Raw genomic sequence first — 60,948 nt, 5'->3', positions numbered from 1 at the left:
TCCAATAGTTGCAGGACTTAGGCTGGCTAAGAACTTTACACTGATTCTCTCTCAAAGCCAAAAGATGTCCCCCACTACAGATGAATCCTGGTCCATGGTGCTTTCCCTCAGTGGTTGGTTTTATTGTGAGTCCAGCTCTCCTCTCTAATAGGTCCCATGTCTCTTGGAGAGCCCCGGCTCCAACACCCCACATCCCACCCACCCAACCCTGTCTTATATTTCCATACCCATTTGCACATTCTGGATCTAGATTCTCCTATTTTTAGAAGAGTCATACAAATGGCGTCATCACAGCAGAGGAATGGCGCAGTCCTTGGATAGCAGCATAGGGCCCCTGCTGAAAGTAGTGATGATACCGGGGCATGTGGAATGAGGGGAATGTTGGGCCACTCCCTTGCATGGAGCTGGCAATGGCCGATGGGGTTAGAGGCATCCCAAGTCGGCTATATGGTGGCAGAGAGCCCTGTATAGGGTGAGGAATGGGTGTCGCTATGGATGCTGTGCTGGTGCCAAGAGCAGTCAGGGACTGTGGGTGCTGAAATCCAGGAAAACTGGATGAAGATGATACCCAGGAACTGAGAGACAAATTATCAGATGTTGTAAAGGCTGATCCTGAAAGGAAAAAAAAAGTCTCATTAGACTGGAAACTCTACTCCAGTGTGCAAATCAAGAATTACATTATCTGAACAAATACCGTATGCTAACACATATATATGGAATCTTAAAAAAAAAAAAGGTTCTGGAGAACCTAGGGACAGGACAGGAATAAAGACGCAGACGTAGAGAATGGACTTGAGGACACGGGGAGGGGGAAGGGTAAGCTGGGACGAAGTGAGAGAGTGGCATGGACATATATACACTACCAAGTGTAAAATAGACAGCTAGTAGGAAGTAGCCGCATAGCACAGGGAGATCAGCTCATGCTTTGTGACCACCTAGAGAGGTGGGATAGGGAGGGTGGGAGGGAGACACAAGAGGGAGGAGATATGGGGATATATGTATATGTAAAGCTGATTCACTTTGTTATACAGCAGAAACTAACACAACATTGTAAAGCAATTATACTCCAATAAAGATGTTTAAAAAAAAAGAATTACATTATCTGTAAGGGTCAATTTTATTTTTAAAATTATGTAATAGATCTATAATTTAAAAGAGAGACAGGTCAATCATGAGGCATATCTAGCTTTCCACACAAGAATATATCATTTATACCATATATGGAAAAGAGAATTTACTGACTTAATAGATGGCCTGCATACTCCCTGAGAGTGACCAAAACACTAGCAACCTGCCTGAAGGTAATGACCTGATTCCCTTTAAAGGACTTCCAAATAGCTGATATCCATCCTAACCTCTGTAGTATCCCTATAAGTAAGGCTGGACAGACAAGCCTCAACAAAGCTACCTGGTTTCCAAAGCCACTATGAAAACCCACAAGACTTTTTCTTTTTTTTTCTTTAGCTTCTGTAACTCTTTTCTTTTGGAAATAATGAGAACATTTACTATGTTGATTACATTTAAGACAGATACACAAAATCCAAACACATTTTAATATGCCAGCTCTACTCAGCATAGCTGAGTTATGTGGAAACAAAAGCACTGTCAAAAATAAAGCATAAATACTTAGAAATTACTCTGAAAAGAAATGCATGATACTTATTTGAAATTTTTCGCACGACTCTATTGAAATAGAGATGTAAGGAAAGATTTTAATAATTGGAGACACATGCCATATTTTTGGATGAAAAATAAAAATTTTTTAAAAGTCATTTATTCCCAAATTAATTTATTGGTTGAGTGTAAAGCCAATGAAATGCCAATGTTTTTTCCCTCTTCAACTCGATTCTCAAAATTATCGGGACAAATAATGACAGAATTTAAAAATATTTTAAATTATAACAAGGATAGATTTTCCCTACCAGATATAAAAATACGTTATCATGTTACAAAAACAAAATAATGCATTTATGAAAATAGCATAGTACTGAGCAAGATGAGAAGCCACATCAATAGAAAAGAACAAATTGTCACAATATAAAATAAAATATATATGTATACTGTATCATATATTTAGTATATAATAATATACTAAGTAATAATGGTAATACACATCATTACAAACTATCAGAAATGACAGCTTAGCGTCCATAATATTTTATTAGATATTTGACAAGTTGCAAGAGTAAGTTTTTCTTACATCACAGTATCCAGAAGTTTAAACAAAATTTGACACTGAATTTTCCAGTTGTATAATTACTAGTAGCTCATCTGGACTTAGCTATGAGGCATCATATGTTCTGACTGCTTATGCTATTCCATATCATGGACATAAAAATATGACAGAGGACTCTCCCCATGTGAACATCCCTGTGCCTGGGCACCCCCCTCTGGTTTCTTTTCTCTGGCCTCCCAGATGCAGAGGGCTCCTCTATGAACATCTGCAGCAAAGGAACTTTATAGTATTCCCCTACTCTCACCACCTGGGCCACCGTCTCTACGCAGTGTGTTCACTAGGAGAATCTTCTTTTTAAAAGTGTTTTCCATTCTAGTCATTGATCCTAATAAGATATTCCTGATATAAGTAAAACAGATATATTCCCTGATTTTCAGACTGTCAAACTGAGGTTGAGAAAGACTAAGGGGCCACCCCCAAAGTCCAAATAGCTCTTTGGTAGTAGATCACAGACAAATAACTCCTGGGCCCTGACTCAGAGGCTCAATGTCCTTTTACTGGAAAACAAACTACAGGAAGGCTTTAGGCAGCATAATCACTTAAGATGCAAAGACAAAATAATGATCAGCCTCAGGCTGTCCCTTCCTGAAGAGGCTTCTGAAATACTCTGGGACAGTCTCTTCCCTGAGGGCTAGGAGTCTCATCACCTCCCTGTCCAGCAGTTGCATAGCCCAGAAGCAGTCTTACCTCGATTTTGTGTTGTCTGAACCTCATCCCCCAGCACATCCTCTTCTCCTCCATAGGTACGGATGGGTGAGCGGGCATAGGAATGCTTTTGAATCAGGCTCTCCACACTTTCCCTAGATTAGAGAGTGACACATCCTGAGTAAACTAAAAAGCTAAGTACTCAGAGAAGAAGAGGAGTCTTAAAGATGATTTACCAGTCAGTAAAACCATTTTATCAGCCAAAAGACCACCACTTCAGTAAAGAATCCGCCTTCCAATGCAAGGGCTGCAGTTTCTATCCCTGGTCGGGGAACTAACTAAGATCCCACATTCCGCAGGGCAACTAAGCCCACATGCCACAACTACTGAGCTCACTCACGCGTCTCAACTAGAGAGCCCGCGTGCCGCAAACTACAGAGCCCATGCGCCACAACTAGAGAAGAGAAAACCCACAGGCCACACGTTTCTAATATTCTAGAAAACTAGAGAGAAGCCCGAGCACTATAACGAAGAGCCCGCACATCGCAATTAAGACCCGACACAGCCCAATAAATAAATAAATTAATTTAAAAAATATTTTTAAAAAATACCACCACTTCAGGGAAAGATAACATTCAAAACATGTATGTTTATTTCATTGTAGATGCCTCAGAAACATGACCTCAGGCATATAAATACAAGAAACCTAACTGGACAGGATAAGGACAATTCCCTGAAATTCTACAAAATTAGGGTCAAAGGTGAACAAGGAGCTATAAAACCTGACCATAGGAATATGGAATTTAATGATGTGAAAAAATGACTGGTGAATTTACTACAAACAGCTGCAATCCTGTGACTTCATTAGCTAATGAATACAAAACAAATACTCACCTGATAAGGAACTGCACTGATTGAACATCTGATAAAATACTGGCCCAAAGTTCAGAATATCATTAGTCATAAAAAAGACTCAATGTTCACTAATAAACCTAGTAAGTGCATAGAGTATATGACAATATGGGTAGTATGGATAATGGCCACTTTGAGATTCTTGTTGCTTTAAGACTGAAAATTATGGAAAACCTATGAAGGACACATAAAGGGCCACTAGGGAATTTAAGCTCCCAAATAAATTGGTGCATTGTCTTTGTAGATGGTCTTTCTCTTGCAATATAGTCTAAAAACTAAAGAGTGTTGTTAACTTTAAAAACAAAAATTATTTTGGTATTTGCCAGTTCAGCCTGCTGCCATTAAGAGAGAAAAACACCGGATAAGAGGTTTTTTTAAAAAATTAATTAATTAATTTTTTTGGCTGCATTGGGTCTTTGTTGCTGTGCACAGGCTTTCTCTGGTTGCGGTGAACAGGGGCTACTCTTTGTTGTGGTACATGGGCTTCTCATTGCGGCGGCTTCTCTTGTTGCGGAGCACAGGCTGTAGGCACACAGGCTTCAGTAGTTGTTGCATGTGGCCTTCAGTAGTTGTGGTACGTGGGCTCAGTAGTTGTGGCTTGCCGGCTCTAGAGCGCAGGCTCAGTAGTTGTGGCGCACAGGCTTAGTTGCTCCACGGCATGGGATCTTCCCAGACCAGGGCTTGAACCCGTGTCCCCTGCATTGGCAGGTGGATTCTTAACCACTGTGCCACCTGGGAAGCCCCCAGCTAGAGTTTAGCCAAATGATTTCTTTGCCAAAAATGGAAGTTGGTAACAGATTAGCTTATACAGTATACATCTCCAAGAATAGCTGTGGCCTAAAGACCAACACCAAATTAACCACCAAAGGACGAAAAAAGGATTTTTAAAAAGTGTGTTGAATAAAGGACAAACCGAACACCAAATTTCATCTTGAGAGGATAAGGAAAGCAAATAAAATGTCATAATAACTTTTCAAAATGTAATACTTGTTAACATTTCACAGAGATATACAGACTTTACCTGTGAAAAAATACTAATAGTGAATTTGGTGTTCTAGAAAGCTTGTATACTCATACAGATTAAAGCATTGTGTCATATAGCATGCAAATGAAGACTTAAAGGTATGCCTAAAAGAAAAATTAATTCTAACAACTATTCAAGTTATATCTTTACTCCTAAAAGGTTTTAAAATAAGCATACAGTACCACCTCATGTAGCCAAAATCACTGGGATCAGGCAAAATCCAGATCCAGTGGATTAACATGTAGGTGTTTAAAAAAATGAGGCCATTCCATATTTATTGATATGGAATGATCACCAAGACATATTAAGTGAAAAAAGTTAAGTACAGAACAGTGTATAAAGTTTGCTACCATTTGTGAATTTAAAACAAGAAATATGTATGTTTGTATATGCACAGTATTTCCAGAATGTTCCAATTTCCAGAACAGGAAGCTGCGTAGAATAGGTTGTCTCTGTAGTGTGGAACTAGGGACCTACTGGAGCAATGATTCCCAAATTTGTCCCAAATACACTTGAGTTACCTAAAGCTCTTAAAAAACAACAACTATATTGAGGTAAAATTAATATACAGTAAGTGGCATATATTTAAATTGTACAGTTTGATTGATTTGGGCTTACGTGACCAGTGACACCACCACCACAAGTGAGATAATAAATGTATGTAACACCTCCAGAAGTTTCCTCGTGCCCATCACGCTCCCTGGTCTCCACCCCAACATACTTTTCCAAGGAAAACACTAGTATGATTTCTGTTCCTACACATTAGTTTGTGTCTTCTAAAATTTTATAAAAACGAAATCATACCTTATGTGTATCTTTTTATCTGGCTCAATTACTTTGAGATTCACATATTAATAGTTCATTCTTTCTTATTCTGAGTAGCATTCTATTGTATGGACATACTATAGTCTACCTGTTTATCTGCTGATGGACATGTGCGTTGTTTCTAGTTTTTAACTGTTACACATGACGCTGCTGCATATATTAATATGTATTTTTAAATATACATGATTTCTGTTCTTTTGGGAAAATGCCTAGGAGTGGAATGGCTGGATCGTATGGTCGGTATATGTGTAATTTTTTAAGAAACTGCCAACCTATTTTCCAAAGCAGTTGTATCATTTATTTTAGTATTCCCACTCAGCAGTGTATGAGAGTTCCATTCCTCCACATTCTCACCAACACTTGGTGTGATCAGTCTTTTTAATTGTAGCTATTCTAATACACAGGTACTAGTATGTCATCATAGTTTTAATTTGTTTCCATAATGACTAAGATGTTGCTCATCTTTTTATGTGCTTATTTGCTTCTATGTATCAACTGTGGTAAAACTGTTCAAATATTTTGTTCATTTTAAAAATTAGGTTGTTTCCTTATTATTGAGTTTTGAGATTTCAATATATATTCGGGATGCTTGTCCTTATAGGATGTATGACTTGCAAATATTTTCTCCCAGGCTGTGGCTTGTCTTTTCATCTTTAACAGTGTCTTTTAAACAGCAGAAGTTTTTAATTTTTATAAAGTCCAATTTATTGTTTGCAATTTTATGGATGCTTTTGCTATACTATCCGAGAATCTTTGCCTAAACCAAGACCATAAAAGTTTCTCTTGGGCTTCCCTGGTGGCGCAGTGGTTGGGAGTCTGCCTGCCGATGCAGGGGACACGGGTTCGTGCCCTGGTCTGGGAAGATCCCACATGCCACGGAGCGACTAGGCCCGTGAGCCATGGCCACTGAGCCTGCGCGTCCGGAGCCTGTGCTCCGCAACGGGAGAAGCCACAACAGTGAGAGGCCCGCGTACCACAAAAAAAAAAAAAAATGTTTCTCTTAATTTTTTTTTCTAGAAGTTCTTATAGTTTTAGGTTTCACATAATGATATATAATTTGCCTTGAGCTAATTTTGTATAAGCATGAGGTATGGATGGATGTTCATTTTTTGCTTATTGATAGCCAACTATTCCAGCACTATTCGTTGAAGAGATGACCCCGTCTCCACTGAATTACCACTGCATCTTTGTCAAAAAAAACTTCTTCCTCTTTTTGCCTTCTTTTAGGTTATATTTTATAATTCCATTTCATCTCCTTTGTTGGTTTGTTTATTATTTATAACTTTTGGTTTTTTAGTGCTTGATTTAGTGTTCACAGTAAATATCTTTAACACGTCACAATCTGCTTGGCAAGTGATAGTTACCACTTTAAGTATAAGACTCACAATAACATTACTTTTATTTCTCTCTTCTAACCTTTGTACCGTTCTTGTCAGACATTTTACTTTTACAGAAACGCCACACTACACTGTTATTTTTTTGTCTAAACAGTGAATTATGTTTTAAAAGATTTGAATAATATGAAAAAAATCGATCTACTTATTCTTGTAGTTACCATTCCCACTGTCCTTCATTCCTTTGCGTAGATCTAGGTTGACATCTGATATAATTCTCCTTCTACCTGAAGGACTTCCTTTAACGTATCTGTAGTGTAATTTTGTGTGTCTGAAAAAAGTCTTCATTTTGCTTTTTTTTTTTTTTCTTTTTTGTAATACATGGGCCACTCACTGTTGTGGCCTCTCCCGTTGCGGAGCACAGGCTCCGGATGCGCAGGCTCAGCGGCCATGGCTTACAGGCCCAGCCGCTCTGCGGCATGTGGGATCTTCCCGGACTGGGGCACGAACCTGTGTCCCCTGCATTGGCAGGCGGACTCTCAACCACTGTGCCACCAGGGAAGCCCGCTTTTTTTTTTTTTTTTTTTTTAACATTTTTGCTGGGTATAAATTTCTAGGTGAGCAGACTTTTTTCTTTCTGCACTTTTAGAAATGTTGCTCCACTGTCTCCTCATTTACTTTGTTTCTGACAAGAAATCTGCTGTCATCCTTATCTTATCTACTATGTCTTTAATTCCCTGGTTGCTTTCAATATTTTCTACACTGGTTTTGAGCAATTTGATTATGATGTGCCTTGGTGTTATTTCTTAATGCTTCTTGAACTTCAGTTTGTTGGCCCTCTTTGGATTGTGTGTTTTTAGCTGTCATTAAATTTGGAAAATTTTTGAACATTATTTCTTCAAATATAGTTCTTCCTTCATCTCCCCATCCACCTTTTAGGGGCTCCAGTTCTCCAGTTACACATATATTAGACTATATTAATTATATTATATATATTAGACTATATTATATTAAACTATATTATATTATTATTAGACTATATTAGTTTCCCCACAACTCACTGATACTCTTCATTTTTTAAAATTTAAAAAAATTTCTCTTTGCTCTCTGTTTTATTTTGGATAGTTTCTATTGCTGTGTCTTAAAGTTCTCTAATTATTTCATCTGCAACATCTAATCTGCCATTAGTCCCATCCAGTGTATCTTTCATTTTATACATTATAGTTTTCATCTTTAGAATTTTGACAAGGTCCTAATGTATAGCACAGGGAACTAGATTCAATATCCTGTGATAAACCATAATAGAATTTTGATTTGGATCACTTGGGCCTCTTCCGTGTCTCTACTTAATTTTTGGCTATTTGGAATACAGTTATAATAACTGTTTTAATGTCTTTGCTAATTGTAATATTTGTGTCAGTTCTGGGTTATTTTCAATTGGTTAATTTATGGGTTATATTTTTCTACTTTGCATTTCTGGTAATTTTTAATTGGATGTCAGACGTGAATTTTATCTTGGTGGTTGCTGGATATTTCTGTATTCTTATAAATATTCTTGAGCTTTGTTCTAGGATATAGTTAAGCTACTTGGAAATAAGTGATCGTTTGGCGTCTTGCTTTCAAGATACGTTAGGTAGGACTGGAATACTGTTTAGTCTAGGACTAATTTTGTTCTCACTATTAAAGCAAAACCCATCTGAGTATTCTATCAAATGCCCTGCAAATTGCAAGATTTTCCAGTCCATCTAGTTAGAACAGGCGTTATTTTTATCACTGTATGGACACTAGGTACTGTTGCCTCCAGTCTTATCAGGTGCTCCCTTCCCCGCAACCTCTGGTAGTTTCCTCACACATGTGCTAGTCAGCTCCCAGCTGAACACTCAAGAGGGACCCCCCTGTAGGACTTTGGCGTTCTCTTCTCCTGTGGTCTGTCCTGTGGATTCTCACTGTTTGCTCTCATTGAACTCTCAGCTCTGAGTGCTCAACTCAGGGAGTCTGCCAGGCTCAGCCTATATTCTCTCTCCCTGTGCCATGGCCTAGATACTCTCTCAGACTATAAGCTGGGTCCATCATAGGGCTCACCTCATTTGTTTCCCATCTTTCAGGGATTACTGTCTTTTTTTGCCTTGTGTCCAGTATCATTTAAAAAAGCATTGTTTCATATATTTTGTGTGTTTCTTAGTTATTTAAGGCAAGAGGTTATATTTGGTCCTTGTTGCTTTACCTTTACCTGAAGCAAAGTCTGTCCTGAGGCTCTTCTAAAAATTCCAAAACCAGGTCATACCCACAGATCAAGTAAATCGCAATCTATGGGGTGGGACACAGGCTTCAGTAATTGTAAAGCTCCCCAGGTGGTTCTAGTGGAGGAGAAGGTGTGTGATGGATACTTTTCTCCATATATGCCTCTGTACCATTTGAACTTTGGACATGTTTATTCAAAATTAATTACAAATCATAAACTATCATAAGAAATGGTAACCTACCAATGGACAAAAGAGAAGAACTGCTGGTCTAATGCTGATACTTGGGGAACTTATAATGAATCGATAAAACTTGTCATTATCATGCTGATTTTTATATCAATATAGTAAATGCATTGGAGGCAATGTGGTATATTGGAAATTTCATGGGCTTTAAAGTCACTCATCAAATGGATGAATGGATAGATGAGTATATGGACCACCTAAAACCATTTTCACATTCTAGTTTTGTTACTTCCTTAACCTCTCTTCATCTGTAAATTGGGAAGTCATTCATTCATCCCCCCCAAAATTATTTAGCACCTTTTATGAACAAGGCACTATTCTAGGAATTATGGAGACAGCAGTAAGCAAAACGTAAAAATCCCTGCCTAATGGGAGAGAGGGCTGGGGGAGAAGGAGAAGATGATAAGAAAAATATGTAGAAAAATGTGTAGCATATTAGATGATGATGATAGTGCTATGGAAAAATAAAAGTAAAGCAAATAATAGTGATAAGAACTATAACTATGAGAATTAAATGAGGTAAGGCATTTGAATTGCTCAAAAGTGGCACATAGGAGGTACGCAGTAAATATTAGTGCCCTATAAAAGTATATCTAAAGCAGGTAAAAATTCTATTCTTTTAGATTATATTTTTTTCCAGTTTATTTCACCCATATGAATAATCCTAATTCAAAATAACGTGATCCAAACAGGAGGATTTTTCTCAGTGATTGAATGTAAAAGTCAGCAGAAAACTTGAAAAGTATGTTATTTGCAGTTCTATTATAAAATTATACCTATCATAAAATATAACATTAAGCTTTAATGAGTCCATATCACCTGTTTAAAACTGTAACCTATTTTTAAAGATCCCGTGAACTTGTTGAATCCCTTGAGTTGGACTTGTTGACATGAAAATATTTTATCATTTACTAAGAGGCACCAGTAAATGAAGAAATGAACAGAAAGGGTAACTTGGCATAACATGGACCCTAACTAATCAATTTGCTAACTGCCATATATTTTAAGTTTTATATGCCCACACTCTGGTAATGTTGGACCCCTGTAGCCTTAACAGCTGAGTCACTTACTCAAGGACTTAATTCACTGTAATATTAGAGCATGACTGTCTTTTTGGGTAACTTGGGTCATTAAGAAAAACGTCAATTGAGATGAGTAACCTTTAATAAAATGACAACTATTACATACATTCAAGCTGATGTCCTTTTAGTCTAAGCCATGTGTCATACTGTTAATATTTAAAATGAACTTAGAAAAGAATTAGGTGGTTATTTTCACATGAGGAAAGAACTTGTTTCAGATACCCTAGAAAATATTTTCTCTTCGTAAAGTCATAAAGGAGTGACCATCAATGAGCTGAAATTATGGATGGTATATTTCTAAGGTGTATTCTGTTGCCCATCCTAGGCACATAGACTGCTCTATCCAAGCATTTGAGTTCAAAAGCAGAGTGTAGTATCTGCCGCTCTAAAAATGCCCTTATATAAAATCATTTAAACATTTTTCACATATACACAAGAAAAATTGTTTAAATAACACAATGAATCACTTCCTTGTGAAATATTTTGCTTTTCTATACAAAGTACATTATATTTATTTTGTCCTTGGAAGATCACTGGTATCATTACTTATTCTTGTCTCTAAGAGGGAGAAAAAAGGGATTTATTGAAGTGATTTATTTTTGTCAGGCCTGGAAGGGAACTGAAAGCAATGGCAGTTCTTATATAAAGGATGGCATAATTAAATTATTGCCTTTTAAGTGATTGAAAACAGTGGTGCAAATCAGGGCCGTCTCTTCGAAGATGTTACGAAGAATAGACAGCTCATGTTGTTTACTTTATGTCTAATCCCTGTTTCCAGCAGAATGAAAAGTGCAAAGAATTTATTTAGCCTGAAAGACTACTGTGAGGATTTCTGGAATACTGTGCTCTGAAAAATAAGGGATAACTCACCTAATGCGTTAAGTGACTTATGTATTACAAGCTAGGACAGTACCTTGTAATGCTCAGTTCTGTTACATCCCAAAGTAAGAGACAATAGTTACTTTGGATTTTAATAGATAAGTAAAATGGGTACCATTATTGAAGGTTGGCCTTTCTAATATCTAACACTAAATTATTTTTCTAGGCAAAAAGCATACATTATTAGGTATCTTTAAGAGATCTCTTCTGACTAATGTGTAACCATCAATTCCAAGACTAATATACATGTAAGAGACACAATCATAGCCAGAAGGTGGGCAAAATACAGGGTAGCTGCAATGATTATGTTGATTCTGCAAAAATGTTCAGAACTATTGGAAGTCATCTGAACTATCTGTTGAAACTCTAGATAAGCAAAACCAACATACTCTATCAGTATTGAACTGATTACCCTTCCTCTATCTCTGAAACTAGAGTACAAATTTCTTAATGATCAAAAAGCAAAACCTTCCCTTTTCCTTCACATTCTCCTTTGCACCATTGCTTTACCCAATATATTCCTCTTTAAATGCACTTACTAGATGGATGGCAATCATGTGTTTGCATGACCACCGTTACCACTACACTGTTGGCCTTTGAACGAGGGAGAGAACAATGCTTTCTTTATCTAGGTAGTGGTTCTCAAACTTTAGTGTATTATAGACTGAGTGTTTGTGTCCCCCAAATTCATGTTGAAATCTTAATCTCCAATGTAATGATTTTAGGATGTGAGGCCTTTGGTAGACCGTTAGGTTTTAAGTGTGGAGCCCTCATAAATGGGATTAGTACCCTTATAAGAGAAAGGAGAGCTTGCTTTAGCTTTCTGTTCTTCAGCCATGTGAGGACACAGTGAGAAGATAGCTATCTGTGAACCACAGGCAGGTCCTCACCAAAAACTGAATCTGCCAGCACCTTGATCTTAGACTCACCAGCTTCCAAAACTGTGAGAAATCAATGTCTGTTGTTTAAGCTACTCACAGTCTATGGCATTTTTGTTATAGCAGCCCAACAGACTAAGACAGTGTTCATCAGAATTACCTGGAGGGCTGGTCAAAACGCAGATTTTTGGACCCCACCCTAGAGTTTCTAATTTAGTAAGTCTGAAGTATGGCTCAAGAATATTATTTCTAGCGTGTTTCCAGGTAACGCTGATGCTACTGACCTGGAGGCCACACTCGGAGAACCGCTGCCCTAGTGTAGTGGTTACTGGAACCTGCTTAGCTCGAATCCTAGCCCTGCCACTTGCCAGTTGTGTGCCTTTGGTCAAATTACTTCACTACTCTTTGTCTTAGTTTTCTCATCTGCAAAATGAGGGATATTAATATGACCTAGCTTTTAGGGTTATTATTAAGATTTAATGAGTTAAATACATATAGAGAGTTTATGTTTGTACTTGGCATATAATAAGTGCTCAATAAATGTTTATAGGTAACAAAATTAAATCACTGTTATTATTGAGTATCAAAATCATGTGTTCCTAAAGCTGGTTACATAATCATAATCATTTTAGATGAAATTGAGACTTCCAGTCGCTATAACTTGCTATGCTTCATTTAAACCATCCTACAATATACATGTCAGAGAGAAAATTAAATAAAAAGTAAATATTATTTCAATTTACATTCTAACTTTCTCTCTTTCTAAATACAGACCCGGTAAAAAGCTGCATTCAGGGAGAAAATGACAGATCCATTAAAATCAAATCTAATTTACAGGAAACAAAATATTTAAAGTTGTCCGTGCTCATGAGTTTGCTCATGTTTACATCATATTTTACTAGTAGGCCTTTGTAAACAACTCCTTGTCACAATATTTTTCTAAAGATTTATGCAGATAATGTTATAAATTACTGGAAGACAATATATCAATATTTGTTGCTTCCACAAAGTACTTAATAAATGAAAACTTTAGATAATACAATTGGAGTTGTATTATAAATCATTAATTTTAATTTGAGAACAGAAATATATTATGCAATACATTTTGGAAAAACAAAATAATCTTTTTAAAAGCTTTTAGATTTTAGCTTATTTTTATTTATGTGACTTAATCCTACTAATTTTTCTTTTCAATAGTAATACACATTTCTGGTTTTATATCATTATTAGCAACTTAAATTAAGTAAACTGTACCACTGTGGAAAAAAAAAAAAACTAGTTTCTTAAGTCTAACTGTTGTGACTAGAACAAAGGTCTCATGCAAAGTACAGATTATTCAGCCTCTAAAAATAAACTTTAGTAAATTGTGAGGCAGGGAACAAATATCGTTTAGACACAGATAGAAAGAAAGACACAAGCAAGAAAAAAAGGAGGACAACTTATGACCATAAGTCAGTTGTGAATAACTCTGCTGCTCTATCAAACCCGCTGATTTGTTTGAGACTGTTTTGTAATATAAATGTTTCCTCTTAGAAGCTGTGAATAAATGAGTAACGTTTTAAATGCAGGAACATAGCTTGCTAGTTAAAAGAATTTTGTGGTAACTACTTATATAATTTGAAAAGAAAAATTTAGTTCTGTTGAAAGTCATCCCTTCCTTTCTGTGGTTGTTGTTACCAGACTATTTTAATTTATTAAATTAATAGATTGTATTTAAAAGCAGACTTTAATCTGGTTACCAAACAAAATAACTTCCATTTTATGCATACAGTCTCTTATACTAACTCTGCCTTCATTGGAGATGATAAAAAGATGTTTCTTTACTAAGAAGCTGTGCGATCAGATTCCTTATCTGTGTCTGGGCTTTGCTTTCTCCTATAAAATGAGGGTGTGGTAGGGAAATGGTGGGCTGGATTAGATGATCTCTAAGATCCATTATGGCTCTAACAATTTATGAGTCTATAGATATATAAACAGAAGTAAAAATTAAAAAGAGTCATTTTGAAAAAGTTCAGTACTAGTTGCAAAGAACCCTGAGTTCTAACCCCAAATCTTCTACTAACTAATTGTGTGATCTGGCAGATTACTCTCTGGGCCCTACTTGCCTCATTGGTATAATGACAAAACTGGTTGGCTCCCCAAATCACTCCAGCCTTAAAATAAATGAAGCAGAGACCATTGTTACTAGCTTTTGCCATTTGCTTTCTTTAGTATTTTTACTTTCGAATAGCCTGCCTCTCACTGGTGGTGGCTGCCTTTAACATCCAGGGTTTTTTGTTTGTTTTTTTTTTTAGCTGACTTCATTGAAATTATGTTTCACTTTTACTTTATTACAGACACTGCATAATCTACTTTATAAGAGTCTCCGTAATACTCAAGTATAGTTGTATTTATGAAAGATTAAGGGAATTAGCAAACTAAGTTATGAGCCATAACCATTTCACTATTCACTAGGCTGTAGTTTAATCCATTTATTTTCTCAGGCAATACAATGCTCCCCCCCATATATATATATATATATATATATATATTCTGCTTTGCATAAATCAGTTATACTGGTTTTCTTCTAAAGATAGAATATAAGGAGTGATATGTGAACTTATGTTGTCGGCTATTTGGGTAACAACTATTAGGTTGGACTAATCAGTTCATGACACGCATGACTTCTTCAGGAGCCCTGAATGTCAGAATTTTCTTTTTCCCAAAGCTAGCCAGAATGCTTAGAAGAAAGCCCAGATACCAGCAGCAGGTATCCTAAATAGGGGAAGGTGAAGATGAGGAGGAGAGATGAACTAAGTACACAAAAGTATACTGCAGAAAGTCTTATTCTGGACCACATTTTAAGGAAAAAAGTGACTAATATGTTCAGAATTCAAAGGTAGAGGAGGATTTTTTAAAGAAATGGCTCTACTATAGGACATCTGGAGAGAGCACTGAGCAGGACTTCCATTCAGCTTCCCACTGAGTCCACCAAAATGATGCAAGTGCCAGCTGTCTGGATGGGACCCATGATGTAGAGAAGGAAAATCCACATAATCCTTACATTTCATTTCACCATGATTTTCCACTTCTCTGCCTCTAAGGTCATCAGCAGAGCTTCTGACAATTTAAAATTTATTCCATTGGCAAGCTCACTAGAAGTTAGTGTAGGGAGGGTCTTGGATTGTACTCCAAGGACTCCTCATTCTAAGAAAGCATGAGGTACAAGAGGAACAAATGCATAATGTTTCAGAAGACTGATGCCACCTTTCTGTCCCTTCACATCATCTATGAGTGAAAGAAATAAGAAGGCAACATGTCCAGATAATCCTCTGGGAACTGGGCATCCCCTTCTGCCCTTTGATCAAGGACAATAAGAACAAAGGAAAAAGAATGAAATCTTTTGATCATTCCAGAAAAAAGGCTGTCACTTACATGGGAAAGAATATTAGATTGTCATCAGAGTTTGACAGCCATAGTTTATTCCAGGAGACACTGAAGTAACAACATATCTAAAATATGGCAGGAAAGAAAATGTGATGGAAGGATTGTGTATACCAAGTCCAACTGACTTTCACAAATGGAGGCCACAGACTTTCATGTTCATGCAAAAGACAAGGAATTTTGGTCCCACTATAGCCTTTCTTGAGGAACCAAGTAGAAAATGAACTTCAGACAACCAAAACACGGGAGAGATACTGACATAAGATGCATCAGGGACATTAAATATATATTTACTTATAGAACTAAGACTAAACCATGGTTATAAGAAAGGATACAGTATTCTCCGACAAGGTAGATGAGATACAGTTCTCAAAAATGGGGGGGAGAATGGGGAAAGAACATGGTAAGTAGAATAAAGTTGTTGATTATATATGTTTATTAACTGGGATTAAAAGGATGTTACTTCAAATCAGATGCTGAAAAAGAGGGAAAGTAGGGGGGAAGAAAAAAGAAGTTACTAGTTAATTTCAATATTGCTTCTAGGAGGGGACTTAAAATTAGAGGGAGAGTAGGAGTTCTTAACAGATATTAGTGTAAAGGAAAACAGAACAAGAGTATGAATCTTGCTAGTTACCAAAAAAAAGTATTAAAAAAAAGGTTGCTAATAAAATAGACCACATAGTAAAAGATTATTTATATAAAATACTTGTATATCTATTTAAATATAACAAAACAATATGCCACAACTGAGCCCAAACATATTACTATATACATTACATGTATATTATATACTTACATAGTACAGATATATATATATGTAATAAAATACTAATGTACATTGTTACATAAAAAACAAGGTGAAAATGTATAGAGTGTTAAAATTTAAGAAAAAGAAACATATATAAACATGTATCTGCTTATATTAAAAAACATAATATATTATATTAAAAAACAAGGATAAACAATGCTTTTTCTTTTTTTTTAATGGTTACCGATAGGAGAGGGAAGAAATAGGATGGAGGAGATGTAGAATTTTGACTGTCTTTGAATAAGTCATGTTCTGTAGATTTGTCTTGAAACCATGTAAATCATGTATTAAATAACCATATAAGAAAATTATACTTTTTTAAATTCCAAAAAATAAAAAATACAATAAAACAAATGAACCTAAATGTGTATCATTAGGTTAGTGGTATGAACAAAAAACAAAACAAAACTTAAAAAAAAACACAACACTGTAGTATCAACAGAATCTACACTAAGGACAAAAAGAACCACAGAAAGATTTTTAACTATTTTTAGTTGGCACATTGTTGGAGATATGCTGACATACATATTCTGAGATTGCTGTGCTTCTCTATGCTGTGAGATAAAGCAAAAAAGGAGCAATGACAGAATATTCTGTCATTCCTGGTGTTACTGAGAACTAGAGGCTCAGCGTGAGAGAAAAGAAGTACAGATAAAAGGTCAGAGAGGTTAAGTAAAAACTTTATCATCCTGAATTGAAATAGAAAGTATCAGTATGAACTTAAGTAGGATTTTACCTTTAAAGTACATGTGGGTGTGCACACACATATCCTTCAAACTGAGGACAGAGACTATCTCTGGGGAGGGGGATTCTGAGAAGTGGAGGCTCACATTTGACTTATTTAAAGTTTGAGTACTGGATTCTTACACATTTTAAATATCATATTTTTCCATTTTAAAATGCAAATTTGGGAAATATTAGTAAAAGTGTTTTAATTCTTTAACAATAAACTGGATGATGTTTTTGGAGTCTTTCTAACACCAGCTTTCCCAAATACCTTTTATACTGTTCTCTAAAGGCCCTGAAAGTTTTCTCTGAAAGAGGAAAAAAAATTACAACCTAGTTTTCAGTTATTCATTATAGTTGAGGCACAAGATTAGACGATGGATAAAAATAACATAGATAATTGAAATTTACAGAGAATCTTAAGTATGCATCTCTGAAGTTATTACTCTGTCATCCTACTCTGTCATCTTCTGGCTTGAACTACAGGTGCTAAAATGACCCTAAGGCATGTCTCAAAAACTACCATTGTAAAGATAGGGAGGATAAGGTGTTGGCAGAGATCAGATCTCACCAGCTTTGTCAATTAGCATCACCATATGGGCCTCAAAATGAAATTCTGAGTTTCTTCATTTTAAATACCATCCTAAGGAGGTAAAATTTCTGGGTAGAAGTTTTCCTTGCTGCCAACATTTCCACAGCCCCTTAAAGCTCTAAGCCTGTGATCAGCAAACTTACTCTGTAAAGGCCTGGTAGAAAATAGTTTAAGCTTTGCAGGCCTTAGGATCTCTGTCAGATATACTCAGCTCTGTCACTGTAGCATGAAAGCAGCCACATACAATACATAAATTGAAAAATGTGACTGTCCTGCAATAAAACTTTATAGACAATATATTTTAATTTTATATTATTTTTGCATGTCACAAAATGTTATTTTTATAACTTTTTCAACCATTTAAAATGTAAAGACCATTCTTAGCTTGTGGGCTATACCAAACAGGTGGCAGACAGCAGGGTTTGCCAACCCCTGCTCCACGCTATTTGCCTGATTAGAGATGGGCCCCACTCACCCCACACTGCTCTTTATGAAAACATTACTGCCTCAGAAATTCCACAAGCCAGCTTAGAGCTGTGTTAGAACCAACACTGCTTGCTTTCTAGCACCAGAAGTCATTATTTAAGACCTAGGAATTATCCATAAACTGAACCTCTTTAGCAAACCTGCCAAAATACTTGCTGCTCCATGGCTTGATGCAGGTAAAACTATAAATTTCCAGAATAGCAGATTTGCAACTTTGTTTCCTGAAGTTTTCTTCTTCATCTAAACTAATAGTGTTTGAGCTCTGAGCAAGAAGGCCTGATTCCCTCTGGGCTTGTGTCCAAATTTCATGTGTTTGAAAGTTTTGTTCAATCCCAGGGAGTTTTAAACATATTTTATAGAGACTCTCAGTGTGAAGGGAGAGTGCCAACTGCATACTTTGACATTTTAGCCACAGGAAAGGAGTGAGGGAAGCATCAAACAGCGTGCGGTTCATCGCTGTACAGGGAGGAAAGCTACTTGGGGGAATGGGGAAGAAATGAAAAGCTCTCTGTCAGAGCTTCACCTAAACCCCACCTTGGAGCAGCGGAGATTAATGATAATGGCAGATCTTTGAGCAGTTGATGAGAAGCAGATTCTTACATGGCTGGAGGCCATGAGGAAGGGATCCCACAGCAGCACCCTCTCAGCTAGCACACTGTGGTCTTGGTACATTGAAGGGTGCGGGGCTAATGACCACCACCGGCTCTGGAGGAGGGCCATGAGGTTGCTTTGCTGGGCATGGTGAGGGAACAGCTGATTTCCAGCTGCTGAGGCAGACAGGGTAATATAATCAATGCAAAGGTAAAACTCCCTTTTCCAAGGCTATCTCCACCTACCTGCAACAACTTCCTAACCCAAATAGAATAATTTTATTTCCAAATTGGCACACTCACAGTAAGTTTAAATTATTACCCCTTCTTCAGTCTGCACCTGCAAGATTAAACAAAGAGCCACATGATTTTATTCACAATTAATCTCAGCTCCTAACGCTAAACAGACATCCCATTCTATACACGAGCTAGAGAAAGATAATTGGAATTACAAAACACTCAGCAATTCAAAAGAAGAAAACTAATTTTTAAAAATGGAACAAGTGATCTCTTTTGAAACAGACTTGTTCCAAGAAACAAATGTTTTAAGTCTCTAATTTGTAGTTTCAAGTTTTTAGTGAGATTTAAGAAGACCCTATACTAATAAAGCAGGGACTAGCAGGAATGAAAAGGAAACAATCTGAAAATGTAAAAGTATACTTGAAAGTGACAAAATAATAATTACCACATTTTAAAAGAACTCAATAAGGACAGCAAACAGAATACCGGATGCTGTAGAAAACAGAATCAACAAATTAGAAGACATATAGGAAATTCTTCCAATATCAGAGTAAACAGTTAAAGAAATAAAAATTATTAAACAAAAGATGAAAGAAGTAGGGAATAGATTCAGGAGTTGTAACATTTATATAATAGGAATTTTAGTAGGTCTGAATAGAGCAGAACAATTAGAAGCAAAAAGAATAAGGAAGAGGAGGAAAAAAAAAGAACAAGAAAATTTTCCTGAGATAAGTAACGACTTGAGTTTTCAATTGGAAGGGCTCAGTTACATTGTAAATACGAATGAAAAAAATTTACAACTGAACAAATACTGGTACAATTTCTGAATTTCAAAGGAAACTTTCTAAAAGCATTTTTATCAGATAGGAAGAAAAGGTAATTTTCCAATGAAGGAAAGAGAGTGAATTTAGCATCAACTTTTACCCTATCTACAGTATTTAAAAACTAGATGACAAAGGAAGGTTGAAAGAGTTCTGAGGAGAAAGACAGTGACGCTAGTCAGGTTATAATAATGGCAACAGATCCTCTCAGATATGTATGAACTGATAAAGAGGGTCACCCATATATCCTTCCTCAACCAATTACTCAACATTTTTCAACAACTGAGAATAAAGTCAGAACACAATTCCAGTAATCAGAGTATAACAGAAGAAATGAGCGTTAAACAATGAAATGAGTGTGACTAGAATTAAATTTAAATGATTGTGGTTGATGTATTTGTGATCCTTACATTAACATTAAGAAAAAGAATTGAAAAAGAAGATAAAGAAGATGCATGAATAAACTGGATTTTAAATCCCAGATTTTTTAAATCAATGCTATAGGTTGAGGGAGGGGCAGTACAAGGAAAAAATCACATACTAAATATCTCCTATTTTACAAGAAAAGAAAATGTATAGTTTCATTCCTAACAATAACAGAGAAATATCAATTTTACAATTATGTCTTTCAGAATTTAAAAGCATAATTATATTAAAAAGAAATATAATGAACATTAGAGAAAGGACTTTGGTTTCAAACTAACCTGGTATAAGGCTCAGCTGTCACAAATTACCGTATGTGAATTTGAATAAAGTATTAATCTCTTTAAGCTTCATCTTAATAGGGATGATAGTCATTCTTTATTAGAGAATTATTTTGAAGTGTAGCTGAAATAAAATGTGTCAACTGCATAGCTCACTGGCTGACATGTGGTGGCTGTGGAATGTTAACTGTAATTAAAGCGGGGTGGGGTGGGGGGTGGTGCTGGGACTTGATAAATTTAACAAAAGACAGGAAGAGAAAATAAGGGGTAAAACAAATAGTTGAATTAAACAGAGAGCAGAAACAGGTAGAAAGAAACAATACCAAATATATCAGTGGTCATGATACTTGGAGATAGATTAAATTTTTCAACTAAAACACAAAGACCTTCAGACAAAGTTTTAAAAATACAGATACTCTGTATGACATCTTTAAAGACACATCATTATTTACTCAACAAATATTTGAGTGTTTACTCTATCCCAGGCACTATTCTAGGCTCTGGGGATATAGTAGGAAGCAAAAGACAAGGCATTGGACCAGATATTGGGGGCTGCATAACCTAGGCAGAGGGTAAGTAAGTATAAAGGCCCTAACTGGGGCTAAGATGGGTCTGGGCATGTTCAAAGGAAAGTGAGCAAGACAAAGGTAGGTAAGTTCAGAGAGGTAACTGGGAGGGCTGGAATCAGATTCTATGGGACCTTTCAGGCCTTGTCTGGACTTTGGATTTTACTGTGAATGGGAAGATGAGTCACTCTGAGCAAGAGTGATGTGATCTGACTTCCTTTCTTTGATAAGATCATTCTGATTGGTGAACTGAAAATGGACTTAAGAACAGTAAGAGTGGGAGTAGAAAGATCAATTAGGAAATTAATGTAATAATTCAGGAAAGAGATGATATTGTCCTAGATAAGAGTGGTAGCAGTGAGAATGGTAAGAAGTAGTTGGACTCCTCTGGATATAGTTAGAATGATTAGTTGCCTGCATGTGGAAAGAGAAAGAGGGGTCAGCAAGGGTGACACCCAGTCTTTTGGCTGGAGCAACGGGAGGGATGCAGCTGAGAAGGGAACTGTAAGAGGAGAGCAGGTGTAGAAGAGTGTAGTTGGGCATCCTGTTGTAGATGGGAGGTACCCTTAGCAGAGACGGAAAAGTAAAAGAAATAGCCAGCCAGAGCTTCGACTCTAGAGAGGCCAGAACCAGAGATGTAAATTTGATAGTAGTCAGCATATAATGGCATTTAAAGGCATGAAACTGGTGATATCACCTAGGAAGGGGATGCGAACTGAGAAGAGAAGAGGTCCAAGGACTAAGGCCTGGAACACATTACTGTTTACAGATGGAGGACAAGGGGAAGAACCAACAAGGGGATGGAGAAAGAATGGCCAATGGAGTAGAATAAAAACCAGAGATTGTGAGAGATCTTGGAAGCAAAGAGGAAAAAGGGAGAGAATAAACAACAGTGTCAAACCCTGGTAATAGGTGAAGTAAGATAGGACTGAGAATTGACCATTGTGGTTAGCAATGGAGAGTTCACTGGTGACCGGGACAGAGGTGGACTGGTGGGGTAGTGTGGGTGAAACTCTAAATGACAGAGTAGAAGAGACAAAGGGAAGAGAGGAACTGAGAAGAGAATACACACAACTCTTTTTAAGGAGCTTTACTATAAGAAGGAGTCGAAAACTGGGAAAATCAGTAACTCAAGAGAGACATGGCATCAAGAGAAGGTTGTTTTTTACTTAATGAAAGAAATGTCAAGATATTTGTTTGATTATGCAAGAGAAAGAGGGGTCTACTGCTGTAGGGACAAAGATTTTTAAAAATTGGAAGGCAAATAAAAGCAAAAAATGTTAGGATATACCAATATAAGATGAGACAAAGTAGAACTCAATACAGGCATTAAATGGGATAGAAGTAAATGATCATTTGACTGATAAATTATGGAACAAACTAAGAAAGGAGTTAAAGAAGTATTCCTCAAAAGAATAGTGCACCCAGATGAATTTATGGGCAAGACTGTAAAGTATCACTTCTTTGGATTTAAACGGATCAAACAATAAAAAGAAGGAAGATATTTCAGTTTATTCAAACAAACTAGCAGAAACCTGATACCAAAGACTGACAGAGAAGTAAAGAAGAAACAAAGTATATCTCTGTTATGAAGACTGATACAAAGAGTCTTAAATAAAATATGAGTAAGTTAAATCCAGCAATATATTACAAGAAAAACATAAAATCCAGATAGGATGTATTCCAGAAATACAAGGATGGCTCAACATAGTATGACTAGAATTAATCATATTGTTATTTAAAAGTAAAAAAATAATTTAAATTGTCTCAGTGGATGTTAAAAGAGCATTTAATATAAATTCAGTTAACATTCAGGATAGCAAAATATTCTTAATTTAGGCATACCTCAATATGATAAAGCATATCAATCTGAAGCCAACAGCCAGTGAAAACCATATATAATGATAAAACATGAGGTGTTACTAAATAAGTCAAGGACAAGAGAAAAATGCTAACTATCATCACTTTTTAATAGTATTCCGGAAATTTTAGTCAGCGTAATAAAACAAGAAAGACATTGTTAAAGGCGTAAATCCTAGAAAGAAAACGATAAAATGATCATTTTTGCAAATGATATAGAAATCTAAGTGGATAACTCAAGAGAATAAAAGGAAAAATTGTTAAAACTAATTTTTTTAAGTTCAATAAAATGGCAGGATGCCAAAGACATATAGGAATCAATAGCTTTTTACAGACTAGACCGATTTCTAATTAAAAATTCTAGTACATTCTAGACAAAAGAAAGGTAACGTGAACCACGTATGTAATTTTTAATAGTCTAGTTGTCACATTTTGAAAAAGCAAGTGAAATTAATTTTAGTATTTTATTTAACCCAGTATGTCTCCAAAATATTATTTCAACATGTAATCAATATCCTAAAACTATTGTTGAGATACTTTCAGTCTTTTATTTCATACTAAACCCTAAAAATCAGTGTTTGGGTTTTTTTGTTGCTTGTTTTTTTGTTTTTGTTTTGTTTTTTGGTGCCTATGGTATTTCTTAATATGGAATAGCCACATTTCAGGTCCTCACTAGCCATCTGTGGCCAGTGGCTATTGAACTGGACAATGTAGCTTTGTGCCTAAGAAACTGTGTAGGACTTATAAACTTGAAAATACCAAAACTTCTAAAGAACATAAGAAGAGGTTTCAGTAAAAAGACAAACATATGACATACTCCTAGAAGTCTCAATACTGTAAAGATATCATTTTTCTCCCCCAAATTATTATATAAATTCAACACAAGCCCAGTCAAAATTCCAATGACGTTTTTTGGGAAGACTGGACAAAATTCCAGAGACTGGAAGCATAAATGTCAAAGAATGTCAAGAAAATTTGAAAATGACAAGTAAAGATCTGGAGTTTGTCATATCAGATATCTATACCTATCATCAAATATTTATATATTATACCAATTTACCAAAATTATAACAATACAATACTGGCAGATCAATAAAGAGACTAAAAACAACTATAGGTAAGAATTTAGTATATGATAAAGGGGAAATTTTTTTAAAGTGGGAAGGAATATATTAGTAAATATATAGTTTTGGGGCCACTTATAAAAAATATACAATAACATCTATTTTATATTTTATACAAAATCAATACTGCATGAGTTAAGTATTTAAATAAAAACCTAGAAAGCAATAAAATGATAGAAAATCTGTAGTTGAATATTTACCTATTTATGTTTTTTTGGACTAGAGAATCTTTTTAAGATAGAAATCATAAAGAGAACAATACATTTGGTGATGAAATATTGTTTATCAAAAACATAAGTAAAAAGCTAATTTCAAACGGATAAAATAGTTCCAATATATATTAACAATAAAAATATTAATACATAAGAACAGCTTTTATAGATGAATAAGAGAAAAGATGAACAATCCAAAAGAAAGAAACAATGGGCGAAGGACATAAATAGGTCAATTTACAAAAGAGAAATGCAGAGTTTCACCTATCAAATTGGCAAAGATAACAAGATGATGATCATATTTCACAAACGTGCAAAGAAATGGACACTCTTGATCATGACATGGACAATCTTTCTTGAAGGAAACTTGGCAGTATATATGAAAAGCCTTTAAAACATGCATATCTTTCCATTTATATGAGGTACCTAAACTAGACAAATTCATTGAGACAGAAAGTAGAATAGACATTACCAGGGGCTGTGGAGAGGAGGAGTAGAGAGTTACTGTTTAATGGGTACAGATTTATTTGTTTGGGATGTTGGAAACATTCTGGAAATGGATATGGTGATGGTTGTATAACATTGTGAGTGTACTTAATGCCACTGAATTATACACTTAAAAATGCATATTTTACCACAATTTTAAAAAATTCCATTGCATGACTATAAAAATTTATTAAACCATTCTCCTATTGTTGAACATTCAGGTTTTCCCCAAAATTTAACAATTAAAAATAACATTATGGTTAAAATAATGTGTATCCTTCTACACAGCATTTTTATTTGTTAGTATTTATCCTATAGTAATAATGAGTAACATGTGTAAAGATACACATTTTACTTCCTGGCACTGTTTGTCATAACAAAGAGTGGGAAACCTAAGTAACTAACATTATAGGATTGGTCAAATTATTGTACACAATGGAAAATTAGACAGCCATTAAAAAGTATACTACAGACATATACCTATTGATATTAAGGGAAAATGATTAAAAATAGTGTGTGTGGTAAACTTCAAAGGAAGTTAATGTTCATATGTGCATAGGAAAGTATCTGGAAGAATATATAAGTTTTGTCAGTGGTTATCTCTGAGTGAATGGGATTTTGTTACTTTTTTTATGCTCTTTTTCTTGCTTGTCAGTATTTTTCTGCAATAAGCATGAACTCCAATTGTAAAAAACAAAGCAAACAAGCAAACAAAAAAACTTAACAGAAGAAACTTAATTTTGAACATTTAAATATCTTCATAGTCATTTCTGCTTTCTCCGAAGTAATACCATGCCTTCACTTACTATACAAAGTGCCCCTTCCCTCCCCACAAAAGAAAAACCAACTGATAGAGTGTCTGTAAGTTACTTATTATATGGCACCAGCAGATAATTCTTTCCCTGAACTAAATAACTATAAATTAGATTATATTAAGAAATCCCTTTGAGCTTTTGATTTGCTTCTTGGCTGTCCATTGTAGGTATATGTGCAAAGCATCTAATGAAAACACTTTCTACTTTTGGTAATGAGTTGCCTTTTATAAATGAGGGAGATGCTGTCCCTGGAGAAGGCTGCACATGAAGTATGTAAGACATTCAGGTATCTGAATGGAACCTCATAAAATGAGAGCAAGAAAACCAGAATGCCCTTTAGAGTATCCTCAAAGTTTGTGCAGATGTAGAAAGAATAATACTGTGAGTTTAGAGGTATAAGGCAAACAGATCCAATCCTAAAGGCATTTTTGTTTGGGTGTCCCACACAGTAGCTGTAAATCTAGAACAGGAAACTTGAAATCATTAAGGTCACATATTTATAACATCATATTCAATTAGGTTAGAAAAGTGCAATTTCTGTCATCATGTCCTAAAAAGATGTGTTTTTCTCTCAGATCTCTTATTAAAAAAAGCTCTCTATATTGTTACAAATAGGGCTGTTTTCAGTCAGTTACAAGGAGCAATTCAATTACTAGATGGTTTAGTGCAGTAACTGACTCCAGACTAATTTAATTTCTTTAGGTCTCCAAAGATCAATTGATCTGACTTGTCCCATCCCCAAAGGCTGCTTAGAAAAAATTCAGACTGAAATACCTGGAAATGAAATCCAAAACCTTGGCCAATTTCACACTACTTAGGTCATCTTGCAAACTTGCAGCTAGTTACATAAGATGCTCTCTTGGCCCTCAGACCATTGAAAGCTTCTTAGCTTCATGTACATGTGAGTGTTCCCCACATCAGGATGTTTATTAAATAAGTGGAAAATGTGGCTGCGTGTGTTATCAAATCCGTCTCTCTAAAGGGTAGTGAGTCTGGGTACTTGTCTCTCATGAGCACAAGTGCAACAAAAGGGGCTATTTTTACTCTAGGAGTAGTTTATTAAGACTATTAAAAGTAGCTTAGATGGGGTAAAACTATGCTCATCTAATAAAATATAATTATTTTACATTTTGAGATTTAGAAGTGCTTTCATAAATGTCATCTTACATGGTTCTCATAATAAACCTTTGAAGTAAGCAGGGTTATTTTCTCCATTTTTCTAGATGAGGAAACAGACTCAGGGGTTAGGTGACTTCTCTAGGATCACTCAGGCAGGAAAAGGCAGAGCTGGGGCTCTAACCCATGACTTTGTCTCTATATACCATGCTCATCCACTGATTTGAGACAGAAGATATGATGCCCACTGTAAAAACACATCACTTACTTCCCGACTGAGCCACTGTTTTCATTCTTGCCTGACCCCTGACTAGAATGGAGAAAAAGTTCACATATTAAAATCCCATTTGCATAAACCCAGTCTGAATCAGTACCTCTGGCACTCCAGAAATAGGAGATAAAAAAGGCCACACCTAAATGCAAGTAGCCTTTGTAAATGGACTCCTTTGTCACCCACGCTGCTGATACCACTTTCTCACTGACTTGGGTCTTATGACCTATTTGCACGCCTATGTCCCACCTAATTGGAGAGTTATCTCCTTGCTATCTCTCTGCATTTTGCAATGGATTTTTCAACAAGCTCAAGTTTCCTTCCCTGATCTCTCAATACCCCACAGTCGCTTGTCAAGCACTCCAACTAATTAATCTTTTCTACTCAGATGCCACAGTTCTACCCAACTTTCAGTCTCTCCTGCTGGATACTTTGTCTCCTCACTGAGCTTCTATATCTGTTCCCACAAGTCAAAACCACACGCCTATGCGCTGCCATTTGGGAAGGATGAGGGAAGGATAAGACAGATGTTGCTAAAACACGTAATCATCCTTTAATTTGAGTTTCCAGGACAGGTCAGAGAGAAGTGCTGAGGTCAGATGTGACCATGTGGTAGGTAACAAAGAGTGTGGCAGAAACACGTAGCAGTCGGTAGGGAAATCACACAAAGATTTGGAGATAAAGCTAGGGTACCCCACCTGTCAAAAGATTCCAGGCCACGTAAAAGATCAGATACAGAAGATGAGTAAGATCTGATGATCTAATGTGTGAAATGGTGACTATAGTTGATAACATTGTATTATATAATTCAAATTTGTAAAGAGAGTGGAACTTAAATGTGCTCACCAAAAACAAAACAGAATAAGTACAGAAAGTTACATAGTATGTTTAAGGGATACAAATAATCTTCTCCTTGAAAAAAACATTTTTTGACATTAATTTTGGGCGAACTATGCACCTCAATATAGTCATTACTCATCACGTAGACAGTCTCACACCGTGTGAACCATTTTAATTAAATAAAAAGGGGGGTAAATTACGGCACATGATTGTCACTTGCCTTCTTAAAGGTCCTGAGATCTGATAGCTTTCCTATTAAGTATAAGCAGTCTATGCTGTAGGTAAAATATACCCCTTGATTTAAATGGCCTCTCCTTGTTTCAAAATTCCAAACTACCTTTATAGTCTTTATGTTAACAAATATATCCACTTCAGAAGGGAAAGGCTATTAAGAATCTATTTCTCTGTGGATTGCCACTCAAGACATGAAGCTTAATATCATGTAGAGGACTGTGTCTTTGATAACAAAGAAGCCCCGTTGAAAAAATGTCCTGTCCAAAGAAACCACTTCACTCAGAAATTGAGTGTAGAATAGATCCAGCTGCTGCAGCTGTCAAAGCTTAAGCAGTTGCATATCTACAGGGTTTATAACTGGAAGGGAAGGTGGGGCAGAGAACTGGAGACTATACAGAGTATTGGAGACTCTATACAGTGAGGTTATGGCTCTTTGGTGTTGAAAGGAGTGTGCTCTTACAAACTAGTGCTTCTCTTTATCTTATCTAGGCAAAAAAGTAAACAGAAAATTCTCATTACCTCTCAATGTCAGTGAGCCTGGAGGAGTCCCGGAATCCTTTGGCAAAAGGATTACTATCTATTTTCAGCTTGGTTATCTGGAAAGGGAAGAAAGTGTAACAAAACTGTATCATTTCCATGGTCAAGGAAATAAAATCAGAAATAAAAAGTTTGTTCATTTTCCATCATGGCACCCCAAGAATATCTTAATGTCTCTCAGTATTGTGATAGAGGTTAAAATTGCTAAGGAAGTTCACAAGAGGCCTAAATTGGGTGGAATGGTCAGAGAAGGCCTCAGAGAGAAGGAAGTAGTTGAGGACAGACTGGTCCTAAAACAGGCTGGAAGTCAATGGATAGAGACAGTTTGAAATGGGGGCCTTTTACAAACAGTGTGGCTGCCGTGTGAAGTATTTAAGAGAGTAGTGAAAGGCTAGAGCTCGACTGGGGAATAGGGAAGCTGTCTAGAAGGCCAGCATTGGTGAGTAATGGGGAATAAAAACAAGAACGTTACCTCATGCTGACTTGGCAGCCTCATTTGTTAATACCATGGGTACCGATATATACCATAATGGATACCACAATAGTAACTTCATGTTCAATACTATATGAAATACCTGACATAAATACATGATATAAAGCTTTCAGCATATAAATTTACCCCTGTTCCCCTTTCCATCTGACTAAATAAGAATCAAATTAGTGGGTCTCTTATTATCCTCCCATATAATGTTACTTACAGACTCTATGCTTATATGGAAAAAAAAATTTCCTAATAAGAATCATAGTCTGAAGTATTAAGTGTCTATGTTGTGCTAGTCATAATTTTCGCAATATTAATGCAGAAAGATCCATTAAAATATATGCACTGCACCTTCACGGAAAAATGTTAGGTTACAAAGAAAATAAATAAATAAAACATTGATTAAAAGATGCTCTACTTGCAAAATTTCTGAGTGTTAAGAGCTAAAAGGAATGGAGGAGAATTATTGGAATTAGAACGACAGACACCTTTAAAGAGAGTCATAGCTCATTTGTGTCAAAATGAGAACCCACATTCATCTTTGGAAAGAGAGACACACACAGAATAGTCTTAACCTGGAAAAAAAGTTATAGATTGAGGGCGGCATGCCTTCCTCTTTCAAAGTAAGGAATAAACACAATCAAAAATATATCTATTTTGAGATATATAATAGTTTGAAATACTATTTTGCCAATAAGCAACTTTCCCTTTGATCAGAGTGTATCTACTTTTCATTTTAAACTATTAACATCTAAAGAATTGTTTTTTTCATTACAAAAGACAGTCCTTTTTTTTTACTTTTCAAGTTTTCTTAATGTGAGCTAACCAATGTACAAGCTGCAAAAAGCTACTTACCTCACTTAAAATAGAACTTCCCACACTATCCTTACCAGAGAGACTGAACTTCTCTATCATTAACACTGGCAAGTTGTAAGATTGATTCTTTGATATTAGTTTTTAAGGACACTTGACAGTGCCTCAGAAATGCTCATTATTGTCCCATGCACATTCACTCTACAGTAGCCAAAAATAAAATTGCTAATTTCCTTTTCAGCTTAGTTAATGGACAATGGTAAACAGTGAAGGAAATAAGCTAGATAAGTAAGAAACCTGTTCTTAATGGACAGCAACAGGTCTTTGTGTGCATAGAAAGAAATATACAGGAACCACTGAGGTTGCCCCTAAAGTGTGGCCATCAAGAGTTTGTAGAGAACATTCTCTCACACTCAGCCACCCCTTTAATTAAGGGCATGGATTTCTAAAGGGTGAAAGCCATTCTTCTAGCCATTCTTTCAGACTAGGATTTAGTATTAAAGGTCAGTTTTCAGGGCAAAGATAAAAAGTTTTATTTGTTTGAAATAAATTACAAACATTTTCTAAAGCCCAAGCAGTCAATATATTCTAGAATTGTAAAACACCAACAAGATTTTTAAATCCTCAAAAATGGGATTTCTTTATCTTTTTCTACTGAATAATTATAAATGAAAATACTTTAGATTTCTAAAGTGCTTTATAGTTCATGAAAACACTTTCACAATAATTTATCAACAGAAATGAGATCACATGGTCCCTAAAATTCCATGGAGCAGGCAGAGGCATACATAGAACTGGAAGTGGTTTAAGTGCCACTAAAGAAGCTGGCACCACGTCCCCTGCAGTGTTAGGTGATGTTAAGTGTGAACCAAACCCAGATAAAAGCTTCAAACTGAAACTGTAAGATACAGCAATAAAGTTAAGTCTTCAAGTTCAGTTCTTACAAGCTCATTTATAAAAAGTGAATGGATTTGCCAATGGATAAAATTTTCTGGAGACAAAGGCAAATAATATCTGATGGAGAAATTTTGAACGAAGTCCTTTTGCAGCCATCCCTCTAAAATATGAACCATATCAGGAATTCCCTGGTGGTCCAGTGGTTAGGACTTGGCGCTTTCACTGCCGGGTCCCGGGTTCAATCCCTGGTTGGGAAACTAACATCCTGCAAGCCACGCAGTGCAGCCAAAAAAAATTTTTTTTAATAAATATAACAAAAAAATGTGAACCATATCAAGCTTTGAGTCTTTATAAACTAAAAGAATAGAAAATATTATCTATCTGTTATAACAGTTAAAGAACCACCTTTGATCCACTTTGTCCCTGAAAAGGATTTTGAGAATTGTATTTGTTGTTATTTATATTTCCAGGAGGTAGACTGTTGGCTCAGAATGTAATGATTGTGGAGTTGTCGTAGAAAATAAATATTCTCAGTGTGTGTGTGTTAGTTGCTCAATTGATGTGTCACCATATCTAGTATTACTGCCATAACTTTGAATGAGGAAGTGAATCAAATTCAACACAAGTTTTCAGATTTCTTTGGAATTTTCTTTCATTTATTAGAACTTTCTCTTTCCAGTATCTTTTTGGTCCTTCTTTCATCATCCCCAAGAGTATCAATGGTAACTTTTTTACTTTACATTTGATATAATTTCAAACTGAAGGGAAGTTTCAAGAATAGTACAAGATGTACTCATACAGCTAGATTTACCAGTTGGTTCAGCAGTGATTTAACTTTAGTGTGTTAATTACAAAAGGAGCTCAAGAGAGTAACCAGGTATTTACTTTCTCTATGGACTATTTTATCTAATTCCAGGGAAAAAAATTGCTTTTGGAAGTTAGAGAAAAAAAGCTGAATGGATCTCTTACTACTAAAATTGTACGGGGGCCCTGAACTAACCACTACAGTTTTGAACAGGCTTTATGGAGTACTGATTAGCAGTACAGGGACTGTGGGTAGACTTCTTAATGAGCCCACCGTGCTCACTGTGATATCACAGACTCTGAATCTACTGGGGCACCAACAATAAGCACCCCAGAAATGTCTTTTGAACTTTGCTTCCAGGACAAGCAGTCAGAAATATGATTTCATATGTTTACCAGTTATAGACTAGGTGAAATTCTTGAGTCTACATAAAAAGCATTTTGTTTTCTATTTTAAGATAAAGTAATTTTTAAATAGCAAAGTTTTAACATTCTAGTTAATCATGCACTTTTAAAAGGTCAGGCACAGATTTTATTCCATGGATATTTAAATAAAAACCAGTAGTTAATAGAAAGAAATTCATTTCTGCAGATATAGTTTTATATCCCTTTATGAAATGTGGGAGAACGAAAAAGTTACGTATTTGAGAACCAATGAGAGAAAGACCTGAGTTATATACAGTGATGTCAGTTGGACATCATTTTCCTAATATAGAATACCTGCAGCTTGTAAAGGTGTTGAACAGCATCACCCATGTCAAAGGTAAAGCTAAAAGAAAGATCCAAAAATAGTCAGCTACCAAAAACGTATGTAGAGAACCCATGTGAAACTACAAGTATGTCTTTATGATTCAACAACAAATTTTAAAAGCAGCAATATTTTTCATTTTATGAGGAAGAAGAATTAACAAGGACAGCAGTATGTGCTTAAGAAATCCTGTTTCAAGTGTATGTACATATATGCAAATCACTGACTAATTGTGGTCAAAATACACCTGTTTTTTCATGTATTATCTTAATAATATGGAACATAATACACTTCCTAACCAAAAAAATTCATTCTTTCAACATCTCCTTTATAGATAAATATATGTATAAATGGAGGGCAGATTTTGACACTGCCAGCTGCACCAAAGAGAAAGGGACTTTTTCTAGTAGTTATTATTCCATGTGATATTACTGGACTGAATATAGCTGGGGTTCCCAGCCACAAGGTGAAATTGGCCCTCAGAGACCGTTTCTCCAATTATCAGGAAAAGATCTGTCCAAAGGCATTTAAAAATGAAACCTGACCTACACTTCAACTTTACAGCAATGGCTTGCCTGCTCAAAAACAATGTATGACCTTTAAATCTTATATTATAAAATAGTTTTTTGAAAGTATAATGTATTTAGCTTTAATCTAATAATGTAAAGAAATACAATCATTTCCTCACAAAAACCAGAGGAAAAAATAGGAAAAAGGTCCCCTTTTCATTACTTACAAATAAAACTACCAGACACAATAAATGAGAAGCTTTTTCACGAATTCTAATGGAAAATTTGATTTGGCTTTTAATATATATGTAAATAATGTCCTATCCAAAGTTTAAGAGATATAAAGGTGGTCCTAAGTATGAACTTTTAAATCTTCTTTCTCTCTTTTCTCCCTGTTCTTTGTGCATGAAAATACTCTAATATTTATACTGTACTTAGTACATATTTGTTTATTTCCTATATATTTATTTTATGTTTATTATGGGTAAATCAGTAGACAAGCATGGTATAGCAGTGAAAAGGCAGTAAATGTGAGGAGGCCTAGAAAGAATCAAGGATAACTTCAGAAAACTGTATAAGACTAATGAAAATACTAACCCCCAAAATGATTTATTCACCCCACATGAATTTCGATTGGTCTTATGAGGTCTATAAACCATTTGCAAAAATGGCTCATTAGTATACCAAATCAAATTTTTGACTATTAATTGAATTTCAAATATATATGTGAGTAGATTTCACTTCACCACTGTGGCTGCCATCTTCTTTGCCTGTAAACTGGGACTAAGAAACAGACCATCTTAGGGAACAACTGTAAGGATCAAATGAGATGCTGTGCATAAACATGCCTTTGGAAATTGTAAGGCACTCTATAAATAAAGCACATGGTGACTGTTGGACTGTCTCTGGAATGTCCAAAGAGGATTTGCCACCATTTGGATTTTTAAATGTTAGTGGCAACTTTTCAATGAAATAAATGAATGCACAAATGTTATACTATTTATCTTTAAGTAAAAGCACACACACATGCACACACACATACACACACACATACAGCATTGTGCTAGGGATTATGGCTTTAAAGGTGGGTGCACAGAAATAAACTCAGACATGGCAGGATCTATTGAGAAAAGCAGTACTGAATTTAATCACTTATTGTGGGTTATTTAGCAATGAAATGATATATACTAATCATATTAATCGTTACACTTAATGATGCAGTGAAAGGTAGCTAGGCGCTGGTAGGTGGATTTTGAGCCTATTTATAATCTTAATTAGAAATAAACATTTTCAAGAGGAGCAACTAGTTTTGGGATATGTGTTTATTAGAATCTTAGCCTATTTTAATTTAGCAGTATTTTCACATTCAGTTTCCCAACCTTGACACTGTCAGTGGTCATTTTCTTGGTCATTTTCTTTGGTAGCAATCCAGCAGGATGCTACCAAAAAGGAGGAGTTAATACCCAGAAGATGGTTCTTTCACTTACCAGATTTGTGACCTTGGGCAAGTGTATTAACCACTCTGAACCTCAGTTTCTTCATCCACAAAATGAGGCTTATGGGGCCTTATTCAGGGGATTAGTGTCAGAATTAAGTGAGATATTGATTAAAAATATAGAGAGATTCTTCTAAATTAAAATAAATCCAAACCATGAACCTTAGGTGGATACTAGTTCAAAGGCGGGGGTTGGGGGGGAAGGCTATAAAGACATTTGTAGGTCCATCCCGAAATTTTTTTTTTTTTTTTTTTTGCTGTACGCGGGCCTCTCACTGTTGTGGCCTCTCCCGTTGCGGAGCACAGGCTCCGGATATGCAGGCTCAGCGGCCATGGCTCACGGGCCCAGCCACTCCGCGGCATGTGGGATCTTCCCGGACCGGGGCACGAACCCGCGTCCCCTGCATCGGCAGGCGGACTCTCAACCACTGCGCCACCAGGGAAGCCCCCGAAATTTTTAATATGAACTCAATTTTAGATGTTGTAAAGATACTGTGGTTACAAAGTAATCTTATTGTCAGTCTAAACTTGTAGAAGTACTTACAGGTAAAGTATCATGATGCATGCATCTTAGTTTCAAATGGTTGCGAGAAGGGGGAAAGTATGTACATGTACAGAGATTGAGAAATGGGGCAGGGGAGGTAAAGCAAATTGGAAAAATGTTAATTGTTGAATCTGGGTGGAGAGTATACGTGGTTCATTTTACCATCTGTTTAACTTTGGGATATTTGAAAATTTTCTAGATAAATGTTGAGCGGAAACAAAAGAATTCAGTGAGGTAATGTCACTAAAGCATATGGCTCCTATTAGAAACAGCTAATGCCAGTGGATATTTTGACTGTCAATATAGGTTGATTACCATCTTGTTACACTGGCTGCTGTCAGTGTGAAGAGCTCCCTGCACACAGCAGGTAAGCAGTGAGCACTTGCTGAAAAGAAAAGAAAAGAAATTAACATAAAGAACTGAAACCCTCTAAAAAGGATGTCTTGAATCCATCAGGGTCACATTCATTGAGGGTCCATTCATTGAGAGGAGGTGAGGTTCCCCTTTCTTGGGGACACCAAGCACCTAAAGAGGTTAGGCTTTTAAACCTAACTACCTGGATTCATATCTGTGATGGGAGCAGCAGGGTCACATTGGATAAGTTATTTAACTCCATGCCTCCATTCTTTGAACTGTAAAATGCAACATAAAAATACTGTTGTTCCTATCTCATAATATCATTGTGAGGATTAAATAAGACTGCACTTTAAATGGTGCCTTGCGCACCCAAATATTAGCTGTTATTATAATTATGTAGATAATAACCTCCTATTCCGTGTTCCATGATATGAGAGGTCCTGCCAATATTTATTCAGGATTGCTTCTTCATCAGTTAAACCAAATCTAAGGTGTTACACTTAGAACTTTCCTTAATTTTGTTCTGCCCATAATTTTCACTAAACAATCCCAAGTTACCTATTCTTGCTTTGGCTCCCTTTACAGATAATTCTGATAAAAGCAATGAACTTTCCATATGACAAGTTTTTATTTCATTCTCAAACATCAGCAGGTTTTCTTGTATTAGTATAAATCTGATGTTTTATAATATAAAAGCTACTAATTCAGTTAGTGTAAATTGAATTAAATGTTTCAGGAATCTTTTTAGATCCTGTGATACCTGTATTACATGTGTCCTCAAATAAATTAAAAATGGGATTGTTGATGTCAGTGTTCCAGATTCTAAGAGAAATAGCATTATGTTTTAGGGCTTTGTGGGCTTCACTCTATACCCAAATTTTTAGCTTGGGCATTCTCTGAAAGTTGCCACTGCTGTGTTGTTATCTTAAGGATAATTAAAAAGTTATAGTACTTTGCTTTTACTTAAAGATAAATAGTATAACATTTGTGCATTCATTTATTTCATTGAAAAGTTGCCACTAACATTTAAAAATCCAAATGGTGGCAAATCCTCTTTGGACATTCCAGAGACAGTCCAACAGTCACCACGTGCTTTATTTACAGAGTGCCTTACAATTTCCAAAGGCATGTTTATGCACAGCATCTCATTTGATCCTTAACAGTTGTTCCCTAAGATGGTCTGTTTCTTAGTCCCAGTTTACAGGCAAAGAAGATGGCAGCCACAGTGGTGAAGTGAAATCTACTCAAAGTCATATGGAAATTATAGGTGCTTATGCCTTACAGACACATACCCACTCTGGCCATTTTTCTACATCCCTTCTCTGACTTCCTGTTTCCTCATCTGTGTAGGGCTACCTGGGCTTTCAGTTTCATCTTCTTGCTTTTCCTGAGAGACTCAACACCATTTTTGCTTGGTTGACCATCCCACTCTGGACTCTGAGCCATCTATCAGGCAGCACCTAACAGTATTCACTCAGAACCCAAAATATAACATCAAGACATGAGGAGAGCAAGAGTCCTGGATACCTATAACCAGTCAAATAAAAGCAAGACACAAAACCCAGAGTAAACTGACAATGTGAGTTCCTTTTACTAAAGTACAGTGTATCAAAAGGAATTCTACTTCTGGTCCATTCAGACTGTGGAAAAGTTACTTGTCCTCTCTTAGCTTCAGATTCCTCACTAAAGAATGTTACTGTTACCCCTGGCCTTCAAGATTATGCTGACCATGAAAGAATACATGGGGAAGTATCTAACAGGATTCAGTCCTTAGCAACACTTTGATAAATATTTACAGTAGAGTTGGACTAAGCCTTATGGATGAAGAAATGCATAAATTTTAAATATGATTTACAACAGAGAATAGAAAATATATAACTCAATATTACAAATTAGATATCTTGATGTTAATTAAATACACAACTGCTTACATACTACAGTCTATTATCTAAAGAGGCATTTAAGATCATTCTACTAGAATTATCTTACCCTGAATTACAGCTGAATAAATCTCACAAAATATCTAATGTATCAATAGTTTGGATAGTTGGCTAGCACACTACGTGTGCTAATTTAGCAGAAAAACTGAACTTCTAAATTTTATGAAGCAATGAGTGTATGGTAACACATGTCATGAGGCTCTACCAGAAAGAGAAGGAAGCAGGTAATGTTCTTGAGAAAATTTGAGAAGGCAGATTGGGTCAGGTTTGGGTGGGACATGTGAGCAGTGAACAGCCTGACCAGGAGTATAAAGGTTCTAAGAAAGATGGTGTAATACAGACCTTCATAACCTTGAGCCATGGATACTCAACATATTTGGAAGTCCTGGGGCTGATTCTCCATAGCTTTCTCCAAAGTGAATTTCTGTTTTGAGTACTGGGATAGCCCTTCTCTCCAAGAAGATAACTCTCCTAAAGCCTTATCTTATTCGGGAAATAAATTGTGAAGGGTATACTCACCAGTTGATTCTGGTAGGCAGTGACCGCCGTAAAAACTGTTTCTGGAAAGATGAATGTTCTGAATTCTTCAGACTTCAGATTAAGTAATGAGGCTGTGTGGTCTTTCTTCTTAATGATGTGCACCCGTGGCTGGTACTTATGCATTGAGTTCAAAATTATCTGCAGCAAAGAGTGGGAAGTACAGTACTGGATTTTAAGTACTTATAGTGCTAATAAACAGGCCAAATTACAATGAGGCAAAGAAAGAACCATAAAATCTACTGTGTCAAATGCAGTTTTAAGATTAGGATCTACCCTTTCCATTCTTCACGCAAATAATTTTCACATGATACTGCAGAGTATTGTGAATTACCTTTTACCAAACCAACTGTAAATAATACAGGTTGTTTCAAGTGTCCTTTCTAAAATGATAGAGGAAAAAGTCATCTGGAGGATGTTTATTTTTTAAAAAATGCTTTTTGTTTTTTAGTCTGGTTAGACCAAAGGCAGTATGTCTCTAAATTTTCTAAAGTAAGAAATTACATATTTGAGGAGGCTAGATTGTTATTTGGGGCAGTGGGGGGTGAGGAGTGGGTGGCAGATGGGACGGAGGGAATAAAACAATTTTAAAAGGCAGTCTGGTATAAGGTAGACCTTGGTTGGAATACTGAATCTGCTACTTTCTAGCTCTTTAATCTTGGGCCAAGTGATCTCACCTCTCTTACCTCATTTTCTTAAATGCAAGAACAGTATTAACTTCACAGGGGTTGTGGTGAGGATCAGACGCTGTAACCCTTGTAAATCACATAGCAAATAGGAAGTGCTTAGTAAACTGTATTATTATTGTCGTCGTCATCATTTCTGACAACTTCATTGATTACTGACTTCCAGTTACAAACTAAGTAAGAATGTTAGTGATGAATGTCTTCCATTCCATAGCTACTAAAAGTTGTCTGGTACTTAGAGATCAGAAATATACCCTGTTAACAGGCAGTATTTTTCATGTATCATTTAAATAAAATACAATAATTTACCATTATGAAATTTGAGCAACAAAACTTACTTTCAGATGTTAAAGATTTTCCACATCTCCCCCTGCCCCGCAACCCAGACAGCTACCTAAATCTACAAAATTGGGTATGTCTTTCCTGGGATAACAGGGCTTACAATGTATGCCCTTCACCCCAAGGGCCTAGCAGAGAGCTTGGCTCTCAGGGGAGGTGTCTGATACATGCTGTGGCAGGACGAGGGTCAATGGCATGCAGTGTTGTTGCTCTCTTGTTCTTTGGCTAACTTGGGTATGGTGGGTGAGTGTTAACACTGGTTGACTTTAGCAGAGTTAAATACTAGTCACTGTGAGATAACCGATACAGAATCAATCTCTTTCCATGTTGAGATACAAGCCAACAAAGTTACAGGGCATTAACTGGCATTGAATTTTTGAACATGCCATCTTTTTATGATCCCAGACCTGAATAGGAATTACTGAAACAAATGAGACGTTCAAATGAATCAAAAGAAACTTAAAAAAAAGTTATTTCTTTGTGTAATGCATTTATTCCAAGGAGTTCAAGATACCTATGCTCAGTCATAAAACTGGAATAAACTTGAAGTGACAGAAGTAAACATTTGCCTCCTAATCGTGATATAAGAAAAACCTGACCATTCATTATATGTTCTACTAAGAAGATAGAGTTTTCAAATCATACACACACACACACACACAATGGAAAAAAACCTAAGCTTTAAATAAGGTCCCCTCTTCCTTATACCACTCCCACATTAATTTCCTTTAGGAAAGGGTGTTGGACAGACTCAGACCGCAGACTGAGTCTCAGATCCCAGGGCTCCTTGAACCTCTGCTCAAGCTTTCATGGGGCTAAGAAACACTGATAAAAATGTAGACGTTGTTTCATCGAAGAAATAAATTCCTGGAAATAAGAAATTTTCCTGGAATGCATCTACAAAGGGGGCTTCTTTAGGACTGATTCAAAGAACTTGGCTAAACACCACAGGATCTAAAAATATTTCCTGGTACTTTTCAGAATACACTATTTCTGGTAACAAAGAGTTATATTAAATAATAAAATTTTAAAGCTAAAATGGATATTAGCAACCATGTAAGACTTAAACAATTTGTCAAGGTCTAATCTTAGCATAATCAGACTAGAACCCAGAGCTCCTGAAATATAGCTTAGTGCTATTCCCATCCATGAAGCTGATGCTAAAATTTAGGAAAACATATCAGTTCTGGACAACTGATCTCAAAATGAATTCTCAGGTCTTTCTGGAAAAACTAAAACAGTTCTTATGAAAGTTTCACATTGGAGAATACTAGAACCATAAAAAAATTTCATTTATCTCTGCAAAGATTTCAGTGGAGCCCAAGAAATTTTAATATGAATGACATTAAGAATGATCATGGGCCTACAGAAAATGTCTCTCAGATACTTCATAAATTTTAACCTGAAAAAAAAAATCTGTCAATGAAAACATCTGAAAGAAAGGACAATTCTGCCAACATCCTTGAAGGTAAAAAAAGTCAGTTATCTTTTCCAATACATCAAGTAACAGAAGCCTGTTAACCTACTTCCAACATCCCAACAGTGCCACCAGCAGAGTTGTTAGTTAACCTGGTTACTCTGACTTGGTCGAGATAAACAAGATCTCCTGTGGGCATATGGATGGTGGCAGTGCCTGAAGTGATTTACTTGGTTCCAGGTTCAATCAACCATTTGAAACCATGTCTAGAGCTCTCTCTTAACTATGTGTAACCATCTTTTTTGAGAAAAGTTTTGAAACTCTTTTTCTGAATTGCATAAATCCAGTAAAAAACTAAAACCTTAAGTAACAGGAGCCTTAATAAAGGGGATAAGAGAGAGAATAATTATATCAGAATATCTAAGCCAAGGAAAGCAACTATGAAAATCCCAATGTGCTTTCTGGCAAACGAGGCAAAAAAAGAAACAGTATTCTCCTCATCAAAAAGAAGCATGCATGTCTGTCTGAAGTTTTCTTAGCATAAAATCTAAAACAGATTTTTTAAAATGTGAATCTTTATTTAAGAGCATGAAATAACAGCATAGATAGTTCCTTAAAAAGCAGTCTTAGCAAATATGGAAAAGCCTGTGTCAATGGCTATTTGTTCTATTAACTGTTGATAAGAGCTAAGAATTCCAATTTCTCTTTTCTTCAACATTTTAATGAACTCCTTACTGATGTAAAATCAAATTGTTTTGTTTTTAACTGCAAGACTTCATTGTGTTTTAATATTCATAAGGCTCTCTACAGAGGGGATATATAATGAGCTAACAGCACTTTCCCAAATTTATTTGTACATAAAATCCTTTTGCCCCATTGCATCGCACAAGAATGTATTCTATACAACACACTTTGGGAAACCCCCATAGGAGGTCTCAGCCCCATTCCCTTTATGCTGTGTTATCTGATATACCACTGATAGAAATTAGATGTTTAATCCAAGAATGGGCTGTAGTAACCTCCAAAATGCACATTCCCTTTGTTTAGTTGGTGCAGGTGTTAAAGCAGTTGCAGAAGTAGGAATCCATGGTGCCAGAGGTCCCTGACCCTCTTGCATAGAAATGGCATACAGCATCTCTGTAAATGACCTCTTGACAATAGCAGTCAAGGTTCCCTGTAGAACATATTAATGTTCTCACAGAATGACTCAGAGCTGGAGGGTGGGAGGGGGAAAGGGAGAGAGGAAGAGACATCAAGGGAGGAAGCTTTATGTGGTTTCTCCATTCCATCCCAGGGAATCCGCATAGTCCAAGCACTGTACTCACATGGCCATGTTGATCCAGTTCATTGTTGGTGAGTTTCACCTTTTCAAAAGACACCATCTGTTTAAGTAGCTGCTCACCAGTAAAAGGAGAGTCTGGATGTACATACAGCCTAAGAAAATTATGAGAGAATTTTATTGAGACTTTAAAAAAAAAATGTTTGGGTTATAAAATATTCTGATTCTAAAGGAACACAAAAATCTCATATAAAGTGAATTTTATTTGCCTCGTATAATCTCAAATTTAGTAATACAGCAATACCAAAATAATGCTGAAACATCTAAATGTGTTTCTTTGTGTACCAATGATTTAAAAGGGGTAATACTAATGGTAGTATATATATGTCAATCCTAATCTCCCAATTTGTCCCACAGGAAGCTCAGCTCAGTGCTCTGAGACGACCTAGATGGGTGGGATGGGGGCAGGTGGGAGGGAGGTCCAAGAGGGAGGGGATATATGTATACATATAGCTGATGCCCTTCACTGTACAGCAGAAGCTAACACAACATTATAAAGCAATTATAGTCCAATTATAAATAAATAAATAAAATGTACTTAATACATTTGCTGTTATTTGCTGAACAAGCCATTTTTTTAAAGGTGGGTTTTTCCCATCAACCTAATCAACTACTAGTCTGCTTCTGTCAAATATAAAATCCTATTGTTGTAGATATTTTCAAAAGAAAGACTAGGTTATAACTAATTGCAAAATGAATTCCTAGTATAAGCACTGCTAAAAAGCAATGAAGACAAAGAATTTAAAAGAGGAAACAATTCTAGAGAATCTATTCATTTAAACTTGAAGGTGATTCAATTTAAAGTTCATGCTCTTTATAAACAAGACAGAATAATTTTAATACAGTGACCTGGGGAACTTTTAATAGTCCACAGATCACATAGTCTGTTTGCTTCTCCCGGTACTTTAAATATTACTACTTTCATCATCACCTAGTTAAGTGCTCACTAAGGAGAGTGAAAACAAGTTGGGTAAGCTTCAAATTATTCAATGTATTTATCTAACAGCCTAAGCAAAAAAAAAAAAAAAAAAAAAAGGCTTTGATGGGAAAAAATATACTTATCAAGGATTTATCGTTTATTGATCAGCTGCTATGTTCAAGGCAATCTTTTACTCACTGACAGTTAAATGCAGGTCATTTGTTTTGCCTGCAAGCTTCACACTAAGTACAACTCTTTGTAAATCAATCCTAGTATCCACTCAACATAAGCGTTTCTGAAGTCAGGTATGTCATAGAACTAATGATAGAGGAAGGAAATATCCTTGATTTAATGGGATAAATTCCTTTATCCATGCAATGGGTTATTTATATCTATATTTTGTGTAGAATATTTATAACTATCATTAAACAAATATTATGGTTGGGGCAAAGACAAGGAAAAATTAAAAACATATTCATGTAAAGAACAAGAAGTCTATGCCATGGTTTGTCACACAGAGGACTAAGAATAGAAGAATTGGGTGCACGTGCTGCAACTCACAAAGCCCACAAGAAGCAAAGCACAAAACAGGCTGACAGCACTAAAGATTCTTACCAGACCCATACAAGAACTTAGGTGTTTGTCTGCCTGTTTGTTTGATTTTTTTTTTAAGGAGTGCTCAAAATTGCCTTTCAATTGAAGTATTCTTTGATGACACAACCATAATAGCTTTTCAAGTGTCACCCCTCCAAGGCTATAACTTTATAGGCGCAGTTGTTTTACTAATCAGCACCATATCCTACCCACTCCTCCAGAAAGGTTCAAAAATATTTAAAGTCCTAGAAGTTGATGAGATGGTCCCTCTTTAAGTATCAGTTCACCACATATGATAACATTAATAAAGATTAATTTATTTAAATATCGACTACTTTTTTAAAAAAAGGAAATGTCCTATATGAAAATATAACATTACTTAGGTCATATATAATGTCTTTTCCATTACTATGATCAAATGATATTGTCAAGCATCATTTCTTCTGATAAGGAACAGCTGACTGATAAACTTCAGTCTAAAATAAAGTGCTTCAAAGAACTAGAACTGCAAGGAATTTCTACCATCAGTTCAAAAATGATCACCTCCCAAGTTCTTCACCTTTCCCATATGGAGCTAGAAAATATAGCACTATGTCTTTTAATAATAATAAAGAACAGTTGCTTATATGATCTAGAATATTTCTGTCCTATAATGCACAAAACATTTCAATCTAATATCAATATAAGTAAGCTGAACTAGTATGAATGAAAAAGCATACAGGAAGCCTCGCTTCTCTCAAGTCCTCTGGGACTTAAAATTCCAGCAATAGCTTAAACATGCTTCAGTTAAGATAGTGTATTGGTACATGCTTTCCTTTTCCAGCCAGAACAGATTAGTAACATAAACAAGGCATGTCATATTTCCAACTGGCCTGCACCAGTTCCCCATACCTTCAGATAGGAGGAAAATGTATGCTAAATAAGAGTGATTAACTTCTTAAAGGAAAGACTTAGAGAAAAAAAAGAAAAGGGGTTTGCTTGTAAAAATGGTTAGGAATCTGCTAAAATACTTCTCTCATTCTCTCTTCTTTCTTCCTCTCTCTCCCCCCTTTAAAAAAATTGTAAATTTTGGAAAGAAGCTCTAGAGTAATGTGAACTGGCTAGTTAATAGTAAATAGTAGAGAACACTAATTATATTCATTTAAATATCTATTGTAAATTTGTAAATCTTGCTCCTTTTTTTTAAAAAAAATCAGTGACATTTAAAAAAAAATTTTAGTCCTAAAAATTATTTAATATGTTATTTAATATATCAATTTGGAAGGGCTGGGAAGATCTCCTTCCTAGTCTCTTGTGGGAATGGAAAACTTGGAGAGGCTTCTTTTAATCTCTTCTCTAGTGTATTTAATATACTGTAAGTTCAATAATATGATCAACCACTAAGAAAGCTTAATATTCCATTTGAACTGTATGTGTAAACTGTGTTGGTTCTGTGCCTTGACTTAGACTCCAGACTAGATACTAACAAAGAACCATACTTTGAACTATAACTTCAGAGTTCCTAAACCTGTACATTTAAATAAATTCTTAGCTCTGATATGAACTTCCAATCAATTATAAAAATTACTTAGTCATAAAACAACTTTAAAGCTGTAAGGCTTGGTTTTAGAACCCTAAATGTAAAGTCAGCTAAGATTCATTGTTTGTATTAAAGTATGCAGTTAGAGTCCTGTTCTTAAACTGTTAGTATTCACGTAAGTAAGAACTTGCTGGGTTTTTTCCCCCAGAATGCTCATTTGGGCAGTAGCAATAAAGGTTTGCATGTAATTTTTAAAACGGAGTTCTCCTGGAAAAACATTACCATTGAATAGCACAAAAACGAACATGTTTTGTTTGGGTCATTACCTAATATATTGAGTAATTTCTCAGTAAAAGAATATTTTTTTAACATCTTTATTGGAGTATAATTGCTTTACAATGGTATGTTAGTTTCTGCTTTATAACAAAGTGAATCAGCTATATATATATATATATATATATATATATACACACACACACATATATCCCCATATCTCCTCCCTCTTGCGTCTCCCTCCTACTCTCCCTATCCCACCCCTTTAGGTGGTCACAAAGCACCGAACTGATCTCCCTGTGCTATGTGGCTGCTTCCCACTAGCTATCTGTTTTACATTTGGTAGTGTTTATAAGTCCATGCCACTCTCTCACTTCGTTCCAGCTTACTCTTCCCCCTCCCCGTGTCCTCAAGTCCATTCTCTACATCTGAGTCTTTATTCCTGTCCTGCCCCTAGGTTCTTCAGAACCTTTTTTTTTTTTTTAGATTCCACATATATGTGTTAGCATACAGTATACAATGGAATATTACTCAGCCATAAAATGAAATGAAATTGAGTTATTTGTAGTGAGGTGGATGGACCTTAATATTCATACAGAGTGAAGTAAGTCAGAAGGAGAAAAACAAATTCAATAGAAGAATATTAACTTGATGTCGAATTACATTTATCCACTAATTATAATGAGGGAAAAAAAGAGTTTGTTTTTCTTACTTAAAAATCTCTGAGCCTTTTACTGGTCAAAAACAACCACATTTTACCAATATGGTATTTACTATGAAGTTATAACCACGTTATAACAAATATTTACTGTAAGCAACTACTACTTTACTAAAATGCACACTTCTGAAAAGGATTTTAGGGCAGCCACTTCATCAGTAGTTTTATTCTGTTTGGTGTTAGCCAAATAGAAATGATGGATGCCATATGAAATGGGGCCAGATTTCTAATAAATATTCCAATTGAAATTTAAGAAAAACTTTGAAATGAATTATGATGAAAGATAAAATTAAAGGCAGTGTTCTGCATACAAACTCTTGCCTTTCTCAGAGACGAACCCATATTTTGTGTAGTTAATCCTGGAGTGTCTGGGCTTGGAAAGCTCTCTTACCAGAACTCACAGCTTTAAAAACAGACCTGCTTAAAATTCAAACAACCAGGGCAGGAGACAGTCTGCCAGCAAGGTTAATACACATTTTGTTTGGCTGGAAAATCTGGAGGCACAAACCTGGCTGGCAGCGGAGGGTCTGCCTTGCCAGCCACCAGCCAGGAGGACCGGTGGTAGGCATAGCGGTACCTCTTGTTGTCCACAGGGACGATGTCCATCAGGACTATGTACTTGGCCTCAGAATCCACGCCGGAAAAGGACACACGAATGGTAGGAAACATCCTCCTGACACAGTGAGACAAAGAGAATCACCCGAATTAGAGAGGGAGGAAAAGGGTCCGCCTTCCCTCCCTACCCAGCCCCCAAATTCTTTGTGTTTCCTGTAAAGCCATTCAGAGATGTGAATACGGAGACTGACCTTCTCCCGAGCCTAGATAATCTTAAGTGTCATCTCTGTAGGAGTCCTCATTAATACCCAAAGGTCTGCAATTAGGGAAAATCCTGTGCTAAATCATCAAGCCCATTAGGCTCCCAGACCAAAGTCTCCAGAGCAGACAGAGTCCTATAACCTCCTTGCCTTCCAGGGAGAAAACTCACTCTTGCCTCAGTAGAAAGCCAGAGCAGGGTTCTCAAGTTGGGTTTCGTTTCGGGAGACTCTGGGCGGTGTGTCCCAGAGTCCTGAGAGCTGGAGCAGTCAGGCGCCAAGGGGCCACCGACCCCCGGAGCCTTAGCCCCAGTCCCAGGAGCAGCCTGCACCTGGGACTTCCTGCCTGCCCTGAGTCAGCCCACTGCGGCGCCAAGGGGCCCCCTGCACCAGAGCTCCTTCCTACCGGGAGTGTGGTCGTTTCAAATTTCATTCTTCCTCCCAGGTTTTCATTTTAGTTTTTAATGGGAGCCTCTGCAAATTGAGGCTGATAAAAGGGAAGCCGCCTGCCTCCCTCACAGCACCCAGCAGCCCGCCCTGTACCCCGGCATGAGCTGAATTCCTGCTTCCCTCCAGATGCCGACCCTGCACCCAGAAGCCATCCCAGGCTGCAGGGGGCCAGAGATCCCAGTCCCATGCCCTTAGGGCAGGGGTGGGGCTTCCCACTGCCAGATCCCAAGAAAGCAAATGCCTGGACATCTGTCTCAGCAGCTCTTTCCAAAAGCAAGTCTGCCGAAAGAAACCCTCCTTGAGCGAAGCTTCCTCTTGGAGCTCAGGACCAGTAGAGTTTCACCCAGTTCCTGGAAACTCCCTCTGCCACCCAGGGCACTATTCCCTTCTCCCCACTCCTCACTCGACAAGCCCCCCTACAACCTGCCAGACTTGGTGATGATCATCTCCGTGCCCAGCTCGTGGAATTTGTCCCAGAGCTCCTTGGTCTCCAGGCTGCAGGCAATTTTGGCCATTTCCTCGCTGGGGATGATGGGGGTGGTGGGGATCAGCGGCTCAGTGCACAGAGAGGAGGAAGATGGGCTGCTGTTGCCCGCGACGCTGCCACCAAACTCCCCGTGAGCGTCTAGGCTGGTCAGCTCGCCCAGGGGCTGAGCGCAGGACGACTTCTCGACAAATTGTTCTGCAGGCAAAGAGAATTGAGAATGACAGCTAATTCTGTCAAGCAAAGATACAGAAAGGAGAACAGCACAATTTCAAGGTTCCTGGATTTAACTTTGGAAAAGTTACGCACAGAATCTCCAGAAGGACAGCAATAACTCATCACTATACAAATTAAGCCTGAAATTCCTGTGAAGTGACATGGCTCCTGCTTGCTTACGGAACCAAATGAGTGAGTTTTAGAACCATGGTTTGTTACCACCATTACTGAAACCCACTTTGGAGAATAGAAATGCGAGGAGTGGATAAAGAGAAAGGCATGATCATAAAGAATTAAAAGCAAGTAGTCCTGTTGTTATCCCTCCCATGTTCTAGACTTCACAGCTTGTGGGCTCTAGTGCCAGTTCTTCCTCATTGACAAAGAGGACACTTTTCTGCAGGGAGATCAAGGGAGTGAAGAAATCAGCACCATCCTCATTTTGAGAGGAACTTCCCTTCCCTCCTGGAGTCACCTCCCCATAAGAAAAAGTGAAAAAGGGGTGTTGGGGGGGTTAAAAAATTGTCACTTCACTTCTCTGCCTGGCTCCCAGTTTCCTAGGCTTTCAGATGTTACATTAGGGCATTTTTATAATTTCCCTCCCAGCCTGAGATCTTATGAAAGACTAGCATATTTATTGCTTGTTAAATCACAGGAGTACAATCTCTGGGCCAATTTTTTGGACCGGGCTTGAAACAACTACTTGAGGGATGATATGTGTATTTCTCTCTCTCTCAAGAACGTTTTGGAAGTGCGCAAAAGAACGCCAAACCCAGAAGAGTAGAGTATTGAAGTAGGAAGAACAGTTTGCCATCTACCATCAAGCTGAAACACCACTGCCTACGAACCAAACACTCTCCCCCACAGATGATAAGGGCCTGGGACTACACCAGTCACTTTGATGGAATACAGGGGGAGCTCTGTAATTGTCCCAATTATCTTGCATCCTTTAAAAAAGAAACTACTTGAATCCGCAATGTGAAACTGAACTTCAAACAACTCTAAGTGCCCTCAAGGAATTGAAACAAGTTTTATATATATATATATATATATGCACACACATACACACACACACATATAATGTTTTATTTCTCACATTTCTCTTTTGACTTGGGGCAGGCAAGCAGGAAGTAGAGAATTTTTACCTTCTTTTCTCTTAGAATAATAATCCAACTCATGGAAGCATTTTAAATTAAGAATAACCAAATTATCCTTCTGTTTTCAAACTCAAAGAGAACCATGCCATGGCAAAATCATATTTTTTACTAATGTTTTCAGAAACACATTCACATAACATCTTTATAGGGAATTAACAAGTAGCCTTAGAAATTTTCTGACAATTGAAAAACGCAAATGCTGTAAGCTCCAGACTAACCAGTGGGTCAGGGTTGGGAAGTGGAGGAAGAAGAAAATGATACAGAAATGCTCTAACACAATGTTATATGTCAATTATATCTCAATCTAAAAAAAAATTAATGATCTAGTCGTCTGAGGTGGTTCTTCTGAGTAGATTTAACGTGTTTAAATGAGCAGTAATGAGACACTTGTGACTTCCACCCTACAGTTTCTTCAGCATCTCGCTAGTGTTTCATTCTCTCTTAACAGGTATTTCACGTGCCCGAGTCCTTGGCTTACAGCTGCTAATTGTGCTCTGTTGAACTGGCCCCTGAAAGGGACTAGAATGCCTTCTGACAATTGAAAAACGGTTCTGGTTCTTTTTGGAGCCGGTCTCAAAAGCCCCAGGGGAGGGAGAATGCTCACTTTACAGACTGGGGTGAGGGTGGAGGTACCGTGAGCTGTGAATGGTTTTATAGTTTAGAATTCAGAGGAGGGTGGGTTTTTTCTCAGGAAAGTAGAGAAGGAAAGCAATGTTGTAATGACAGTGGAGCTGAAGCTGGCATGTTTCCCAGTCTACTGTCTGTACTTCTGTCAGGAATTTTAACCTGAAATCCTCTTTTCCTGCTAGCTACCAAATTATAATGGGGGCATTTATAAAGAATTCAGAGGCCCCCTAAATAGGAGCGGATAATATTGGGAAGTGCCACAAACGTAACTTTGAAATTGGTGTGAATTTTTTTCTAAACAGTTGGAGTTTGTCTGATTGGTTGTTTCCATTTCTTTGGCAGGTTTAGATTTACACAGGAGGATAGGTGGGAAGAACCAGGGAAAGGGAGTGAAAACCTTGGAGGAGACTTTTTGACATGTTTTCTGGAGATCTTCCGGTTTCCTTTTCCTTGGTTCTAAGTTGCTGCAGGGATTTTAGTTCTCTCTTCTCTCTCTGCCCAGGCCCCTTATTTTTCATCTCTAACATTTCATCTTTTATATTATTATCGTTGTTTCAAGGTGTGAGATGTTAAAATGTTGAGAAGGACAGGGAGAAGGAAGAAAAAAATTGACTAGAGTTTAAAAGGTTTTAAAAATATTACCCTAAGTTCGCTATTTGATGCTTTCCACAGTTTTAGGGCTACCAGATGATCAGGGTGTGGAATAATTATTACCCAGGGACCCAAGAGGTGATGATGAGAACACTTCTTTCTCCCTCAGTTGTAAACCCTCAGTTGTAAAGGGACTTAAAACACTTATCTCCAGCAGTTTCTTTCCCACACAATTCACTCGTGGTAAGGGGAATATAGTCCCTTTTTTCCCTTTACTCTGAGAGTAGTGTCTTCTATAAATGGTAAAGGTTGTTAAATAAACAGTATAGCTAAAAGTTGAGGAATCTGGGAAATGGTAACTGGCTAATGTTTTTGCCAACCTCCACTGAAAATGACGGCAGTTATGAAATGATGTCTTACAGATAAGTCTAGAGCTTCTGTGAAGAAAATGGTTCATGCGGGGACAACTGGCTTATTCTACAGCACTTGACAGCTGACTTTGTGTAGTCTATTCAAGTCGGGGGAAAAACAAAATTAAACTAGTTTCTTGTGAAGTCAGAGTCTCCTTGGTTTCAAATGCACAAGCAGGTGTTACACGCATCGTAAATCCTGTTGAGTCATTAAAAGGGGTTTTATTATTATTTATCCCCTAAATGTTTTTATCCCAACAAAGTTACACACACCGGATGTCCGACTTGACATAAGGATTCTAGAAAAATAGGTAGGGAAAGCGACTAGCGATATACGTACGAGATAGGAAACCGGTTGCATTTAACAGACTGTGAAGTCCCCAAAGAATTCGGGCCTAAGAGAAAAAAAAAATCTCCCACCCGCAACGTATAGTCTGTGGCCTGAGGGTCAGAGCTGCCGCGAGCCGCGAAAGGTGGCCACCCTCGAGAGCCTCCTGAAGCTAGGGAACGGAGGGACAGACAAATGTGCAGCACTCCCATGCCTGCGCACCCCGACGGTCTAGCACGCGACTTACCCAGTGGTTTGATAGTGTTCTCCGTAGCTTCCTTCTCTTTGGAGCCGCCACTCGACATCAGCGCGGCGATGGAGAAGGCGTTGGCCCTGGAGGAAAGCTGGGGCTTGGGCGACGCCGTGAACTCCATGGCCCCTAGTGCGCGGTCCTGGCCAGGGACCTGGCCTGCTGAACTGCCGTCCAGCTTCCCCAAGAGAGACAGAGACTGAAACACAGCGGAAAGTTTCCAAGTGCAATCACAGGGGAGTCGGGGACTCTAGATGAGTCAGCCCCAACCTCCCGAGAGCTCCACACCGGCCTCTCCTTTCCCCCACCGCAAGAGCCTCGAGCCGCAGAGACTTCAAACTAGCCGGAGAGGACCAACCACGGTCTCAGCTAGGTGTGCAAGCACCGGGACGCTCCGTAGGACCACAGGCTGTGCCTCCGGAAGCTGGAGACAAGCATCAGCTGCGCAAAGCCCAGGGGTCCTGCAGCACCCGCTCCACGTCTTTCCTCCCTCCCCACTCTGGGGACAGTCGGAGCGGCCGAGCGCAGCTAAAATGGGGTGGTTGCCTGGGAGCGGGAGCGTAGCCGTGCGAGCGCGGAGGGGCGCGGAGGACACTGCGCCCGGGCGTTCGCCGCCCTCCGCCTTAATTTGCTGGCAGCTGCGATCCCCGCGGCCCGCAGCCAGTCAGCGCCGCCACACGTCACCGCTTCCTGATTCCGCCGCCGGGGGCGGGGCCGCGGGGTCGGGTGGGGAGGGCGCGCCCGGGGCGCGGCGTCCGCGTGGCCTCGCTCAGCAGACCGCTGGAGCATGGTACCCGTTCGGGGAATGGGGTGACACCACCAGGTTGGCGCAGCGGCCGCGGACACAGCCCGCCTGGTCTCGCAGTCCTGGAGTGAGAAGGAGGTGATCGCTGTCGGGAGGGGGCATTTTGGTCGCGTCCTAAGACCTGGGATCTCAGGAACGTAGACCAGAGGAAGCCTCGGGGAGTTTTTCCTCCTTCCATTCTTTTTCTTACCGGTGCTCAAAGTTGCAAAAGAAAGTTAGAAAGTGCTAAGTAAGGCAGAAACCGACGCCGTAGAGCTGGCGCCATTCGCCGGGCAGCACCCAGGGCTGGATACCTACACTCGTTGGGCTCCAAAATCTGGCTGCTAGACAGTGGGGCTGGAGAGATGTAGCCCTGCAAAAGATAAGCTAAGTGAGGGCTGTGAGCATTTGACAAAGGATGATCTCAGAACCACGGCTTCTTCTGCACACCGGTGCGCCTCTCATGCAGGGTTCCGGTTCTCGAGAGGGACTCTCGAAAATTGGGCCTTGATCGAGGGGCAGACGCCGTGCCGGGGGCGGGGGGCGCGGCACCCTGCTGGGACCACGCGACGCGCAGTTGGAGAGTGCGAGCCTCACAGCTCCCGGGCTTGGGGGACACGGAACCTTCAGCCTTCACAAACTCAGTTACGACCTGGACTTCCCACGGCCTGTGGGGGTCGTCTTGCTGGCCTTGTTCAGCTTGAATAACTTAAATTCTCCGAATTCGCAGGGTAATCCGTTTCACTCGGAGCCGTGTAAACTTAGGCTGACATACACACTCAAGCTGTACATGTAAATATTTGCGCTCCTTTCCAGTCAGTCGGTTTGGCGATTAGGAGCCTCTTGGTGGGTCTTGAAAGGAAAAAAAAAAAAAAGAAAGAAAGAAAGGAAAGCAGCTCCCATTTCCCACCAATGTTTTTCTCTCTCGACGGCACACACATTCCCCACCCCCTGAAATAAACTTATGGGGGAAAAAACCTGAAAGTCAAAAGTTGAAATCGTCCATGAAAGTAACATGATGACAGCTGGGGGACTCGTGATTTAAGCCTGTCTTGTCACCGTGTATCAATAGTTTCTAACAATGTACTGCATGAGAGTGACTAAGGAACATTCTGATATTAGTCTCAATGTACAGAGAGTGTATGTAAGTTAGGGGAAAATTTGTAAAACTATAGACTTTTGTGCTGGAAGGGATTTTCGCCGTCTTCCAGCCCAGGTCCATTTGCTTTAGAGTGAGAAACCGGGTCTGGCTGGCAGGGTGGTGCATCTCCCCTAAAATCGGCCCAGCCAGCTAGAGGCGCAGACCTGCACTCCAGGCGAAGATTTTGATCACACCCGGGCCCTGCAGCTGTGCCTGGGCTATTCACGGGAGATCCACAGTAGAGTAACGCCGGCTGAGAATGCTTTCAGATTAAACTTTGGTTAAGAATAGAGGCTAAACCACTGCATGCGCCTACAGATTCTTTTCTGTTCTTGAGTCTTTGGTCCTTTGCTGTTTTTGGACAGCCCAGACCCTTGGGTTAATAAAGCTTCCACCCCAACACACACCCTATCTCAGTCAATGCAACAGTGACATTTCCCTTGTTTGAACGTAAGGCGCAAGCTTGTCCCTGTCCCTTCTCACTGTTTGGCCAGGAAGGGAGATTTCTGTCATGAGGTTTTGGGGGGGGGGGGCACGAGGTGGGTGGTTGTTTGTTTTGGGTGAGTGATGTCATAGTCTAGAACTTTATGCTTCAACTGGGCATCGAAGATCTTATTTGCTGGTTTCAGTTTTCATATGAGGAAACTTCACATCTTAATTATCTTAACGGTTCAGGCTGGAATTTGAATAATTTCATGACAGGGACATTTTTAGAAAAATTGGCGGAGCAAGGGGAAAAATGATTTGCCCCCGATCAGTTTCCACTTTTCCAATTGCCCACGCAGCCTTAGCCCAATTCTGGGTCTCTGGTGGGCAGCGAACTTTGACTGTTCATCCTACTGCAGGCAAAATAGGAAGCTAAGCTAGCGCGCGCGGGGGCAGGCGGCACACCACAGGAATTGAAAGGACTACTTTAAACAAATTCGGGCTCTACAGGTGAGCCGTTTGGGGATCCCTAAGAAGTGATGCATCTCGTTGGTGTTGAAACCGCGGCAATAAAATGTATACTACAACATAATTATCAGGGGCACACTGTCCCTTCTCTTAGATTTATTGCCTCTGCAAATCAATACCGTGCTGTAAAAACGGGGAACCAGTGCTTGGCAGAGAGGTGCCGTCACAGGGTGATTCAAAGCCCACCCGAAGAGGAGATCGCCCAGTTCTGAGGTCCCTTCAAAACCCAGGTGTTAGCGCGGGTTAACAAGTAAAGCCACCGAGGGGGTTGGAACAAAGCAATCACATTAACACTTCCCTGCAGGCCCTTCTCAGGCTGACTTTAGGAGGGCGGGGGCGACTCTTGGACACCGGAAAGTGCCTTGCACTTGGAGAAGGCTTTGAATCTTGACTTTAGCCCACTTTAGCCCTCCCTGAGACTTGGTACAGGTTACCTAAATTTCTCAAAGCCTTAGTTTCATCATCTACATTAAAATAGACGAATAATTTATTCCTACCTAGAATATCGCTCTGTGGATTAAACGAGTTAAGGTGCGTAAAAAGCCTAAACAGTCACCCCAATATAAGTAAACCATGAGTACAGCATTTTATTATATTTAGTTTTTGAGCTGCAATTTCGCGATCTCAGAGATCTTTCCTTCGCGTGCTCACGTACAGGTAGCTGTGTAGACAGTTTTGGAGTGTACTGATTGGGGTCACATTGTGGTAGTGGACCATTATTTACATCTTGCTAAACTTTGGAGCCTAGGAATTAAAATTTGGGGTTATATGTCTGAGTCTGGTTATACGGAGTTTGATTATATGGAGGACTGGGAGATGTCTCTTTATACACACTACCGTTTCAAATTGTCATTTGTAGTCTCCGGAACTCAAAAGTTGGTCGACCCCAGAACTGTGCAGGAAGAAACGGTTTCACGATTTTGGCCAATAGCCCCTCGCTTAATGGACGTTAACACTAACGCAGAACCCTCCGCTGACAGCGGTAGGGACCCTCCACCCGCGTGGGACGACTGCGCCCGGAGCGGCAGGACCCGGTGCCACATCAAGAGCACAGCCCGGTACCCGAGGGCGAGAAAGGAGACCCGCTTCTCAACGCAAGGGCAGCTCTACTCCCGAGATCTCGTCCCCATCCTGTTTTCCGCTCTTTTTGGTAAACTCCTTAAAACCAAAAGAAATGGGCTTCGGTGCCTTTGGATTCCTAAATTCGGTTTACCGAACAAGGAAGACACCCGAAGCAGCGTAGGGAGCGCGGCCGCAACCCCTGGAAGCCGCTGCTACACGTCCCGGGGGCGCGCCGTGAACAGCGCGCATCCCTGGGCTGGGTAGGGAGCGCGCGGCGCAGCCTCCGATTTCACTGTGCGGCGAGGGGAGTGGTCTGAGCCTTTCCTCGGAGGAACCCGGACCAAGGCTCAAATGCACATCCTGACGGAATTAAGATTTTTTGAACCCAAGTGGTCCCCGAGAAGCGCTCCCTCCAGCCCCGGCCGCAAGAACGGGCCCGGAACGTCCGGAGCTCAGGTCCACCTCGGAGGCCCCAGGGCCGGGCGACTCGAGGCGCCCTCGCCCAATTCCGGTTCTAAGGGCGAAGCATAGATCAGCTCCTCGAGGGGCGCGGCCAGAGTGTCATCCAGCGGGGTGTGTGTGTGTGTGTGTGTTTGTGAGCGCGTGCGCGCCCAAGCGGCCCGGGACTTGACACTGGCGCCCGGCTGTGGAACCCAGGAAAGGGACGTCCTGTGGGCCTAAGGCAGTTTGCGCCCATCTCCAGGGCCTACGCCGTCAGATAGTGAAGGGAAAAATCTTTCCGGGCGAGAGCCCCCGGCACTGCGACGTTGCCGGCCGGGCCTCAAGCTCGAGGAGGTCGGCGTCTGTGGGTGCGCGCCACCGCCCGGCTACGGGAACTTGGACGCCCGGGGCTTTCCCCGGTTCCCGTCGCGTGGAGCCACCGGGCCTACGGGCAGAGATCAGGCGCGGGACCTCAGAGCTCCTCACAGGCTGATCCCTTAGGGTCGCGACCCTCCCGCTCCTTCTCTCGACCACTCGCATGCAGGTTTGTTCCGCAGGAGCTCTAGACTGCAGGGACCGACCCTAGGCGCCCCAGGTCTCCTCCTGACCAGGGCAGAACTTGTACATTAGAATTGGGTGCAAAACTCGCAGCGTGACCCCAAGAACAGCAAAGAAATCTCTTCTGACCCTGTGGGCGACGAATCCAGACCTGCTCTCTCCCACCCCTCCTCCACCCTCCTTCCTCCTCCACCTTCTTTCCTCCTCCTCCATACGGGCTCCCGCCCTCCTTTTCCAATCCTACTCTTGGGACGTCGTCGCCTCCCCTGTCTCAACCGCCTGGCTGCTGACCGATCCTGTGTTTAACACTTAGCTATTTCGTACATCATGAATTTTTGCATGAACTTTGATCTTTTAAATTACTGCATTGAAATATCATTTATTTATTAGTTTTTTTTGGCACCCCCTTAAATTTTAGGCTCTCATCCTAGTCTTGGCTGGGTCAGGAAGGTTACGAATTTGATCGAAATTATAGTGATAATAATCAGTAGAGCGATGATTTCCACCCAAATCTCTAGCTTTGAAAGCATCGCCCCTGCCATTATCGTGCACACTGAACTGTTTAAGCAGGAACCCCCACTAGGAGGAGGAAGGAGGACAGAGGATGGTCCCCTGCATCAGGATGAAGGTCATCTTGGCCGGGTGCCCTGGCCCACCGGTGGGGAGGCGTGGGGCCTGTGTGGATAGGGCACACCACAGCCAGACAGGCGTCCCAGGCATCCTTCCTGAGCTGTGATTTCTTAGGTGTTTAAAAACAAACTGAAAACTAAATGAGGCAATTTCTGTAGAAGAGCAACCACAGCTGTCTTGTCAGCGCCCCTCCTCTCGCAAAGTAGTGTCAGTTTTGCAGATGTCACCTAATTAAACTTATAGCGATTACCACATTTTGGAAGGTGATCCAGCCTTCCAACAACCAACTGCACCCTGTCCCCTGGGTGATTGCTGGAGCATGTCCTGCCTTCGATTTTCAGGAGCTAGAGCCAGCTGTTTGGTGACAACTTGTCTGGGTCCTTATCAAGAGGTTTGGGAGATCAAGGCGGGGAAGACCCAGGCAGGAAGTAGTCCTACAAGGTATCTGCTGCCAGCCCCCATTGCAAGTCTCCCCAGAAGCAATTTGATTGAAGCTCATTTTATTCCCTTACCCACGGAGGGCAAAATACACCCAGTAAGGGCTTGGGTGCCTATTCCCAAATGTCAGCATGTTCCAGACGACTTGAAGCATGTATTATGTAAGGGAACAAAGATGTATGCATCCAGTAAAATATAAAGAATGCAGAGTATTTGTTCATTTATCTAATATTACCTGGTACTTACTTTGGGCTGGGTACTGTGCTAGGTTCCATGAATAGACCAGTGATCAGAACCCTAAAATTTCTGCCTCATGCAACTCACAGTCTGGTGGGAGACACCAATAATAAACACATGAAACCATACACACACAAATAAATAGAAATTGTGATAAAGACTTGAGGAAACAAGGAGCAGAGATACCCAATTCAACTGTTTATGGGCATTCATTCATTGTGGACAAGGCATTGGGTTATTGGGGTGGGGATGGGGCTGGATAATTTGCATATTATCCCTGCCTATCAAGGATTCAAAACCTAGTTGGAGATGTATAAAAGAACATCGATATGAAAAGTACACATTACAGTTTTCTCAACATTGAGCTAAAAGAACTCTTAGGATGTAAGGGCATAAAGGCAGACTAAACAACCTTAATTAAAAAGCTTGCAGAGGAAGGTGTGGAGCCTGGCATTAGAAATACCAGTTTGGGCAAGTGCCTCTATTTCCATATCTGTAAAATATGGTTTTCTGATGATAATACCTACATCAAGTTTGTTGTGAAGGTTAATGTCCGTGTGAGGGTAAAGAACTTCACAGATACTACTATTGGCCAACTCTGGAACTTTGGCGAGGCCCCTTTTCAGTTTAATACAAATTACAAATTTGTAATTGATACAGATTAGATCTGATGGAGAACTGTGTCCAAGAGCCCCAGTTTCCACCCTGGAATTGTAAGGAATGTAAGAAACAGCTTTCTCTCTGGAGTCTGTGAAAGGCTCTGGGTCTCACTCGATTTCTATGGTGTAAGAGAAACTCATACTTCACCACTAGGAAGCGGCCAGGTCCCCGGGGATGCTCAGACACGCGGCCTCTCTGTTGTGAACGCCCTCGCTGGAAAGACTGGAGGTCCACAGATGGCCTTTGGGCTGCATCTTCTTCCATTAACTCACGTAGTTTGAAGGCATTTTGCGTACATTTCAAGTCCTGGATGCTAGTTTTTCAATGCATTGCAAAGAGCTTCTATTGCGCACTTAATATGTGCCTGGCGCTGCACTAGGCTTCCCAAGAAATACATAATGTTGCTAATAGTATCTGTCGGGTAGCATTATCATCTGCATTTTAAAGTTGCAGAAAATGAGGCTCAGAACGCGAAGTAACTCAGTTGATCTAGGGCACACGGATAGTTTCATGGTGGAGCGGGAGGCAATCTTGGACTGTGTGACCCAAGTCGTTCAGCTCCGCAATCTTAACCTCCAACCCATATCGAATGCTATCACTAACTTGGCTAGTTTCCGGTTCTGGAAGCAGAGGCAGTTCGGAGGAAAGGGCTGAATTCTCTGTTGCATATAGCAGCCCCAGAAACCCGTAAACACCTGCCTGTCTTTGTTGTATGCTCACCGGGCCAGAGAACATTGTTCCTTCAAATGTGGGCAGATGTAACTCGCATGCCCACGGTCCACCCGCCCGGCGTGCAAAACAGAAGGCAGGCCACGTAAAGGTCTTTCGGTGTCGCACATAGACCGCGAGCCCAGGCGGCCTTTGTCATTATTTCTTATTTCCTGGGGGTAATTACCGACTAATCTGCAGGCTCCGCGGAGGCAGCGGAGGCGGCGAGGGGGGATGGAGGCGGGGCTGGCCCTGGAGATCATGCAGAGCTTGGCTGGAGTCTGCGTATCCCCAAGTATGGGAGGCCGACTTTCAAGTTTTGGAGGTTTGAAGCCAGCTTTGTCCTTTATTGGCCAAGTGACCGTGGGCTATCTGGCTACTCTGAGCCTTAGTTTCCCTAGCGTAAAGCGGGAGGCTCGCACAGTGCCCGGCGCCGGCTGAGCACACTGGCAGCGGCGGCCCCAGTTACGGAGATGCGATGGCAGGAAGCGGCAGGACACTTTCCGCAACGGAGAGGCGCAGACTCACCGAGCCCAGGGGCTTGCAAGGCTCACTCTCGCCTCTTGACTCTGGGATCCGCTGGTTCTCTCCCACCAACCCATCCCCTTTGCGGCTGTCATCGGCCCAGACCTCCACCTTGGAGGGGCCACGACAGCCCAGAGTAAAGGGGACAACAGCGCTGTATGCTCGATTCCACTAAGTTCCATCACTTGGTGACTCTAGAGGTGGACTCAGATTCCTAAAGATGCTTCCTGAAGTGACGCTGTAAGGGGTCCCTGCGAACGACCGAATGGTGGAGAAGCGGACCCCGACCCACCTCTCTGCTCGAGGCGCTCGGGCTACCGTCCCGCAGACGCGGCTCCAACCCAGGGCCCGGGGCCAGAGACGGTGCCCTCGGCTCCGACCGCCGCAGTCCCTGCGGCTGGGACGCAGACGTCCAAGTTAGAGGCCCCGCCGCTGCCGGTCCCTGCTTAGTCGGCGCGGTGACGGTGGCGCTGGCGGCGGCGGGGGCCTTCCCTTGGCTGCCCCGCCATTTAATCAGGGCTATTATCAGACTCGGCTTGCAGGATGGCGCCGGCCGAGCTTTACCCCCATTAGCGCAGGGCTGGGTGGGGGCTGGGTCCCCAGACTGCCGCCTGTCCCGGCTCAGCTGCAGCGCTTCTGGAGCGCTTTGAGAAAGGCCGAGGCTCGGGGTCTGGCGGCGGCTTGGGCCGTCTCAACACAGCCCTTCTCAGGCTGACAGTTTATTAGACTTTTATTTCCTACCTCCCAACTCGACCCTTTCTAACTCTTTGGCGTTGGGGCAAATCACTGAACTTCCCTGAGCCTCTGTTTCTCGTCTGTAGAATGGATCTGGATAGATACTTAACTCTAGGTCCTCCTGAAGATAAACTGAGATGATGCATCGTAAGTGTTATGCGGACCACGTGGTGCGCACAAATGGTGTTAATACTATTATTACACTAGAATTATATCTTCTTTTTTTTTTTTTTTTTAAAAAGCCCTCTCCCCTTTAATTAAAAAAAAGAAGGGGTGGAGAGGGACCAAAGAAGTCCAAAGATTACTTATAGACTTGCTGGTTTTATTCATGACTTGCTGGGTTCAAGTTTCTTCTCTGCCACTTGCTATATGTGTGACTTTGGGCACTTCACGTCGTCTCTTTGTGCCTCTTTGCCTTAGCTGTAAAATGTATGGAATACTAGCACCTGCGTTATTGGACTGTTGGGCACATTAAATGAGATGATGCATGTAGAATGCTGAGCACAGGGTAGGGTCTCCTTAAGCACAGGTTATTTGTTATTAGTTATTAGCAAAGTGTTTTTACAAACCACATTCTTTAGGTTTGTTTTTAATCTTCTACAAGCAAGCAACTATCTCCTGATGTTAAGGAATATTTACGTCGGGGTTGGGGTGTCAGGTTTAGGGCTAAATGTCAGGTCTGGAAATGCCAGGGAGGGAATCATACAACAGCGTCTTCTAGCCTCCAGAGTTCCCTCTTTGTATTCCCATCACAGTGCGCTATTGACACGGTCAGTTTAAAGGTAAATGTCTGGACAGCAAAATCAGTCATTATTATTTTCAGATGGCAGCTAAAAAATTAGCACTCTCAGCAACCCCAGTATTGTCAGCAGTAGTTTCTAATCAGTAAAATATAATTAGCAAAGCAAGACTAATTATTAAAGTGACCTTCTAAGTAGTGAATGTTTGTGAATGGTCCTTAAGTGGGATGTGCTGGGCACACAGCCCAATACTTAAGGACTGCTCTCAGCTTCAGCCAGCACTAGCCTCAGCTCATCAGCTACCCCAAAAGCCTAGTGCTGCTTTTCTTCCT

At 39.2% G+C, this 60,948-nt stretch overlaps 1 protein-coding gene across 1 annotated transcript; it reads right to left on the bottom strand.

Annotated features, from left to right (window-relative positions):
• Positions 1 to 271: 271 nt before the first annotated feature.
• On the bottom strand, positions 272 to 51,127 carry TBX20 (T-box transcription factor 20; the record flags this gene model as incomplete). Its single annotated transcript, XM_082661864.1, has 8 exons — positions 272 to 612; positions 2,924 to 3,036; positions 28,735 to 28,811; positions 37,860 to 38,018; positions 41,645 to 41,753; positions 46,190 to 46,354; positions 47,367 to 47,625; positions 51,001 to 51,127. The coding sequence occupies 8 exons, from the start codon at positions 51,125 to 51,127 to the stop codon at positions 272 to 274; spliced, it is 1,350 nt and encodes a 449-aa protein (XP_082517990.1).
• Between the last annotated feature and the right edge of the window lie 9,821 nt (positions 51,128 to 60,948).

The sequence above is a fragment of the Grampus griseus genome (genome assembly GCF_964374135.1).
Source record: "Grampus griseus genome assembly, chromosome: 9".
NCBI lineage: Eukaryota > Metazoa > Chordata > Mammalia > Artiodactyla > Delphinidae > Grampus > Grampus griseus.
This window is presented reverse-complemented; position numbering and strand designations above follow the sequence as displayed.